The 72089-nt window shown below is 45.0% G+C and overlaps 1 protein-coding gene and 1 pseudogene across 1 annotated transcript; one reads left to right on the top strand and one right to left on the bottom strand.

The window, feature by feature from the left end:
- Window positions 1-41876: 41876 nt before the first annotated feature.
- LOC127674861 (zinc finger X-linked protein ZXDB) lies at window positions 41877-47423 on the top strand. The gene has a single exon (XM_052170642.1). The coding sequence runs from the start codon at window positions 42103-42105 to the stop codon at window positions 44809-44811; it is 2709 nt and encodes a 902-aa protein (XP_052026602.1). The 5' UTR covers window positions 41877-42102; the 3' UTR covers window positions 44812-47423.
- A 6512-nt stretch (window positions 47424-53935) lies between these two features.
- LOC127674862 (60S ribosomal protein L13-like) lies at window positions 53936-54540 on the bottom strand (annotated as a pseudogene).
- Window positions 54541-72089: the final 17549 nt, after the last annotated feature.

The following is a 72089-nucleotide window of genomic DNA, read 5'->3' as shown; positions in this document are numbered from 1 at the left end:
AATTTTTAAAAGACTTTGAATTTTAAAGATATTGGACATTTTAAAGTAATTGAACTTTTAATATTTAAAGACTGTGGGACTTTTAAAGTAAAATAGATCTTGGGGATGAATAAGAAAGTAAGGGTTGAGGCTTAATAGGGATGTGTTTGTGTGTCAAGTTGACAATTGTACTGGCTGGTTTTGTGTGTCAACTTGACACAGGCTGGAGTTATCACAGACAAAGGAGCTTCAGTTGGGAAGTGCCTCCATGAGATCCAGCTGTGGGGCATTTTCTCAATTAGTGATCAAGGGGGGAGGGCCCCCTGTGGGTGGTACCACCTTTGGGCTGGTGCTCTTGGGTTTTATAAGAGAGCAGGCTGAGCAAGCCAGGGGAAACAAGCCAGTAAGGAACATCCCTCCATGGCCTCTGAATCAGCTCCTGCTTCCTGACCTGCTTTAGTTCTAGTCCTGACCTCCTTTAGTGATGAACAACAATGTGGAACTGTAAGCTCAATAAACCCTTTCCTCCCCAACTTGCTTCTTGGTCATGATGTTTGTGCAGGAATAGAAACCCTGACTAAGATACCTGCCATGCTGAAGCAATGGAACAGGCCTCTTAGCACCAAGGACTTGCACCCACTTGCTATGCTGAAGCAATGGAACAGGCCTCTTAGCACCAAGGACTTGCACCCACTTGCTATGCTGAAGCAATGGAACAGGCCTCTTAGCACCAAGGACTTGCGCCCACTGGCCGGGTCTTCTCCACAGGTAACCAGCCCCACAATATTGCACATCCACAAAGCCAGATTTTTTTTCCTTTTGTGACCTTGACTTTGATGAATTCCATACTGTATCTCATGCCAAACACTTCTATAGTAAAAGCAATATGCATCAAACCAAATGGAGAGAAATTGAAGCAATCCCACAGAAATCAGGGACTAAACAAGGTTTCCCACTCTCACTCTACTGCTGTGGTTGCCCAGTGAAGCATGTAGAAATGATATTTTACAGGCAGAGGCGAGAAATGTCTCCTGGGAAAAGTGGAACTCTATATAATCAGAAGCTAAAAATCTCACTTGGCAATTCTAAAAACTCTCCTTATTCCTAATGGCCGGGACATGGTATAACCAAGCAAATATAGATATGTAAGAATCCATCTTATAGCAAAAAAATCTGCTAGGCTTTGCTCCAACCATTTATGTTATTACAGTAGAAAAAGCATTCCAGGAACTCTAATCACAGGTTCCTTTTTTTTTTTTTTCTTTTTATTCATTTCCTTTCAGGGCAGGTGGATTCTGAAACAATACGCCCAGACTAAGGAGTTTTACATCTGAAGAACCTTTCAATACTGGTGGCTGTTGGGTCACAAAGTAAGAATTTACATTTGAGTTGGTACCTTCCCCCCAAGTTAATCCACTTCTGCCTTTAACTCTTGATTTTGCTTGTTATGCAGACAGGCTATCTTTACCCATGCCAACCTGGATAGCAAGGGAAGTTTCTGAGGAACTATTGTGTTGCAGGCCCCAGACAGGGAGTCAGTTGGGATTCTGTCTAAGCTCCACCCCACACCTACCTGGCAATAACCAGGCATTCCCCGCCCCAGAGATCTGGCCCACTATAAGAGGGGCTACTTTCTCCTCCTCTTTTTTTGCTCTCCACTCTCCCACATTCTCTCACCTCTCTGCCCCTTGGGCTCTTCCCCCCTCCACGTGGTTATGGCTGGCCTCCACTCTCTCTATTGTCTCTCTCTGTCCCTCTCTCTCTGCCTCTCTCTACCACTAACTCCCATCCCCTGATCTGAATAAACTCTATTCTATACTATGCCTTGGTGTGTGTGTGTGGTCCCTCAGGGGCAGAGGTGCCCAGGCAAGGGCCCACCTGGACACCTTCCCCCACGCTGCCTAGCCACACTCACCTAACCCCCCCATCCTCCTCTTTTTAAGCCCCCTTCAAAGGTGCTGAAACCCGGGACGAGAAACACCACCGGATATACTTGATTAAGCCTCTCACAGGGAAAAGACCGGATGGGTAAGTCCTACACCCCCACTGGTCAGAGCAATAGTCTCTCACGGCTTGAGTGGTGCTGCACTGTGGCAGCGTTTTCCTCTCCCTATTGCATGTAGGACCACCGCGGTTCAGTCCCTCCTTCCAGGTGGAACTCGGCAGTGGAGGCAGTGCCCCGAGCCCAGTGCCACTGGGCATGGCTATCTAATTCACCCCTGCATCTTATTGCTAGGATACAAAACAAGCTAAACCACAGCCTCACAGAGGTCCTGTGCAGGCGCATACGCATGCATCCCCGGCAGCTTGGCGGCAGCCTGCTGGGCTCATGGCAAGCGCTGGCTGTGGTTGCAGTCGCTCCCTGGTGCCCCAGGTGAATGAAACCTTCCTGTTCCCTGCCACCAAGTTCCCCCCCTCGGCTATAGTTGCCAGAGCTGCTGCCAAGGCTCGAGGTCCCCGCTCCTGCCTTCTGCCCGGGAGCTGCACGCAGCTCGGAGGTGGCCTGCTGGTCTCATGGCACGCTGGCTGTGATTGCAGTCGCTCCCTGGTGCCCCACGCAAATGATACCTACCTGTTCCCTGCTTGTGGTCCCCCCTCCTGCCCCCTGCAGCTCCCCCCTCCCGCTCTGTTGCTAAGATATGAAACAAGCTACTTCCCAGCCAGTGCAGGCTACCTGACTTCAGACTTCTGCTGCTGGCAGGAAGTCCTGCCCCGCGCCTGTGCAATCACTGTAAAACTTTTCTTGCTGACAGCCGCTACCATCCGCATCACTACTGCAGGTTCTGGTGGTGACTGCAACTGCTATGGCATGGCACGGTCTCTCCAGGCTCTCAGAATCGGCTATGCTCCATCCCTGCCGAGCGATGCCATGCAGTCCTGCTGCCCCCGCTCTCAGAGCCCACCACTTTCAGAGCCACAGCAAGCCTGTACTCCTTTCCCACCCCCTACCACCATACGGTCCTGCTCCGCTGGCTACAGCGCAGATTTCTCGGGCCATTACCTGTCAAAGCCTAACCACAGCCCACGCCCACGCCCCCCTCCACACTGGTTGCTGAGATGCTCCACCAATTCTAGTACCCGATTCTCTTCACAGCTCTACTGCTTCTCCCTGCCACCCTGTCCTGCCTCCCCTTCACTGCGCGGTCTCCCTGCCACCGCTCTCAGTGTTCGCTGATGTTAATACAATGGGCCATGACTGGTCTTGCAGCCACGCACAGGCAGGAGAAGCAAGATTGGGGGACCGGGTCCCACAGCCAAGCAGTTCAAAATGCTCAACATAACATGATTTCTCTAATAACAAATATTCCACTATATGATCCAACCTTCTATCCTATTCCTTCTGATCCACAAAGGCTCATCTTAAAGATTGTTCATGTGGTTAACTCATGTTGTTATCTCTTTAATAAACTTGTTAGCTACAAGAAACCTCCCCAGATCTACTACTGCTCATGGACCAAGTAGGCTCCATCCAGATAAGTACATCTGCCCAAGTTCCCACTTTACTACCTTTCCAAAGGGTGGGATTCCTCTGGGTTTCAATGGGCTACTTGCCCCTCCTCTCCCTCTTTGCTCTCTGCTCTCCCACATTCTCTCACCTCTCTACCCCTTGGGCTCTTCCCCCCTCCATGTGGTTATGGCTGGCCACCATTCCACCTCTCTCTCTCTCTCTCTCTCTCTCTCTCTCTCTCTCTCTCTCTCCCTCTGCCTTTCTCTACCACTAACTCCCATCCCCTGCTCTGAATAAACTCTATTCTATACCATGCCTGTGTGTGTGTGTGTGGTCCCTCAGGGGGCAGAGGTGCCCAGGCAAGGGCCTGCCTGGACACCTTCCCCCACGCCGCCAAGCCACACTCCCCTAACCGCCTATCCTCTTCCTTTTTAAGCCTCCTTCACAGTCCTTGAGCAAAACAACATTTTTAGCTCATCCAGGTATGATTCAAGAGGCAATAGATACTTTTTACTCAGAGAGACAATAGATACTTTTTACTCGGAGGGAGAGACACTTGGAGGAGGAATGAGTTAGTTTACCAGGCTGAGGACTAGTCATGAGCACGTGGAGAGGGGTGGGAAGGGAATGGGGAAGGGGCGTGGGGATAGAGTGGGAGCAAGAAGGGAAGAATAAGAGATCAAGAGGGCAAGAGAGAGGAGGGGGTAAGCAGCCAGTTTTACAGTAGGCCAGGCATACCTAGCCGTTGTGGGGTAGATCTTAGACAGAATACTAATACATACCAAAACTTCTTGTTTGATCAAAGGATTGTATTGAAATCACCTAAGCAATACTCGGCCACAGAAGACATCCTGGTTTACCAGGCATGTCTCCAGACTAAGTTATACAAAGACTTTGAGAATCCTTCAAAAGAACAACCCCATAAAATCACAGATAACAATCACTGATGATCACTCCAGATTCATGCCAGATACAATGGTTCTGCTAAAATTCTGCTACAGAACCCAATATCATCCACTGATGTTTATTTAGACACTTTTGAAAGTAACGTATTTGATACTTGTCTTTTGGGTATTGTATATGTTTATCCTACCTAAATCTCCATAACCTCTCTTTCTCTTTCATAAGGCATTTGTTTGTTTATAATCCTTGCCACTTTGGATATGAGTCATAAGACTGCTTACCCATATTTTCTTCATGAATTACTGAAACACCTGCCACTAAAAGGTCACATAATAGGAGAAACTGTGTACACTGAATTATAATCTAATTTCAATCCTGTCTCCTGAAGATAGGCAGAGACAGGATATAACAAGAGATACAATGCTTCCAGAAAAATGTTAGAAACTAGACATTGCTGGTCAGTGTAAGCAAAGGTATAATGAAACCACCAAACTAGTGATAGGGCAAGACAATGCAGAGATTCTCCCCTTTTGTAATTTTGCTGAGGTCATTTCAGATTTAACTAGAATTTGATCTCCTTAACAGATAATCCCATGGAAAACTACCCAACTCTATTCTATGAACTGAAGCCAAGATGCCCCAGCTGTTAGCATTCTGTCTAAATTCCACCCCACAGTTAACTGCCAACTGTCAGGTAAGCCCCTCCCCAGTTACCTGGCAATAGCCAGGCAGGCCTGGCCCAGTATAAAAGGGGCTGGTTGCCCCTCCTCTCTCTCTTATCCTCTTGATCTCTTGTTCTCATACTTCTCTCTTCCCTTCCCCCTCCCTTTCCTATTCCTTTTCCTCTCTCTCCATGTGGTTATGGCCAGCTTCTACTTCTCTACTCTCTCTGCCTTTCTCTGCCTCTACTACCCTCTTAACTTCCTTGCCCATGCCCTGAATAAACTCTATTCTATACTATACCATCGTGTGTCAGGTCCCTCAGGGGAAGGGATGCCCCGGTACCGGCCCGCCGAGGCACCCCCTTCCCCCACACCCATACCTCACCACACTTCCATAGAACATAACCCCTACCTCTTTTATATTTTCTATAAACACAACATATGGTGTGGAGACTTGGGTTCAGAAACTCTGCGGGGTTGCATCCCACCTCAGCTACCACAAGAGATCCTTGCTAGCCCAGAACTGGTAGGCTCCCATCCCCCACTGGTCAGAGTAATGGTCTCAAGGGAAAGTTCTTGAGCTTAGAGCTACCCTTGTGTTGTCCTTGAGGATAGGAGACATTCAGTCTTTTACTGGCCCTCATTCTAGGATTTATTTCCTTGGGTGAGACTTTCCTCTTTCCCTTTGAGAGAGTCCTCTTTCCTTCTTTCTCGGGAGGCTGAGAATTCCAGGCTACTCTCTGGCTCAGAAGCACGGCTCTGAGCGTTAGTCTCCACCCCCAACGTGTCTTGCCTATGGGTCAGTCTTACAATGCCTGCTATTGATCAGTATCATAGGCTTTCCCCTCCCCCTCCCTCATTTGTGGCTTGCTGCAGCCACTAGTTCAGGCAATTTGCCTGAAAAGCAGGTCTGGTTCCACCCACTGCCAGGGATCCTACTTGCTGCCATCCCCCCCCCCTGAAATGTAGGTCTGTACCCGCCCCTGGTGTTCTGCCAGGGATCCTCTCTGAGACTTGCTTTCCCACATGTATGACCACCTGCATGCTCTGTTGTGCAAAAGGATTGGCTACCCACTTTCCCCATACACAAGTGAGGGAGTCCCTCCCTCTATCCTTCCCTCTTTCCCTTTCTCTCTCCCTCTCTGGCTGGGACTTATGTATGTTCCTGGATACAGAACAAGCTACTTCAGATGCTTCCTTAACCCCCTCCCATACCCTCCCCACACCCCCCCCCATTCACCACAGACTCTGGCAGCTGAGGTACTGGGCAGCAACTTCTGGCTGCTAGTAGGAAGTCCCACCCTGCAGTGGCAAGGACCAATCCAAGGGCTGCTTGACCCACAGTGCCTCTGCCTGCATAGCATGGTTCTTCCCCGCCCCACTGGCCCCAAGGTAGACCTGCACAGCTACAACCACTGACTCTGAGGCCCTGCCTCACAGAACTGCCTCCAGTCCAATGGGCCCAAACCAGACCCTTGGGTGACCACACTCCTTGAAAGCAGCTCTTGCAGCCGTTTAAAAAACCCCAAGGCTTAGGGTGAGATGCTTTCTGGAAAGTCCAGGATGATGGGTTTGTTTCCGGGTTTCAGCACCAATGAAGGGGGCATAAAAAGAGAGAGAGGGGTTTAGGGAGTGTGGCACAGTAGTGGGGGGAAGGGGGTGCCTAGGCGGGCCCATGCCCAGGCACCTTTTCCCCCTGAGGGGCCACACGCACACAGACATGGTATAGAGTAGAGTTTATTCAGGGCAGAGGATGGGGGAGAGAGAGAGAGAGAGTAGAGAAGTGGAGGCCGGCCATGACCACTTGGAGAGAAGGGGGAGGGGAGGAGAGCCCGGGGAGGGGAGGAGAGCCCAAGAGGGGCAGAGAGTTGAGAGTGCCAAGAGGCCAGAGCCATGAGAGAGAGAGGAGGGACAAGCAGCCCCTTTTATAGTGGGCCAGGTCTATGGGGCGGGGCATACCTGGCTGTTCCCAGGTAAGAGTGGGGTGGAGCTTAGACAGAATACTAACCTAGTCCGGTATTTGTTTAATTAAAGAAAAAAATTAAAAAGAGGTGACAGTGAAGCAGGAATAGGGTCATTGTTGTGATATCTGGCTGCTTCATGCTGACATGGGGAGCGAAGCCCCATAGACCTGGCACAGCCACTATTGTGCTGCTGGTGTCCCGGTCCCCACCCGCCGTGCCCCAGCTGCCAAGCCCCTGCTGCTGTTCCAGCCACCGGTAGACCATGGCCTGCGGTAGTGCCATACAAAACAAGCTACTTGGGTACTTTCTTCCCCCCCCCCCTCCTGCCCACCTCGGGTCACTGCTAGCTCATTCACCTCTTGCATCATTGCAAGGATACAAAACAAGCTTCTTTGGTACTTCCTTTTTCCACCCACCACGTGCTATGACTTCTGCCACTGGCCTGAAGTCCTGTGCCTGTGCAGACATAAAATCCCCCCCCCCACAACTTTTCCTGCTGACAAACCATTCTTCCCTATAGCCACTACCGCCTGAGCAACCACTGTGAGTCCGGTGGCATGGCCTCCACAATTCGGAGGGTGTCAGAACCCTGTCGCCTGCTCTCCATCCCTCTGCTGCGTGGTCCTGCTGTGTGGTCCACAGCCCAGGTCTCCCCTGCTGTTGCCGCGGCCCATGCCCAGCTCAGCTCCACTATGGCTGCCTATGGCACTAAATCTTACAGCTGCTGCAGCTTGGCGGATCTCAGAACCTTGTTGCTTCTGTCATAGCAGCTGCTACCACCTGGGCCCCTCCCGTGGGTCGTGCGGACTTGGGTGCTGATTCCCACAGGTGCATGTACCTCCCATGGGTGCATGGCCATGTCACTGCTTACTTTTCTCAAACTTACAGTTTTTTGCGCCTGGGAGAACAGTTGCACTGTCTCCCACAATGTGCATGCTGCCTGTCAGGTTCTTATTACTTCTAGCAGATTACAAATTCAAAGAAACACTGACCATAATAATAAATAACCCTTAGCCTTCAAATGAAGCCTGGCCGGCCTCTTCTGAACTAAGGCTTGCTTCTCATGCCCAGTCCCAGCTAACATTCCTGATAGGACATTTAAGCCCTTGGGTGTACCCTCACTCAGAAGCGACCCAGGGTCCCTCTTAGCATTTACAGCTGCTGAAAAAGTCCTGGTCCAGGCCTGGGCGCTTCTCCAGGCATTCCAGGAATGCCAAAGCTCCTAGAGGCCCTCACGATGGCCTGGGTCTTTAGCTTAGCTGCACCCTATGTGCTACTATTTTTTTCAGGATGCTGAAATTATATTTAGCAACTTCCCCACCCACCCAATGGGCAATAACTTGTCTTCGACTGTACATTTTAAACTTAACAGTCTGGTAAATGATAAAGGACCTAAACCTCACCTATTTTGTGTTCCCACACCCTTAACTTGTTCGTTCCCATAGCCTATGTGCTCAGTTGGTATTAATGAGCCTAAATCTGCCTAGACAAACTCATTTTCTGTCACCATAATTTAATCCATTGCTGCCAGCTTTCTTACTCTGATCCTAGCATCTTTACTAATAAAGCAATATACTTTTCCTCTACCTATGCAACCTGTCAAAGCCACTTAAGATTTCCATTCCTAGTCGCTTTTTAACTATTGCTCTCCTATCTTGCACTCAATCTTGTCAGAAGTTTGTTATTGAATTTAAGACAGACAGAGTTCCCAAAGGCCTGACAGCTTCTCCCAGGAGGTCTCAGAAGAAAGATGTGGACACTGCTATAAAAAAGAATGCAGTGGACAAGACCAGATACCTTGAGTCAAATGACTTAGCTAAACAAAGGTAAGCCATTTCTCATGTCATGGGTATCCATTCCACAGAAAAAGCCCTGCATCTTCTGTACTTGAAAGCCAGACTGACAGCCAAAGCCGCCATGGAGACCAGAGACCACAAAGAACTGCTGGCTACTGGAATCTGTCATTCTTTAATAATATAACTGCTAAGTTATTGTTTATTCCTCAGACTTCTGACTACACTGACAGCTAGACAATTATCTCCTTACCTAAACTCTGTTTCCATTAAATGCTTCATATTTCCTCTTCTTGCTCTGTCACTGTCCTAATATCTGTATTCCTATAGATTTGCCTAACTCTAATAATAAATATTCCACTATACGATCCAACTTTCAATCTTGTTCCTTCTGCTCCACAAACGGCTCATCTTAAAGACTGTTCATGTCTTTAATAAACTTGTTAGCTACAGGAAACCTACTTATATCTACTGCTCATGGACCAAATAGGCTCCATCCAGATAAGTATATCTGCCGAAGTTCCCACTTTAAAATACTACCTATTCCAAAGGGTGGGATTCCTCTGGGTTTAATTGTACATCTTAAAAAAATTTCCTTTCTCCCAAATGTACTTAATCCTATTCCCTATGTATATTAATGTGTTTCAACATCTTGTCAAGTCCAGGTCCTTGACACATCCAGGACAGATCCAGAGAAGCAACCTTCAGATGCTCCAATCTCCTCTCAGCTTCTCTAGACGCAGACAGCTTCTACTGGACTGTTCTTCTGACCTGTCCTCAGATGTCTCCACAGACCCTGGACAGCAAGGAAGCAGCCAGTCCTCCTGAGACTGGATAAACATCCCCATACCCCTTTCTCTAGGTTCCCCAGAGACACGTCGCCTCAATGTCAGCATGAAGCAGCCAGATCTCACAACGATGACCCCATTCCTGCTTCACTGTCACCTCTTTTTAATTTTTTCTTTTTAATTAAACAAATACCGGACTAGGTTAGTATTCTGTCTAAGCTCCACCCCACACTTACCTGGCAACAGCCAGTTATGCCCTGCCTCATAGACCTGGCCTGGCTGCTTGCCCCTCCTCTCTCTCTCTCTCTCTCTCTCTCTCTCTCTCTCTCTCTCATCGCTCTGGCCTCTTGGCACTCTCACCTCTCTGCCCCTCTTGGGCTCTCCTCCCCTCCCCCTTCTCTCCAAGTGGTCATGGCCGGCCTCTACTTCTCTACTCTCTCTCTACTCTCTCTCTCTTTCTCTGCCTCCACTACCCCATTAACTCCCATCCTCTGCCATGAATAAACTCTATTCTATTCCATGTCTGTGTGTGTCTGGTCCCTCAGGGGGAAGAGGTGCCTGGGCATGGGCCCTCTGGGGCACCCCCTTCCCCACACCGCCATATACCATTCTCTAAGCCTTTCTTTAGGAACGCAGCATTTGGTGCCAAAACGCGGGAACAATAATCGCCACTGGGAACGACTGTCCCTTTATGTTGTTCTGCTCTCCTTTCTGTCACACAGGTCACTGGCCTGCTATGAAGCAGAGATTTTGGAGGAACATTTGGATTTACAGGAGGGGGAGCCCTACCCCAACTCGGGAGCCATCTTTCTATTGAAGTGGGACAGCATAACAGGAAGTCTAATGTCACTCATACCTAAAAGGACCGCGAATCCCTGTACAACTGAATCCAGCAAGCTGAGAACAGAGAGGTCAATAGAGATAGGAAATGTTTGAGTCCTGGCTTAGACAGAGAACTCTGCAGGAGAGCTGAGAGATGTCCCAGCCTGCCTAGAGTGGGGGTGGGGTGGGGTGGGGTGGGGTGGGAACACTCTGCAGCTGGCCTAGCCACTTGCTTTCTCCTCCTCATGTTAAGCTGAGCTCCTGCCTCCTACTTTGCAACAAACTTACAGATCCATCAACCACAGCTTAAAAGACAGGACATTCACACTGTGCACGCATGTGGGAGGAGGAATACCAGACAAAAACAAATGGCTTGGAGCAGAGATAAGAGAAACAGGGACTGGGGAATCACTTTCCATTTCCAGTATTTGTAAAGGTCCTAAATAATATTGGTGTTGTGATCATAAAAAGAGAAAGAGGTTTGAGAATCTGGTATTCGGCTGCTCTGTGGGGGAAGAGGGCGCCCCAGCGGGCCCATGCCAAGGCATCCCCCCCCCCAGGGAGCAGACACACAACTGTGTACCATAGAATAGAGGTTGTTCAGGGCATGGGGAGGGGAGTTAAGGGGGTAGGAGAGGCAGAGAGGCAGAGAGAGGGAGAGAGTATAGAAGAAGCTGGCCATGATCACTTGACGACAAGGGGTGGGGAGGGGAGAGAGGAGAGCCCAAGAGAGCAAGAGAGAAGCTGAGGGTGAGAGAATAAGAGAGAGAGAGAGAGAGAGAGAGAGAGAGAGAGAGAGAGAGAGAGAGAGGGAGGAGGGGCAGAGCACCCCTTTTATAGTGGGCCAGGCCTACCCAGCTATTGCCAGGTAGCTGTGGGGAGGGGCATACCTGGCAGTTGCCAGGTAACTGTGGGGTGGAGCTTAGACAGAATCCTAACAATTGGGATCTAGGGTGCTGTTGGGAGGGCCTTTGGGTTGGTTATCTAAAGGATAGTGAGGCTAATTTCAGTTGCAAAAATGAATAAGTTTGGGGACTGTCAGGTTAGGTGCCAGGTATAGAGAGGCTGTAGGTTTTCTGAAAGGCTGCCCAAGGGGAATGAGAGGACATGGGAGGTACCATTCCCGAGGATGATAGTAGGGAGGAAAAATGTCATGGCAACCCATAGGTGCAGGCATCCCAGGGACTCAGGGAGGACCAGAGGAAGGTACAAGCTATTCAGTAGGTTGTTACCACACTCAGTGGGGGCCAGAGGCTTAGCCTAGCTCAGCCCAAGGGAGACTTGACATTTGGTACCAGGGCTTTCATAGAGGCCAGAAGTTGAGGACAAAACCCAAGCTCTAGGAGGGAGGTCGCTTCCACGGGAAAGGATTGGCAAGCCGGGTCACAAAAGCCATGGCGGCCTAGAGGAGCCCTGATTATAGGCAGCTCAGAAGGGAAAATGGGAGAAGAGGGACAGGAGGGGTACAACAAGCCAGTTGTGCTTAAGGAACCTGGAGGATTGATACCCCAAGGGTGGTGGGATGGGGACAGAGGGAGAGGTCCTGCTGCAGCCTTAAAGACCATGACTGGGGGGAGGGCAGTGTGCCTCCATCTCCAAGACTACCAGAGGAGTTCCAGAACCTCAGTAGTCACTTCCTCAGTCTTGGGGAAACAGTTTCAGGGACAAAGCGAAACACACGGAAGTGCCACTGGCAGATGAGATCAGAGATCAGGAAGAAGAACAGAGTCCCAGCACAGCTTAGACCCCGAGGTGCAGTGGAGGCCCCAGGAGAGTCCGTGGGAGGCTCGGGAACAATGTCATGTTGCAAGTGTGGGGAGAAAGGAGGCCTCCCGAGAGCAAGTGTTACAGCTCTGCTGTGGCTGGGGAAGGTTCCCTAAGATGTGACAGCCCTGGGGAACAGTGTGCAGGAGGGAGTAGGGGCCAAGGACTAGCATATAATCACAGAAAAAGACCTGGTTTCTTCTTATTGTTTCTTCTAAGTAGTCAAGCATGCAGAAGAAACAATAAGAAGAAATTAAATATCCTGATGGTGGAGTTCTCAGATGGGACCTATATCACACCCCATACCCCAAGGCTCAGGAAGCAATGCAGTGGGCTGGGGGGGGGGGGATGTAAGAGGTATAGGACAGGGTCAAGTGCTGGGAAATGCCGACTATTGGATGGGACAGTCTCTTTGCACTCCTGTATTCACAGTGGCTGTGTCTGCCTTTAAAAAGTCAAGCCCTTCAACATTCCAGCATGGAGGGGAGGGGTGGGGTCATGAAGTCTCTGTACAGCAGAGGAGCCACCGGCCATTGATGTACACTGCTGAAGGAAAACTCGGATTTCTTCAGGGATGTGGCCCCTGATCACTGTCCATGCCCCAGTGGACAAACATTGACCCATTTCCATGCAGATATCACTAAGTGGATTCAGTGGGTTTTAAAAATATACATGAAGATGGGAGTGGAATGTGGGAGGAGAGCCTTGAGAGGAGTTAGAAGGCAGTAGAGGACAGACATGATCAAAGTACATTGCATACACGTGTGGACTACTCAAATAATAAGTGAAATGTGTTTTTAAGAGAACTGAAATTCAAATGTCCCACTCCAATTAGAATCACCAGTGATTATAAAGTAAATTACTAGTTAGCCCGTGGAGAAAAGGAACGGCATATACACTCTTGTGAGAATGTGACGTAGTTCAGCCATTGAGGAGAACAGTGTGGGTCCTTCATGACGCTAAAAGATCTATCAAATAATGCAGCCGATTTATGCCGTTATCCCCTCGCATGTATATCCTAAGGGAATGAAGATGATGCACCAGTACCATACCTAAGTGCCCATGTTTACTGCAGTACCATACACAATGACTAACGTGCAGTGGACCTGAGTGTGGGAAGGAAAGCAGATCGGAGACATTTTTAAGATGCTTAGATAAAGTCTCCATGGCTACTGTTCAATAATAGTAGATGCCCATATATTGTGGAAGACCATCGGATAGCTCTACCATTACTAGGCCACTTTTGAAGGCCCCACCCCCCGGAGAGATGCATCATTGGTAGGACACAGATTCTCTGGGATGTGCAATACATGACATAGGTTAGTTTAAAGGGACAAAATGGTGCAGTGTCAGATTTGGAACGTTGGTTCCTTTGAAAAACACAGAAATGTGATGGCTGTTTCATTTGAATGCCAAGTACAGGATATGGGGCTCTTTCAGAACGCCACAGCAGCTATGACTTCCCTCATGCCAAAGCAGTGATCCTCGTGCCCTAGCAGTGATTCTGCCAACTGAAGATAGTTTCTACAACTGTGCGATGCCAGGAATTCTGGGGGATTTTCCAGAGGCTATATGAGTTCTAGATTCGCCATAGGTGGATTGTTGGTGAATTGCTGTTTGATTGTTGGTTGTTGGCCATGGTTTGTTAAGTAGTCAGGCACACAGAAGAAACAATAAGAAGAAATTAGGAATCTTGATGGTGAAGATCAAATGTGCCCAAGGAACTTGATGCCCCTAATCAGCAGGACTTACTATAGTTTTTCCACCCTAGCTCTATTTAGGGGTCTCTTTCCTTTCCCCCCATCAGTTTCTCTCTCTTATCTCGTGTTAGGAGATTGAAGCAGTAGAAGAAAAGGAGTGGACACCGGTAGAAAAAGCACCACCCACAAAGTAGCAAAAGACCAGCGACAGAGAGCTGTGTTTGGTAGTCATCTGATCAAATACTTTACCGTGCAACATCTAAAGATTGTTGAGACAGTCTCAAAAGATCAGGAAACATTCGAACCCCCCTCCCTGAAGTTGACAAGTTTACTTTCAGCTGGGGACGGGCAGAAGTCACTTTCCCCACTCACCTATCTTTAACCTTTCAAGCAGCTGAAGTAAAGAAAGAGAGCCAAGCCTTAAGGAGCATAGAGAGAAGGGGCAGCGAGTGGCCTACACTGAGAGCAGGTGACAGAGACAGCGGGAAGGAGCCAGTATGCCAAGTATGCTTATGTCAGTCAGGTTTGAACTGGAAAGACTCTGGACCCCCACACTGAGACCATTTGATTCTGGAGACAGGCAAGAGTTTGCAGGTTTTCCTGCTTACAAGCACACACAGTAGTGTGCAGTGGCTTTCTGGATGCTCACGGAGGATGTGAGACTCGGAGTTGTCACGGTTCCTGCTTGTGTTAGCTGCTTCTTGTCACCACCAACCCCAAATTCCACATGAGAAGAGAGGGGTGCCCATTCAGATATTGACAGACAAATGTCGAACAGAAGGTGTTCGACAGCAAAAGCTGTTCTGCTGAATGTAGACAAGCCAGAAAGGCTCATCTCCTCAGAGTCCTGCTTGGTGGTTTTGGTTTTGGTTTTGCTTCTTCACAGTCTTGGCCTCTGGCAAATTTTTCCAGTAAGTATGGACAGTGATTCGCTGAACTTCAAGTCTCGACAAGGAAAAAGACATGACCACAAGATGGCAGCACGGAAGCAGTTCAGAGCATTTCCTTTGAATGTCATATGACAGTCTTTTGTAACATTTGAGACAGACTAGTGAAGCTACTGGAAGGAAGGTATCAGATCAGGACCCCCAAGACCAAGCACAGCCAAGGTCTCAGCACAACAGAGATTTATTTACCCCAGAGGAGAGTGGGGATGAGGGAGAAGGGGGGGCCGACAATGGAAAGAAAGCAGGGGTTTTTGTCCCTGAGGGGAAAGGGACTGCCTCTGGATAGACAGGGGCCAGATGTGGTGCATAGGGAAAAGGCAGTTTATAAAGGAAAGGGGGAAACCCAGTGTTAGGATGAGGTGTTTAATTTGATTGGGCGGGTTAATTAGGTGAGCCGAGGGCGATTTTTGTTGCTGCACTTCAGTATTTTGACAGCTGGACCTTGGTAGTCAGCCTCAGGCGGGGGGCGTGGCCAAATATGGGAACAGACCTTGGGGGCTAGCTTTAACAATGTAATCTAATTCTGGCTAGGCATGGTGGTACCCCCCATAAAGTCTAGCACTTGGAAGATGGAGGCAGAGAGATCTCTGAGTTCAAGGCCACCTTAGGCTACAAAGCTAGTTCCAGCCAGAGCTACACAGAGAAACCCTGGCTCCAAAAACTAAACAAAACAAAAGGAATGTAATCTGTTTTTAGCAATGCAGAGGGAAAGGGAGAGAGGGGAAGTTCTGTCAGAGCTATGATCTTCATGCTCCAACTGCCAGAGTCCCTTCAGCTGTTCCAGAGAGACCCACAACCTCCCAGTTAATGGGAGGAATTGATGAAAATGGGTGTGGTGTGGTTTAAAGCAAAGGTGGCTCCACAGTGTTTAGACAGGTATCTAGGAGGCACAAGCCTTACTGTAGAAAGCATCTCAGCTGGGAGGTCATTTTGTTCTAGTCCACAGGAGTTCTGTACATGGCGGTCATGTCTCTGGATGTGTCAGTAGCTCTGAAAGGCCCAACGGATGATCCCTCTTGTTCCCAATAACTTCTGTGTCCCTTGGATGTGTTTCCATACATACAGGACGTGTACATGGTACTAATTACCAGAAAGTAGGGTGCTGATCACGAGGATAAGGCTAATCAGGTGTAGCTGTCTTTGTCTAGATAGGAAATTCTCCTGTACAGAAAGGGAACAGCAAGAGTGCATTGGATTAAAAGTTGGAGTTCTTCTGTGTTCAGAAGTACAGGACCAGCTTGCATCTGGGATGTCATCTGCAGAGTGTTATTGGATCCAGGGACAGCTGTTTCTAGTTTCTAGGTGTCCAGACAAGGTCAAAATCTTCCCCGTGGTGCCATGTGCAGAGGTACTTACAAAGGCAGAAAATGAGGCTGTGTCCCTCTCCACTGAGTGTTGCGTCCTGAGCTTGGGTTATGCTGGTTGTGTAGCAGACTGAGAAGAGACTGCAGGCGGATTCAGGTGTGCTTATGAAGTGAGAAAGAAGAGGCTAGGCTCTGGGTTTTCTGTGAGGGAGAAGGAGAAGAGGAAAATGCCTGGGCCTGTAGGATTCTCTATAGAACAGAGGTAGGCAGTCAAAGTCCCAGGAAGGATTCCTCTGTGGCAGGTGTCAGGGACTGAGCTCCCATGCTGACAAAAACTGGCAAGTGTGGAGTGACTGGTGTCAGCTTGTTCATCAGCAGACGCTGCACTATTCCTGTCAGTGGTTTGTTGACTGTGATTGAACACATAGTAATATATTTGTGTTGTGCTAACGTGGACCAAATATGAAAATGAGTATGGATTGTTGGGTTGGTACTCTGTTTCAAATTGTCCAAATGGTCTTAATTCTTGAATCACAGGCTATCTTTCTAGGGTATCCAAAATGGAAGAACCATGAACTCTCCAGCGAAACACAAAGCAGTGTTGTTCTGCAGTGCCTGGATTGCATCTTCTTTGCAGACAAAGGGAGCCTGAATCTGACTTGTTAACTCTGGTAATGCAAAAGTGTGAAAAGGAATTTTATGGGACTGGAGATTTGGCTCAGGGTAAGGAGCCGTGACTGCTCTTTTAGAGAATGGCGTTGGCGCTGAGCACCCACATCAGAGAGCTATCAACGGCTCTAACTCCAGGGGAAGCCATTCTCCCTTTCTGTCTCTAGTAGGTCCACACAAGACAGGCACTCACACAGGCACACCCACACATTCATCTGAATAAAAGTAAAACAACAACAACAACAGTGGCCCCAAAGTGTAAAGAGTGGCCAGGGTTGTACCCCAGGACACACAGGCAGCTGGTACCCAGTTCTGGCTTACAACAGCACTGAGCATGATCACTGCACAGAGACATACATGCCAGAAAAACACTAATGAACACAATTGTATGATTGTACAATTCGAAGTATGTTGTTCCTTCCTCAGTAGCATTAGCAGAGGGCATTGCCTTCAAGAGTATGCCAAAAGTATGTCTAGTGCTGGGTAGTGGTGTTACTACCCAATCAGGCTACATGCAGTACCTCCCAGTACTTCTATGTACTGAGCATCCTTCCAGAGGCTTATGTGCATTGGCTGGTGCCTGGGCTTCGGTGTTGTTTCCCACAGGCCATGGTCCTAAGGTTGCAGTAAGGTCAGTTGTGCTGCACAGGGGAGAGCAGAGCACAAGCAAATGGGTGGATTTCCTCCCAGCCAGCCACATGTGCTCATCCCAAATGTCTCAGCCTTTTGTGTGCCAGATGTTCATGTTGACACTGAACTGACTGAGTAGACAACGCAGTAGCCACTGACAGGCTGTTGGCAGGAAATGTAAACCCTGGGCAACCGTGTTGCTAAGGATACACTTGTCTGCTTGCGCCATGGCAAGGTGGGCCCTTCGTGCTCCTCTGCTCGAATGAATTGAACCGTCTCCCTTCATGCCTGTGCTGGCACCAAGGGTAAATAAACTGAAGCAAAACATTGCTTGTTTGGAGTGGAAATGCCCTGCCTAACCCATCCTTGAAGAAGAGCATGTTTGTGTTGGGGGATGGGGTAGCAGTCAGCCATCAGCCGCGGCTGACATGGTAGGCAGCTCTTCCCCAGGTGGTACTGACTCTCAAACAGGGCCAGGCTAAGCTCAGTCATCTGGACACCATGTTCATGGCAATGAACAGGACTTCACTGCCAATCACAATTATGTTCATTTCTTCACCTGCCCAAGGCACAATGGAAACCTTGATTAAGGGACCGATAGGATTTGCCCAGGTAAAGTCTTTCGTTTTGAGAAATACTTTGCCGCTCATCTCCTCTACTAGGAAGCTCAGTGCCTCTGTCCCCAAAGTCAGCTCTAATGATACTGTTAACAGAGCATTTGATGCTATTCCTCTGCATGCCAGTGCAGAACGGAGGGAATAGGATAAATACACATCACGGGGCGGCAGCAGCAAAGCAGTGGGCGTCACCAGTCCGTCTGACCCAGAGCCATTCCTAACACCGGGCCTTGGCGTCTATGGTTGGCCAGGGGTCTTTTGCCAGTTGACTGTCATTCTGACTAGGCTAATTTCTTCTTCCTCCTCAGCACTCCAGAGTTCACAGATTTGAGGGTGAGCAAGTAAAATAAGCTGACCAGAAGATGGCAGCATCAACCTACTTGGCTGTGCTTGGCTAGGGTGGCAGAGAGGGCAATTCTGAGGAAGCCTTCCAGGGGCAGCAGCAGGAATGCCCACCCAGAAGGCTAAGGGAACACAGTCAATCTAGGGAAGGAAGAGAAAGCAGGATGGCTGCTCACTCCCTCCAAGAGGAAAGTCAATGACTTACTTGTCTGTCTCCAAGGTGTTGATCATTTGGTGGGAGGAGGAGGTAGAGTGGTTAGCCTCACCAGCTGCCCCTCTCCCCCACCCTCTCCCCATCTCCCCTCCCCCTCTTCCCTCTCTCCCTTCCTTCCTCTCTGTCCCTGCCCTCCCCCTTCTCCCTCCTCTCTCCTCTCCCCCACCCCTCTTCCCTCCCCTGCCCGACCCCTCTCCCCCTCTTATCTCCCCCACCCCTTCCCCTCTCCCCTCCCCCTCCTCTCTCCTATCCCTTCTCCCCCTCTCCCTCCCTTCTCCTCTACTTTTCTCCCCTCTCCCCCTCTTCCACCATTCCACCCTCCTGCTCTCCCTCTCTCTGAGTGTATTCTCTCACACAGGACTTCCCCAGTACTGAAGGACTTGGGTCAATTCTTGACATGCCAATTCCTATTGAGCAAATTACTGTCACTTGTTTGCCACTAATTCCCACATGGTAATTATTAAAACAGCACCTTAGAATCTCTTTTGTTGTTTGTTTGTTTTCTAAATGTATTTAGGCCTCCCATGGGCCTACAAGACAAGTAAAAGCAGAATGTAGGTCTGATCTCTCCCACTCTACTTTGGCTGAAGGAACAGAGATGCCTTAACTTTTCCTCTTGAGTCACCTTGTGTAGAAGGAGCAGCAGGACCACTCAGGAAGACAGTTGCCTCCAGAAGAAGATAGTCATGTTGGAAAATGAGACCACACACTGGAGGGGAAGTGATCCTCTCCTAGGAGCCAGGTTGATCTCCTCCAGCTATGAGGAATCAGGACTTCAGAACCCCTTGAAAGGCAGGAAATGCTGTAATGGTGCACAGGACCATTCCTTCCCAGCATTGCATAATATGCATGCCTCTTAGCCCAGCCCACATTTCTCCTCTATGCAAATCTCAAGGTCATTGTGATTGGCTCCAAGCTAGGCTGGTAGTCACTGCAACCCTGTGCTTCTAGTCTTCCCACTTATGGGCACACTGAGCAAACCTCCTCTCTGCTTTTCACCATCACTCTTGTGGTTAATTGCAGATGGGCATTGCAGATGGGCAGCAAATCTCAGTTGGCTGAGGCTCCTAGATCCCAGGCTCAGGGAACATTAAGAGGTGCATGATGCACAGGACCCAACACTCCCTCTCTGACACAAAACTCGAAAGCAGAATGGAAGAGTAAAGTGCGATCTCTCTGCTTTCATTCTTACTCTCTCTGACACTGTCTCACAAGAGTCAAGATTCTTACCGTGTGGGTGTGGGTGTGTCTGTGTGTGTGTGTGTGTGTGTCTGTGTGTGTGTCTGTCTGTGTGTGTGTGTCTGTGTCTGTGTCTGTGTGTGTGAGAGAGAGGGGGGGTGAGAGAGAAACAAAGAGAGAGACAGAGAGAGATTCGTGCTTATGGCATATGTGCACACACTCATAAATGGAGGTCAGAGGACTACATTTAGAAACTGATGAAAAAGATCATTCACCATAACCAAACAGGCTCCATCTCAGAGATTCAGGGATGTTTCAACATACAAAAGTCAATCAATGTAATCCACCATATAAAGAAACTGAAAGGAAAAAGCCCCTATGATCATCTTATTGGATGCCAAAGAGGCCTTTGATAATATCCAATGCTCTGTCACGATGAAAGTCTTAAAACATCAGAGATACAAGAAAACTACCTCAACATAATAAAGGCAATTTACAGCAAGCTCTACCGAGGATCTTATCAAAGGGAGAGAAACTCAAAGCAATTCTTTTGTTAAACTCAGGAACAAGGAAATTCTGTCTGTTCTCTATGCTTCTATAGAAGGTGCTACTTCAAATTCTATGTCTAGAGCAGTAAAAGAAGTAAAGGAGGCCAAGAGGAAACAAATAGGAAAGAAAGAAGTGAAATAATCGCGGTTTCAACAGGATATGATAGTATATAGGGGCAACAACAGAAACCCTACCAGGGAACACCTACAGCTGATAAACACCTTCAGCAAGTTGCCTGGATACAAGGTTAAATAAAAGCAAGCAAACAAGAACAACAAACAAAAACCACTAGGCCTACTATGAACAAAAGACAAACGGCTTGAGGGAGCTATCATGGAAATGACACCTTTCACAATACTCATACATAATACAAAATATCTTGGGGGAACCAGAACTAAGCAATGAGAGCTTTGTGATGGACAAAACATTGTCTCTGAGGAAAGAGATTGAAGATCTCAGAAGAAGGAAAGACCTCGCATGCTCATGGTCCTGTAGGATAAGCATCATAAACACAGTCATCTCACTATAAGCAATATACAGATCCAGATGAATCCCCACCAATATCCCAACACAGTTCTTTGCAGATCTGGAAAGCATAATACTCAACTTTTTACTAAGAAACAAAAAAGGGCAGCTAAAATAATACTGAAGAACAAAAGAACTGCAAGAGATAGCACCATTCCTGATTCCAAGCTGTTCCATGGAGCTATAGTACTAAAACCAATACAGCATTGGCTTAAAACACACACATTCATCTCTAGAACAAAACTGAAAAGCATCTCTAGAATAAAACTGAAAAGCAAGACATAAATCCACACAACTATGGACATCTGGTTTTCCATAAACTAGCAGAAACACACCAGAAAAGAGAGCGTCTTCAACAAATGGTGCTGGATGAACTGGATACCATCGTGTAGAGGAATGCAAATAGATTCTTATTTACCATCCTGCAAAAAACTCCAATCCAAGTGGATGGAATACCTCAAATAAGACGAGATGCACCATCCTTGGTAGAGGACAACGTAGGGAATATCTTGAAGGCACAGGCACAGGAGTCCTTCTGTGGAGAACATAGTCAGGGCAGGACTGAGACCAACAATTAATAAATGGGGCTCATGGAACTGAAAAGCTCCTGTAAGGCAAGGAACACGGCAAAGCACATGAATTGCCAACCTAAAGAATGGGAAAAGGTTTTTACCAACTCCACATCTAACAGAGGACCTCTACCCAAAAGACGTAAAAATAGCTCAAGCTATGACATAACAAAAATGTCGTTAAAATGGGGCACATATCTGAACGGAGAATTCTCAATAGAAGGATCTCAAATAGCTGAGAAGCACTTTAGTGTTCAGCATCCTTACCCATCAGGGAAATGCAAATGAAAACTACTTTGAGGTTCTATCTTACACCTGTCAGAATGGCTAAGATCACTAACTCACGTGACAGGTCATGCTAGTGAGGATGTTGAGATAGGGGAACCGCCTCCATTGCTGGTGGGAGAGCAAACTAGCAAAACCAATCTGGTAATCAATATGGAGTTTTCTCAGAAAATTGGGAAATCGCCTAGCTCAAGACCCAGATATATCACTCTTATATGCAAAGGACACCCCATCCTACTTCAAGATATTCGCTTAAGAGTGTTTATTGAACTTTTATTTTTATGATAGCCAGAAACTAGAAACAACCTAGATGTCCTTCAACAGAAGAAGGGACAATGAAAATGTAGTCCACTAACACAACGGATTATTACTCAGCTATTTATATCAAGGATATCATGAAATTTTGAGGCTAATGGAAGAAACTAGAAAAAAATCATCTCAAGTGCAGTAAATCATCCAAGAACCAGAAAAACAAACATGGTCTGTACTCCTTCATAAGTGAATAGTTGATAGAAAATAAGTGAAAACAATGCTACAATCAACAGAGTCAAAAAGGCCAAGTCTCAAGAAGGACTTCATGGATCACACATGGACCTCCTAGGAATGAGAAATAAAATATATTTTGCAGGCAGACTGAGGGTAGGTTTTAATGGGAACATGAGGAATCATGTTGGTTGGAAGGTTATGGAGGGAGAGAATACAGGCAGAGATTAGGGGAACGGGAGAGCATTTGGGGGTGTGGGTGTTGTGGAAACCTAATGCATTGGAATTTCCCAGGATGCAAGGAGGACAACCAAAGCAAGAAGTAGTACTAGAGCATTAAGATCCTGAACTGGCCATCTCCTGTAACCAGGCAACTTTCAGTGATGGGACCCAGCCACAAAACCTTTGACCAACAATCTATCCTGCCTGCAAGATATATTGGGGCAAAGGAAGCACAGAACTTATGGGAGTGCCCAAGCAGTGACTTTTCTAAGTTGAGCACCACACTCTAAGAAGGAGTCCATGTCTGACACCCACGGATGACCAGGAGCTGGAAGATGCATAGCCCAGATCCCGAGGATAGTACAAAAATGTTTCTAAGGATATTCTGCTATATTCATAGAATGATACCTCACTCAACTGTCATCCAAGAGGCCTCATCCACAGGTGATGGGAGCAGATGCAGAGATCCACAGACCTACACTAGATGGAGAGAGAGAGAGACACAAAAGTCACGATCTCCATCAGGGTTCCTTCCACTGGAGCTCTGGAACCCAAGCTGGAGAGGGAGAGGAAGAATTTTAGGAGGGGTCCAGTCCACGAGAATCCACTAAGCAGGGCTCCCATGGACTCAGCTAGGCTGAGGTGACAATCATAGAGCCTACAGAGTCTGCACTGGCGCCTCTGAATGAATGTCATGATTATTAGCTTGATGTTGTTGTTGGTCTCCTAACAATGGGAGGAGGGTCAGGGGTCTGTGACTCTTTTGCCTGCTCTTGGGACCCTCTTCCTCCTAGTCAACACGTGATATGCTGCTTTGACCCTAGTCTTATTGTGTCTGTGTTCAGTTGCTACTCCTGGGAGACATGCTCTTTCCTAAAGTGAAATGAAGGAAGTTTGTGTCTGGAGAAGAAGGGAGGCGTGGGGAAAATTGGAAGAGTGGACGGAAGGAAGCCTTGAGGGAGATTGGGAAGGCTGTTGTCCAGATGTAGTGCCTGAGAGAAGAATACATACACACACACATACACACACACACACACACACACACATGCACACACACATACACCACTGTAGTAGAATGAAGGTGAGGCCTGTGAAGAAAAGAACACAGCTACAAGTGATGGAGGTGGAACTCACAAGTCCCCACAAGAGGGGACTGAGGTCACAGGATCACAGAGCCCTGTTCCAGACAATGACTTGGGGCCTTTTTCTCACCCTGCTGAATTAGTTTTCCTTGTGTCTAGCAATCCAATGGTCTAGATTTTTTGTGCACACAAAGCAGACAGTCTCTTCATGATTATAAAAAATGATTCTACATGTCCATGCTACAGTGTCTGAGTTTTTGAGAAAGAAAAACAAACATTTCTCATTTGTTTTCATCCTTGCTGTCTTCAGTCCTCAGCATCTTCATGTTACGGTGTCTAGAGAGTCAAACTGGAAAGGCCTTGATAGAGTAGCATAACGTGTTGGACATATATATGTCTCAGATCATGTAATAACATATAGGTCCACACAAAGCCATATATGTGAATGTTCATAGCAGTCTTACTCATAACTCTGAAGTCTCCCAAAATGAGGGTGAGTGTGCCGGAGGGTGGACTTCCTTCATTCGATGCTGAAGATAGCTAGGATGAAACCTAAAGAGAAATGTCCCAAAACTACATATGGGGTCAATGACTGAAAGAAAAAGACAACGTGGTTAAAACGTGACAGAAGTTGGGACTGCATCTTCCGGGTAGCTGCATCTGCATTACTTACCCTCACTGTCTGGAGGAAGATACCACTAAGTGTCCCTGGTCCTACCTGGCCGTGCCATGTCCATCATCCAGGCTCATTTTAGGTCACATCACCTGAGCTCTGGGCCAGCACGGTGAGTGTGCCTAAGGCTGGACTTCCTTCACCCGGCCACTCCAGTTCACAGTCATAGCTGGAGTCCCGCATACAAGAACATGGCCTAATATGGTGAACCCTGTTTATACCATTGCCAAACTCCAGCTTGCCTCTGGGCTGACGTTTGTACACCAAACTAGCAGACTCCGGGCCATCTGTTCCATCCTAATCGGCAGCCCTAGCTCAAGTTGCACATCCCGAGAACCCGCTATATCAGAGGGGTCCTGCATGCACCTTTCTCAACCTACAACGCTTTGCCCAGCTGTACATCCTGCGCATCAGGAGATCTGGCTGTTTAGTAGGCCTGACGTTAAGCCTTCTTACACCATATACAATGTATTAGCTTAACATGTTTGACAGATTTTGTGTGGTGGTCTGCTGGTTTACTCTAATAAGTCTACCGGAGCCAGTGAGAATCACCTACATGAACCCCAGGGCAGGGAAATGAGAAGAACAATCACAAACTTTAACAGAGTGTTCAAGGAGTTTTCACAAATTTCACAATCTTTTAAAGAGCTCGATGTACTGAAAGAGAACAGCAAAAAGCCCCTGTGGTGGCCACGGGAGCCATAATATTCAGCTGAGTGACATGAATAGAACCATTCAGGATTGAAGACCCGACCCCATAAAGATAAAGAGATACTAAAATTAGTGCAAGCTGTAATGCACATGGACTGTAAAACCAAATGACACAAGTGGAGAACTCAGGAGAGAGCCTCCCAAGCAGAATGGATCACAAACAGGGTCTGCTACCAGGACACAAAGACAAGGTGAAGGATTTAGACCACAAGATGGAAGGATATGAAAATGAAAGATTAAAGAAGCACACACTTAGGAAACATACAGCAAGTATGGGAACCCATGCACAGGGCAACTGTGCAGATTGCAGGCTCAGCTGAAGGTGGAGAAGGCTTGCCTGCCTGCCTGGTCGCTGGCCTAGACCAGCTCTTGCACGAGATCAGAATAGAAAAAATCTGCAAATGAAGGACAGACACAAGGACATGGTTCAGAGGTGACCGGAGAGCTAAAGTAAATCTGTCGTGTGACCCAGCTGCATCATGCACTGACAGATTCACCAGGATTCCACACAGGGCTATGGAGACACCCACTCAGCCCTGCTGTTCACAGCATCCAGGAAACAGCATCCTCCAATGCCCTTCGACTCCTGCAGAGGTAGGGAAATCGCGGGCTTCTATTCATCTGTAAAGGAACAGAAATCTTCACTTACATGAATGGAAGGAGAACATGGTAGGTTGAATAAGGTAAGAGACTTAGAAACCCAAAGCCAGAGAGTGCCACTCATATGTTCAGACATGAGTATATAACCTGGAGAAACTGCAGGAGCCAGGAAAGTAAAAGGGGGAACTGGGAGAAGGACCTGGGAAGACAGAACAGTAGAAAAGGGAGAGCTGTAGAAAACGAACTAGGAATAGTGAAATGGTAAATGGGGATGTGCTTATTCAGGGCAAGGAGGAGAGGCTGAGTGAGAGAGGAGGAGGAGGAGGAGAGATAGGGAACTCCAGGGTTTATTGAAGAGGACATAGAAAACATGATTTTACCTCTCCTTAAAGTACATGTATAATGCATGCAAGTGCATCTGTATACATATGTAAACAGTTGCAATGCAATCATGCCTTCTGGGCGGCAATGCTCCACCGGAGGCAGAAGTCCACTGTGTAACAGAAGCCCCTACGCTGCAAATGGGAAATCTGCTGTTGGGTGTTAGTAGGGGTCTCCAAGAGACTCTTCAAATTACATAGGCTATATTCTTGGTTGCCTCCTTTCTTAGTCTTTTTTTTTTTTTTGCGATGAAGATAGACTCACAACAACTCTTATAAAGGGAACTATTTAATTGGCATTGACTAGACAGCCCTGAGGTTTAGACCTTAATTGTCGTGGCAGGAAGCATGGCAGCAGGCAGGCAGACAATGCTGGAGAGGCAGATGAGAATTCCACATCCAGAATTGCAGTCCACAGAAAATGACTGCCATACGAGGTCCAGGGTTTATGAGACCCCAGAGCCCATCTCCAAAGTGACACAAGTTCTCCAACATGGCCACACCTACCCCAATAGGGCCTTAGCTCCTTACCCTTATGGTTCCAGCATTCCCACAAATGAGACCATGGGGGCCATTCCTATGCAAAGAAACTACCACATCCCACTCTCTGGCCACCATAGGCTTGTGGCCATGCCATAATTCAGATATGGATTCAGTCGAACTTTGAAAGCCCCCACAGTCTAGAAGAGTATCACACCTGTTTAAATATCCACAGTTCAAAGTCTCTTATGAGACTGATGCCATCTCTTAACTGTAATTCCCCCTGACATCAAACTGGAAAAAGCATATTACATCCTCCCAATGGACAATGGCCCAGGATATACATTATCATTCCAAAGGTAGGAGAGGGATTATGGAGAGGAAATACTGAACCAAACCAAGACCAAAAACCAGCTGGGCAAGCTTCATTTGCATGTGTGATGTCAAAGTGCTCTTCAGATCTCCAGCTCCTTGTGCAGTGTTACTGCAGCATCCTTCTGTCCCTGTGCCTGTTCCACTCCCTGTCAGCAGCTCTCCTCAGCACGGATGCCAGGGCTCCACCATCTCTAACATCTTGGGGTGGCCAAGGCAGTCCAGGTTTATCTTTCACAGTCTCACACAATGGCTGCCTCTCTATGCCTCCACACAGGGACACCCCTGCCACACCCCGTAGCCTCAGGGCTTCCTTCAGTCATCCAGGGAGATTCTACAACCTCTGTATTATAGAGGTTAGATTCTATAGCCTCTTCCTGTCTCTGAAACCAGAACCACAAGGATGCCGATTACATGTTTTGCTGTTTGCTGAGGCTGGTACAAACCCGACTATTCCATGCTTCTTTACCAGCTGTCTGACTTAGAAGGTTACCCTCACCACCTAAGCTTGGCTCTCCTGGATCTCCCTGTGTAGACCAGGCTGGCCTGGAGGTCAGAGATCTGCCAGCCTCTGCCTTCTGAGGGCTGGGGTTAAGGCTGTGCACCACCACACCTGGCCCTAAACTTTTCTTAAATTCTTTTTAAATTTAAAAAAAAAATCCCCTTTTACTTTAATTCTGTTTCACAAGCCTGAAGCTCAGCTGGGTGGGGACTTATCCTGAGGGCATTGTTTCCTTTGTTTTATAAACATCCTGCTTCTGTTTAATCTTTTTATCTCCTTGGACAAATGACCTAGCTCCATTCCATTTCCTGGTGCTCCCTTTTCCATCAAATGTACATTTTGAATTTTTCATTTCTCAGCTTCTTCCTCTTCCTTTCTATCTCCATAAGGGTGAACACTTATGATGCTGCACATGAGAGTCAATAGTAGGCAGCTGGGGTGGGGGTCCTCTGCCAAAGGGGTTAATAAAATCTCCGGTTTAGCCTTAGGCAACCTTTTCAGACAAGGGTAAAAAGCAGCCACATTCTTTGCCAAATAGCACCGCCACATTCTCCAGAAGACCACTTACTGTTGTTCTCCTCTGAAAAGACTTGAGCCAGACCTCCACAGTTCAAATTACCCTTGTGCCATTGTTTTTCATGCTAGTACTATTTTGGTACCTTAACTTCTGCTTTAAGCCTTCAGCTGCTTTCCTAATCCAAACTCTCAAACTCCAGATCTCCCAATCAGAACATGGCTAGGCCTATCCCATTAATACCTAAGTCCTTGAAACCAATTTCTGTCTTATTTTTGGGTTTCTATTGCTAAGAAGAGGCTCCTTGACTATGGTTAAGCTTGTAAAGGAAGACATTTATTGAGGACTGGCATGCAGTTTCAGGGATTTAGTCCATTACTGTCATGAAGAAAGCCTGACTCTGTGTAGGTAGACATGGTGCTGGGGAAGAAGCTGAGAGTTCTACATCTGGATCCACAGGTTGAAGCAGGAGACTGCCACAGCAGACACTGTGTGAGCATATATGACCTCAATGCCCACTTTAAATGTGACTCACTTGCTCCAACAAGGCCACACACACTCCACGAAGACCACACCTCCTTATAGAGCCACTCCCTATGGGCTAACTGTCCACACTGATAAGTCTGCAGGAGGAGCTTTTCCTATTCAAAGCACTGCAACCCCCAAAACTCAAAGGCAAGTCCATGTGACTGAAGCCACCACACACCTCACAGGATTTGAAGGGATTGTGCTGGAACAGACCTTTAATCTCCTCTATGAAGTCTAACTCATAGCCCAGGAATGTGCTAAGGGGGAAATGGAAGTCAATCTCCCAGGCTTTAGTACAGCACCTGTGCTGAAGTAATGACCAGTATGGAGGTATATATGTGAGGAGAAAGACTTGCTCATTTATTTTAGGGGTAACCAAGAGCCACCTATTGGACTTCAGGTCGCTCAATAGATGAGAATTCATGTCTGGTGCCATACACCTAGCCAAGTCCCTGGTGCCCATGGAGGGTCTTGTGCGACCACGCACCTGGCCTCAGCATGTGCATCTGTCTGTCTCAGCTGCCATCACTCTGTCAGTCAGGCCGCGTCTGCTGAGGCAGCAAGCAGCTGCAGCACACCACCATTAATGCTTTGCTTTGCTTCTCTCTGTGGAGCATCAAGTGATGGAGCTCAACTCTGCACAGTAAGGCAGACGGATACACGTGTCTGTGGTGAAGAATGCCCTTTCACGTGCTTCTTTAGCAGAACATCCTTTCCCCTGTGTCTGCCGAGGCCAAACGTTCCCTCATGAGGCTGCCTTAGTCTTTCACCTGTGTCTGCTTCAGTGAAAAGTTCCATCATGTACACCATCCAACACAACTGACTTCCAAATCCCCCCCCCCCTAAGCTGCCACTCGAGGTAAAAGTAGCCCTTACTCCTCCTCAGTGACCTCAGATCCTGACAGGATGCTGAGATACTCAAAACGCAGAGAACAACTGACCCTGTGATGTCCCCCCTCCCAGAATGGATCCATCTACAATACAACCCCAAACCTAGGACTCAGGAAACTTGGCGCAGGTTTTAGGGTGTTCATGGGGGGAGGGCAATGGGTGTGGGGTCTCTCAAAGTAGTTTCAGGGCTTGACCGCACTCACTAAGCTCCTCCCTGCTGTGTAAGCAGTAAGGGCTGGGAGTTGCTCTCAGACAGCCAAGCTGCAAAGAAGACTGAGGCCAACTGCCTGGAAGACACAGAGAGCAGCTCGACTTCCTTGAAGAGATCTAGACCCAGTGAGTCAGTTGCAAGGGACATTCTGCAAACTGCTGAGCTGTCTGCAGCCTGTGCCTTGTGACCCAGGTTCCCAGGTTTGTGTGCTGTCACTCAGACCCTTGGTGGTGGCCCTTAGTCACGCAGCTGCCTTTGAGTCATTTCTGCTCCTGTAAGCAACCCCTCACCCATATTCCTGTAAAAATTGCCATAAAGCTCATTGGTTCAACATCCTGGACTTTGGGGAAAGCTGTAATTTTTGAAGTCATGGGCTTTCTATAGGAGTCAAATTGACGTGTATGTGTGTGTGTGTATCTCTGTCTCTGTCTGTCTCTGGGTCTCTGTAAGTATCTGTGTCTCTGTCTCTTTCTTTGTGTATGTGTGTCTCTGTGTATATCTCCACCCCTCGTGTATCTCTGTCTCTCTGTGAGTGTCTCTATGTTTATCTCTGTCTCTGTCTCTGTGTGTGTCTGTGTTTATATCCCCATCCCTTTGTCTCTCTGTGTGTGTCTCTCTGTCTCTCTGTGTGTGTCTGAGTCTATCTCTGTCTCTCAGTCTGTGTGTCTCTGTGTATCTCTATATGTGTATCTCTGTCTCTGTGTGTGTGTCTGTGTTTATATCTCCATCCCTCTGTCTCTCTGTGTGTGTCTCTCTGTCTCTCTGTGTGTGTCTGAGTCTATCTCTGTCTCTCAGTCTGTGTGTCTCTGTGTATCTCTATATGTGTATCTCTGTCTCTGTGTGTGTGTCTGTGTTTATATCTCCATCCCTCTGTCTCTCTGCGTGTGTCTCTCTGTCTCTCTGTCTCTCTGTCTCTCTGTGTGTTTCTATGAGTCTATCTCTGTCTCTCAGTCTGTGTGTCTCTGTGTATCTCTATATGTGTATCTCTGTCTCTCTGTGTGTGTCTGTGTTTATATCCCCATCCCTCTGTCTCTCTGTGTGTGTGTCTCTATGTGTCTCTTTGTCTCTATATGTGTGTCTATGAGTCTATCTCTGTCTCTCAGTCTGTGTGTCCCTGTGTATCTCTGTCTCTGTGTGTTTGTCTGGTTTTTTTTTTTTTCCGCTCTCCCTCCTTTCTCTATGTAATTAGAAAAGTGATCATAACTGCAGGGGAAGGAGAGTGGAAGGGATAGGAGTTGCTAGAGGGGGAAATGTGGTGGGAACTGTAAACACAGTACAAACAAAATTCTCAAAAAATCAAGACAAATAATTACCTTGAGAAAGAAGTGGCAGGATAATTCATTTAATACCAGAAAAGTATTAGCAGTAACAGTAGTAGTAGTATTTATAGTACTAGTATTTGTGCATACTCATGACATGAATTTGTCTCAAAATTATGTTCTTTCTTCATGTCGTTTGCTTACCAGGCTCCTATAACTTTCAAAAACAGAGATTGGTAGTGTTCCTTCCTTTCGTATTCATGGACAGATTGGAGCAGCGCTGGCCCCGGCGCTGTCTTGCCCTGGAGGATTCAGAAGTTATGCCATCAGTCCTTGGCCTGTCAGAGCTGAAATATTGTGTTCCTTTGTTCAGCCTCTTGCTTGGCGCTGGTCTCTGCCCATCGCCTCCAGCCACTCAGATTCACACTGGGCGATCACACGTATGTAGACGTGTGTCCAGTTCATCTAGAGTCCTTGAGAGGCAGAGAGAGGCCAACCTCAGATGTTGAGGGGGGGCATTTGGGATAGAAACCCTGAAAAAACAGGACTCATGATTGAAATTCTCAAAGAAAATAATAAATGATAGACAGCATGATGATTCTGTCTAGCAAGGTCAGTACATGTCACCTTCTTTTTAAAAATTGTCTATTTATTTTATTTGCCTTGCTAACATGGCCCCCCTTCTTAGCTCACATTCTGCTGGGTTCGACCTTCACTGTGCCAGATAGTCACATTTTCCACACACATATTATTTCAATGTTCAAATTCACAAGGACTGCTTCCCTTCAGAATTGCCATTGGATATTCTTCTCCCATGAGGATTCAGATACCTTCAAAAGTGTATTCCATCTATCTCTCTGTCTGTCTCTCTGTCTGTCTGGATGTCTGTCTGTCTGCCTGTCTATATATCTATCTACTGTCTATCTGTATTGTGCATGGCTTTGTTTATGCCTGTGGGCTTGTCAGAGTACACATGGGTAAGTCTGAGTAAAATACTCAATAGCTTGTTCCTTTCTTAAACCATGTGGGTCCCCATGAGGTTGTCAGGTACTGCTAAATCTTTGTGGCCAAAACCTATACCTGCTGGGCACTTAGTGACTCCCGCCTGCCATTCTGCCTGGATCCCTCCTCAGTGTTTGCCTGCATAAATTTGTATCCACATCAGCACCAGCCTTGTCCCAGCTCAGTCATTCACTTAGTCCCTGGATGGGGGCCTATGTGGAATTCTGGAGAATCAGCTCTGAAACTTATGCTGTCCCCAGCAGAAAGAGTGTGGTGTGGAGTTTCTCTCATGCTTGGTTCCCACCTGAGGACAAAGGTTCTGAGAAAGAACACCAGATACCCAAACTGACTAGAATTTCCAAAACTGTGGAGTGCTTGGAGAGTCTCAAGTCCACAGGTCAAGGATACTTCAGGTCAGGCTAACTTTAGCCTCCTTGATACCTATAGCCCACTCAGTCTGTGACTGACCTCACATCCTTGTGACTTGGAGATGTTGTAACTTAGCAAGCCACTGGCTTTCCCCAAGCTAAGGGCTACCGTCATCACCTGATAGCATCTTAGGCCTTTAGCAGAGATTCCCCACTTTGTTGTAAACTACTTACATGATGTCTTCAACTGTGTATTGGAAGAATGCCCTGACTCATGACTGACTCTTCTTGGGTCTGGAATTATTAAACTCTGATGGGTCTGTCGCCACGTAGGAACATGGAACTTGAAGGAACCTGAATTTGTGTTCAAAGGCCGTGATCACTCACATTTGGGTGAAGACAAAACTAGGTCTTGTCACCTTTAAAGGGAGAGTTTTGTTCCTACAGTACACCCTTCTCCACCAGCCTAGCTGGATAGTTAGAGTTTCCACTTTTCTCTTCTTAATGAGCTTCCCTTTAAAAATGACTAACCCCTCAGAGTCTTAATGCCTTCCCTTTTAACCATTTATTTACCCAAAAGTGTACTTTTACACGCTGACTCATATTCTCAAAATATTTTTCCACGTCTGTGAACACACTGTTTCTTCACTGTTATCATTGACCATCTATGTCGGACTTACTGTCCTGCTTACCCCTTTATGAGCAGGAGCCTGCTGGACTCAGATGTGAAATATAAGGACATCCAAAATCTGATCTTTAAGTAAAACTCAGGGCTGGGCTCCTGTTGCTGAGAGAGTGAAGGGGTGAGGGGCAGCTAATGCAAATATCCCTGGATGTGACCAGTACTGGAACCAGCTAACTGCTCAGATTATTCTCCTACTGAAACCTCCCACCTCTTCCATTCACAGGGCTTTTATTCTCCTTCTTAATCCTACTCTCCTTATTCAAGGTCTCCTGTCTGGTTAGATCTTCGTGGGTGTGGTATGGGGTGGGGAAGGGTTCTGTTTTGCCACTTACAGGAGAGACCAAGACCAACATCTCCACTGAAGAGAGAGAGGTGAGAACCCAAGTTTTCACCCTGGTCGGACATACCTTAGAGAATCTGAAGAAGCTGAGGAAAACATGTCCACCTTTGTCAACTGGTTTTGGAATGGAGACCTTGGGCCTACATGCCTGTGATAGCCAGTTTGGTCACCCATATCTCCAGGTGCAATCAATGTAACTGCAGGTCACAGGTCAAAGCATTCTAATGTCAAAGGTTACTAAAAGTTTGCCCCAGGCCTTGCCCTCTGAACTGAATAAGAGCACACAGATAACGTCACAGAGAAGAGGGAACTGAAATGACCATATGAGGTCCAAGACCTAATGACAAAGCCTGACCCTTGTCTGGGGCTCAGGACTGTAGACGTGCAGGAGTGAGGCTGTCATGGAAGAAAACTGTCAACTGACTAGAGGGTGGATAGAGGGATACGTGCTCCGACTAAAGTGTTGTGTGTCCCCTCAGGTATCATGAATGAACACTCAGTCTCCAAAATACACATGCATCTTTCTGGTAAGATAAAGTTCTCCAGACAGGAACATGGGCAAGATTGTTCACAGACTTGAGGGGCTTGGACTGGATCGCTGCAGACTTCCCCTAAGGGCAAATAACTCTGATAGTTTTACCATACTGACTTCACTGACAGACAGTGGGGAATTTCCCCATGGAAGGCTGAAACCTGAGTCCCTGTGGTGTTTTTGAGCTCTAGTGAGAGGCACTAAGAGGAGTCCTTCTAAAGACAGAACAGAGCAAATGAGTTCCTCTCTGGAAATCAGTCTTAGTTCAACAAAAGATGGAGAGTTGGTAAATGGCAGGAACCAAAACCTAAATAAGCCAAGTGTCCTTGGGGTGTTTAATCAACAGAAGCTGCTGACTCCTGTGGTTGAATTAGGGAAAAGATGGAAGAAGCTGAGGAGGAGGGTAACTTTGGAGGAAGACCAGCAGTCTCAACTCACCTGGACCATCGAGATATCTCAAACGCTGGACCACCATCAATGCAGCATACACCAGCTAATATGAGATCTGCAACACATATACAGCAGAGCACTGCAGGATCTGGGTTTAGTCAGAGAAGACTCTCTCCTTCAAGAGACTGGAGGCCTCAGGAAGTTTAGAACTCTGGTAGGGTGGGAGTGGGTGTTGGGGACATCTTCTTGTAGACAGGGAGTCAGGGAGGAGGTATGGGATTTGGAAGAGCCGGAGGGTATACCAGGAGTGGAATAAAATCTGGAGTGTTAAAAAAAAAAGATTAAATAAAAACTAAAAAATTTAAAAAAAGAGAGAGAGATCAAGGGGCGTTTCAAAACTTCATGACAACAAAATAAAAGAAAACAAAAAAAAAATAAGGAAAATGGGATGTAAATGCAACAGAGAAAGGTCACCGCTTCAATATTTTCCCCTTACAAGTGGGTACAGCCTTCTTTGGGATGACTTTTGTGGTATAGGAGTTGCTGGAGGCCTAAAAAGAATGCAACTGGCTCTCAGAGGGAAACTTGGACGTATGCTGTCTGCCTGCCAGCATCCTCCAAAGGGCCAGGGACAAACAGACATTGAACCACCAGGAGCTAGCAGACCTTGGCTCTATCTATGTGAGCTCTGCTAGAGTGACTTAGATTATTAGACTGGGCACAAAGAACAGCAATGGCCCCTTTGTGCTGCCTTCATGTTCAAGTCCAGGAAGAACCAGATTTGGAACACTCAGGTTGAGAGTACAACAATGGCAAATTTACTGGATTTGTCCAGGCCCGTATGACATGGGCACTCTCTAAAATCTACCCAACAGATCTGAACCCCTCCTTCAAATATGCACATTGGGGACATGTAGCTCCACAAAACCTGGGTCTGTATATGCTTGATTCTAGCAAGGATGAACAGCTGATTTACTATCTTGTAGAGACAGAACGGCCCAGAGAATAGGCATAAAGGGATGCTCTAGGTGGCAGTTTTCTGGTTCTGATTTCCCGCTGTCAGAGTGACCTTTGTACCAGGCCAGAGTAGGAAGCAGCATGTGACGATTAAACTCCTATGGTGGATGCAGGCTGAGATTGAGTTCCTGTCATCTGAAGGATGCAGAACTTTAGGATTTCAATCTGAGAGAACTAGCCAAGGAATGAATTCTGCAAGTTCTTTTCCTCAGCCTGCCTCTGTCATTGTAACAGGAAAGTAAAAACCGCAACAAGAGTATCTATGTCTTAGTGTGCAGCAGGAGACAGAGAGAGAGAGAGAGAGAGAGAGAGAGAGAGAGAGAGAGAGAGAGAGAGAGAGAGAGAGCAGGAAGGAAATAAAGGAAGCTTTGGGTCGGTTACATCATTCAATTTCATCCTAGTTGGGTAAAGGAAGGGCATGGGCGGGTGAGCTTCTCTGTCAGCCAGAGGACCTGGTCCATCCCTGACCTGGGGCAGCTCTCTCCTTTCTTCATTTATTCTGTGACCTCAATTTGGCCGGAATGCTTTCCATTCTGGATCTCTCTCAGTCCATAGATGCTTAGACATCCACAACCCCTCTCTACCCCCACCCCGCCCTATCCCTACAGAGGACAACTGTTACTTCCAAAGAAAGAGTCCCTTTGAGTCTCTTAGTGGTGTGGAGCAGTTACTTTCTATGGCTGTGATAAGATACCACAGCCACAGCAACTTAGCAAAGACAGTTTGATTTGGCTAAAGGTCCCAGATTGTTGGATTTCCTGATGGTGGGGCAGAGGCAGAGCAGCAGAAACAGCTCAGACTGCAGGAAGAAGAGAGCACACTGGGAAAGACATGAGCCATTTGAAACCCCAAGCCTTGCCTGCAGGGACACACCAGATCCAAGAAGTGGACAGCTCTGTGCTGCCTAGTTTTGTGTGAACTCGATACAAGCTTGAGTCATCTCAGTGGAGGAACCCTTAATTGAGAAAATGCCTCCATCAGAGAGGGCTAGAAGCAAGGCCACAGGCAGCGGGAGGACCCAGGCCATTGTGGGTGGTACCAACCCTGGGCTGGTGGTCCTGGGGTCTATAAGACATCATGCAGAGCAGAGCAGATGGATAAGTCAGCGAGTTGCACTCTGCCATGGCCTCTGCATCCCAACGTGCCTCACAGTTCCTAGTGTGTTTGTGTTCCTGCCTCGACTACACTGGATTGTGCAGTGCGATAAAGAAGTCAGAAATCCTGTAACTTCAATTTTTGTTCAAGCCTTATTTTTAATGAAGGTTCTCAAATGCTTTGACCTTTCTTTTAGCCCACCACACATCACAGATGGTGGAAAAGAAAGGATACAGGTGCCGTAGACCTGTTTAGAAATGGGTCCTTGGTGCACAGCTTATCTGTGTTGTCAGGGCATCTGCAGTTTAGTTCCTGGGAGTCAGCAGAGGCAGCTCATTCCATTGGCAAACAATGGCTATGTCAGCAGTCCGGGTGGGTAGGGTCAGCTTAGCAAACAAGGATGAGCATTGGTGGCTGTGGTCCTACCTAGGAGAGACAGCTGGGCCTCGGCTTTGGTAATCTTCAGCCAGAGGGGATCTGACCAGGAGGAACACCAGGAGAGTTTCTCAGCTGTGTCTCTCTCAGTGAATCGAAGATCAGGAAGACATGAGACCCTCAAGCATTGCACAGCCAACTCTACCAGCAAGCCAACCTCACCTCCATCACTGTCCATCGAGTCCCATTTATATCCCTCCAAACCCCACCTCCCCTCCGTGGCCCTTGCCTCACCAAGGGTCTTGACTCAGCAAGTGAGTCTTTCTCGGCTGTTGCCACTCTGCCAGGTGGCCTGAGATCTTAGAAGTGTCAAGAAGCCACAGCACACCACCGGAAGTTTTCTGGTGCTTTTATCTCTATGGAGTCCCAGCAAATCGCCATCCTGCCGACTTTCCAGAGAACTCTTAACTTTCCACTTCAAAAACCAAACACACTTTTGCTCGACAGGTTGATTTTCATCATGGTGCTTTGCCAGAGCAGTAGTAACCCCAACCAAGAGAGAAAGTGGCCCCAAGGTCATAGAGTAGGATATCACTGAGAAAGGCCCCACCATGCTGTTTCTGAGAAGATTGCTCAGGGAACTTATAACATTGGGCTAAAGATGTCATCGGGTGTTCAGGGTTCCGGGGGACATTGTGAAGGATCTTGGAAGACTAAGACTGGTGAGAGGAAATTAGAAAATGGCAGCCTGCTCCCGAAATATCTGTGGGAAGTTTGTGTGTCCCGTAATGGATCTCTCTGGGCTCATGTTTTTTTCAGTTAGAATTTGGGGTTCTTGTCCGTCGAGGTTGAGGAGTCAGGTATGATCAAGAACACACCAACATCCCTGAGCTGAAATCTTATGGACAACTATTTCCTCTGGTCAATATGTAGAAGCTGTTTGACAGAGGTGGCCAAGGCTGTACCTCCTGTTGGCAGCTAATCTTGGTCAAGCTTAAGAGTCACCCATATGGCACTGGGATTTGAAGGGATGAAGGGTCAGGAAGAACAGCTGAGCCTTGGTATGGCTGGAGGCCAGAAGGGACCACTGGAAGGTGTAGTGACAGTAGCCATTGAAGCCACACCCTCCCCCCCGCCCCCCCCCCCCCCCGCAAAAGTGTCATGCCAAAAGTTGAGACTTGTCACCATGAGGGGAAAGCAGCCGAGTTGCATCAGGAAGCACCATGGTTTTGGAGGAGCCAGGGCCATGTGATGAGAGCGACAGGCGTGGGGCCAGCCTGAGCCTGTGAGACAAGCTATGAGTGCTGAGGGGAGCCCTGGAGGATCTGTGGCTCTGGGGGAATCCCAGGGGTCTGACACTGAGCTTTCCCAGGTTGGGGCTGGGGCTGGCTCTGTGAAGGTTGTGACTTTGTCCTGGGTCTTCCCTCCTGGGAAAAAAGAGTCCCTATCTCCTTAGCGACTCTACAGGGGATCACATACTTTGACATGTGAAGAGACTGGAGGTTTAGAGAGGTTTTGATTATTTAACACAGGCTAAGTGTTTGGGTGTTTAAAGAAAGGGGCTTTTAAATGCTGGAATGTTTTCTATTGTGGTGGTGATGTTGTTGTGTGATCTTGTGGATGAACAAGAAAGCAAATTTTACATCTATAGGGTTACTCTCTTGTGCACTTTTAAAAGCATACAATTGTCACTAAAGATCTGATTGGCCAGTAGCATATCCGGAGAGAATAGGCAGGGCTCTGGCAGAGAGAGGGGGCCAGTGAATCTGGGAAAGAGCCAGGCATGGGAAAACTCAACACGGAGACCTGAAGGAAGACAGACCTATGACACGGAGGAGAGCCAACCTACCATGTGGCAGAACGCAGATTAGTCGAGCTGGGGTTATATGTGTTAAGAGCTAGTTGGGGGCAAGTCTAACATAAGGCCATATTGAGTCTCCGTGTCATTATATGAGAACTGGGGTGGGCTTTGAAGAGCCCCAGAGGCTATATCCATCTGATCAGTGCAGCGTTTGAGTAAGGATTTGACAAGGGGCCCATTCTGAGGGATAGTATAATATCAAGCGGACACAGTCTAGAGTCATTTGAGAGGAGGAAATCCACTTGACTAAATGTGTATTTTAATTTTTTCAAACGCTATTTTTTATTAGTTTATTGATTCACATTTTGAATGTTGTGCCCGCCCAGGTCATCTCTTCTCCAACCCCTCTTCCACCCCACACCCACCCACTCTCTCCCACCTCACCCCTCTGACATCCCCCTTCTCTTGGCCATTGAGCTTCCACAGGACCAAGCACCCCCCTCCCACAGAGGCCAGATAAGGCAGGCAGCTGCTACATACATATTGGGAACCACAGACGGGCCCCTGTATGTTTTTTCCAAACCTTAATTTTAATGATGTTTCTTGAACATTTTAACCTGCCTTTTCACCCACCACCCACCAGAGGAAGTCACAAAGAGGACAAGGAGAAGTGGGCCTGTTTAGAAATGGTCCTACGAAATAACTCCTGTGTTGTCTGGACATTGACAGCTCAGTTCACGGGTCCACGGTGACAGCTAGATTCATTTGCAACCATTTTGCAGGTACCTTAGCAGTCCTGATCAGTAGAGTTGGGATAGCAGATAGGAGCCAGCAGCATTGGCAGTACCTAGCAGCCAGCCAGGCCTTGGTCTCCAAGGGAGTCAACAGCAGGAGGAACAGGAATGCCGAGGGAAGTATATATGCACGTGAAGAGAACCTCCTCACTTGATAACTTACACACATTTAATTTAAATAAGGTCCTGGTTGTGAGAGGCCCAAAGCAGTTAGGTCTTAGAGGTCTATGCAGAGATTAATTTGGTGCATTTCAGTCCTCCCTCAGTCCTCCAATGTGTCTTCCTTCTCCTAGGGATCCAACCCACGGGAGTGTGGATGCTTGGACACCACAGAGCGATTGGCTCTAGCCCCAGATGCTGTGTCTATTTTTTGTTTGTGTTTAATTAACTGACAATTAGATTCAATGATGGGTCTTCATGTGTAGCTTGCTTCTGTGGTTCCTCCCCACTCCTGCCGTCCTCCATGGGCCTACTGCTTTACCCCCCCACCCCCAGCTCCACCCTTAATCCATGCTCCCTGCTTCTGTCCTTTCTGCATTCAGGTCACGGGTGCCAACAGTCACCTGCCCAGGCTTCCTCAACATGTCCATTGTCTCTCTTCGGATCCTGCTTTTAGCACAACAACTATTTCTTAGTATGGGTATATTTAAACAGGAACGACCCCTGCACAAGGAACTTTTTTTTGGAAGCACATGACTGTACATTTACCATGATCTTTTCCTGTTTATGCAATACACTACACAACAACTTCAAATTCAAGCAACCAGGCCAGGATATAGGGGCCTATAGTGTGCACATATAGGGACTTGCACATACATTTATAACTACTTAAACCAGCAATCACAACATGGGAAACGGACCCTAAGCTGCTTAGAAGAGTCCAATTGGTGCTGAGCCTTGTAGAGAAGAGAAAAGCTAAGGGACCCATTAGCATGACACTGTAGCAATAGTACCCTGAGTGTTGGCTACCTGCAGATCGAAAAGAAGAGACATATTTTGATGTTTATCGTACATGAGGCAACAGGAGTCCTCCATGTTGCAGGTGCGGTTGAAAGATGGCAAGGAAGGCAAATTGGGCCAGCCTGAGCTACATAGTGACCCCCGGTCGCAGAGAGCAGCACCCCTACACACAGACACGCAAAGTGTAATAGCCAGGTTTGTCACTGTTTTCTAAAGCTGGAGATATGCCTAAGGCCAGATTGGCCCGAGATCCCATCACCATCATCACCACCTCCACCACCAAAGCTGGAGAACTGCACTGCCCATTTGCTGTAGAATGGCACGATATCCCATATGCCTGCATGCTAGTCAACCCTGGCGAGGATTTATGCTCTACCGCCCAGAGTAAGCAACTTGGATCTGTCACTTACTCTACACCCTGGAAGAAGGAAGCCACATTAAGAAGCTTGCAGCATGGTTTCAACTGCATGGCTCCATATAAACTGTATTGTTTAGGGATGCATACCCTACAGCATTGTGTAGGGAAACCTGAGAAGCAGGCTGGATTTCCCAGATTACATTATCAATTGCTTCAGCTGCCAGGTTTTATACCCATAGGCCAAAGGGCCTGCATTCTTCCCCATTTCTGTTTTTTTTTTAATTCTACTTATTTTTTATTAAACATTTGCTTTATTTACATTTCAAATGTCATCCTCTTTCCTCATTTCCCTTCCAAAGCATCTGTCCCGTCCCCCTCCCCCTGCTCACCCACCCACCCACTCCCAAGGGTCCATCCAAAGGCCTCTCCTCTCATTGATGTCTGAAATGGCCATCCTCTGCTACATGTGTAGCTGGAGCCATGGGTCCCTGCATGTGTTCTCTTTGGTTGGTGATTTAGTCCCTGGGAGCTCTGGGAGTACTGGGTCGTTCATATTGTTGTTCACCCTATGGAGCTGCAAACCCCTTCAGCTCCTTGGTTTTTTTCTCTAACTCCTCCATTGGGGACCCTGTGCTTAGTTCAATGGCTGGATGAGTGTGTCCCCCTCTGTATTTGTCAGGCACTGTCAGAACCTCTCAGGAGAAGGCTACATCAGGCTCCTGTCAGCTAGCACTTGTTAGTATTGATGATAGTGTCTGGTTTGGGTGACTGTATATGTGGCCCCCATTTCTTATTTTGAGTTTCGCACCTGGATGTCAAAACCCTAACCATGTGGAAGATGTTTACCCAGGCCCCGGCTCATGGTAACCAAAGGTCAGTATCAGAAGTTACTGGGAGAGGACTAAACCACCAACCAAGGAAAGTACACGTGGAGGACCCATGGCCCCAGCTGCATATGTAGCAAAGGATGGCCTTGAAGGGCATCAGTGGGAGGAGAGGCCCCTGGTCCATTGAAGGCTGGATGATGCCCCAGTGTGGAGCAATGTGTGGGCAGGGAGGTAGGAGTGGATGGGTGGGTGGGGAGCACCCCCATAGAAGCAGGGGGAGGGGATAGGGGTTTTGGGGTGTAAGAGAGCTAGGAAAGGGGATAACATTTAAAGTGTAAATGAAGAATATATCCAATTAAAGAAAAAAGAATTTACTGGGAGCTCACAGGCGTGTGTGTGTGTGTGTGTGTGTGTGTGTGTGTGTGTGTTGAGGGCATGATGTGTGTGTGTGTGTGTGTGTATAGCGGGCATCTCCACCAGAAATGGTCGCGTCCAGGTAGAGTATTTAATGCGGGCCACCTAAGTTTGTCCCGCCCAAAAAAGTTTTCTCCTCCAGCCAGCAGTAAACAATTTCCAACAGCCCGCCAAGTGCCAGGGAACCAGCTCAGCTCAGGGAGAGGCCGCGCTAGGTTTATTTGCTACACAGGGCGAGGTAGGGATTGGAGTTGTTTTCATTGGCTAGGTGGCTGCCTCAGCAGCATTGTGCAGGAACTGTCACTCTCCCTGGACTCGGGAAGACCTTGATTACTTTGTAACACTCTGTGCAAGTTATTTACGCGCCTCGGACTGTGCCTCTGGGCTGCGTCTTGTGTTCCAGAGACTCGGTCCCAGGATATTTAAATCACTGTGGCGTTAAATACGTTTTAATATCTGATAGGGCCAGTTTCTGCGCATTGCACTTTTTTTTCCTTTCAGGAACGTGTTCGGGCCCGCGGCAGGGGGCGGGGTCGCGCCTCCGCCTCGGCTCTGGTTCCAGCCGAGCCTCACCGACGCCGAGATGGAAATCCCGAGGCTGCTCCCGGCTCGCGGGACACCACAGGGCGGCGGTGGCGGCGGCGGCGGCTGCTGCCCCGCGGGCGGCGGCGGGGTTCCCCGAGCCCCGGACGCTCTGGCTTGTCAGGCCCCCACGCGCCGCCTCCTACTGCTCCGGGGGGCCCAAGATGGCGGGCCGGGGCCGCGGAGCGCAGAGGCCCAGAGGGCCTCACGGGGCCTGGGCCCGAGCCTGAACCGGTTGGCGCCGAGGCCGGATCACAAGAACGGTGGTGGCGGCGGCGGCGGCCGAGGCGGCGGCGGGGGCGGAGGCGGCGGCAGCAGAGGCAGCGGCGGCGGCAGAGGCAGCGGCGGCAGAGGCGGCGGAGCAGGAGGAGGCGGAGGCAGCGGCGGCGGCGGCGGCGGCCGAGGCGGCGGCGGCGACGACTTCTTCCTGTTGCTGCTTGACCCGGTGGGTGGCGATGTAGAAACAGTGGGCACGGAGCAGGCCGGAGGGCCCGCGTGGAGGGAGGAGGCCAAGGCAGGGCCGGGGCCCGAGCGGCGCCAGGGCGGCTTGACCCCAGCGGGCCGGCCCGAGCCGGGCCCCCGCTGTCTGTCGGCGGTCCCGGTGGCGTCCCCCCTTCCCGCGGCCGGCCCGGGCCCGGCGGCGGCGGCGGCGGCGGCGGCGGCGGCAGCAGCAGCGGCGGCGGCAGCGGCGACGGCGGCGGCAGCGGCGGCGGCGGCCTTCGCGGGCACCATCACCATCCACAACCAGGACTTGCTGCTCCGCTTCGAGAACGGCGTCCTCACCCTGACCACGCCCCCGCTGCCCGCCTGGGAGCCGGGGGTCGCGCCGTTCCCGCAGCCGCAGCAGCACCCGGGGGCGCTGATCGCCCCGCAGGCCGCCGGGTTTCCGCCCGCCGCCGCCGCCGCCGCCGCCACCGCCACCGCCGCCGCCGGCGGGGCGCAGCTGGGCGACTGCCCCGAGCTGCCACCGGACCTCCTGCTGGCGGAGCCGGCGGAACCAGCGGCCGGCCCGGCGCCTCCGGAGGAGGAGGCCGAGGCCCCGGCCGCCGCCCAGAGCCCCCGCGGGCCTCTGGTCCCGGGCCCTGGCCCGGGCGTGGTGCTGTACCTGTGCCCGGAGGCGCAGTGCGGACAGACCTTCGCCAAGAAGCACCAGCTGAAGGTGCACCTGCTGACGCACAGCAGCAGCCAGGGCCAGCGGCCCTTCAAGTGCCCCCTGAGCGGCTGCGGCTGGACCTTCACCACGTCTTACAAGCTCAAGAGGCACCTGCAGTCGCACGACAAACTGCGGCCATTCGGCTGCCCGGTGGAGGGCTGCGGCAAGAGCTTCACCACCGTGTACAACCTCAAGGCGCACATGAAGGGGCACGAGCAGGAGAACTCCTTCAAGTGCGAGGTGTGCGAGGAGAGCTTCCCCACGCAGGCCAAGCTCAGCACCCACCAGCGCAGCCACTTCGAGCCCGAGAGGCCTTACCAGTGTGCGTTTTCTGGCTGCAAGAAGACGTTCATTACTGTGAGTGCCCTGTTTTCTCACAACCGCGCCCATTTCAGGGAACAGGAACTCTTTGCCTGCTCTTTCCCTGGCTGCAGCAAGCAGTATGACAAGGCTTGCAGGCTCAAGATCCACCTGCGCAGCCACACTGGCGAGAGGCCTTTCCTTTGTGACTTCGATGGCTGTGGCTGGAACTTCACCAGCATGTCCAAACTCTTGAGACACAAGAGGAAGCACGAAGACGACCGCAGGTTCACCTGTCCCGTGGAGGGCTGTGGCAAGTCCTTCACCAGGGCGGAGCACCTGAAAGGCCACAGCATAACCCACCTGGGCACGAAGCCTTTCGTGTGCCCCGTGGAAGGCTGCTGTGCCAGGTTCTCTGCCCGCAGCAGCCTCTACATCCACTCCAAGAAGCACTTGCAGGACGTGGGGGCGTGGAAAAGCCGGTGCCCGGTCCCCACCTGTAACAAACTCTTCACATCCAAGCACAGCATGAAGACCCACATGACCAAAAGGCACCACCTCAGCCAGGACCTCTTGGCCCAGCTGGAAGCTGCCAACTCTCTCACACCCAGCAGTGAACTCGCCAGCCAGGGGCCGAACGACCTCAGTGGTGCCGAGCTGGTGTCTCTGTTCTCGGACGTGCCTGGCCACAGTTCTGCTGCGGTGCTGGACACGGCCTTGGTCAGCTCTGGCATCTTGACTATTGATGTGGCCTCTGTGAACTCGAGCCTCGCAGGAAGTCTTCCCGCCGCCGATAGTAACAACAACACCCATTCCTTAGGGCAAGCGGTGGACCCTCGGGCCCTGAGGGGGGCCCCCGGTGACCTCCCCCAGAGTCTGGACACCTCTCTCTTCTTCGGAACCTCGGTGGCCGGTTACCAGCACAGCCCCTTAGACGTGGACGATGTCTCCGCTGGGAACGTGGGGCTCTTTGGCTCCTTGGCTCTGAAGAACTCAAGCCTGGAGCCCCAGGCTTTGACCCCCAGCAGTAAGTTAACGGTGGACACGGAAGCTCTGACTCCCTCCAGCACCCTTTGTGAAAACAGTGTCTCCGAGCTACTGACCCCAGCCAAAGCCGATTGGAACGTGCACCCCGAATCTGACTTCTTTGGGCACGAGGAAGAAACCCAGTTCGGATTCTCCCACCCGACAGGAAGCCATGGGTCTCAGAAAGACACAGATCTTATCACGGTGACCGGCACCCCGTTTTTGGTATGAACCGACTCTGCCTGTTCCCTGCCTGCCCTGTGGCTCACTTTTTATCACACTCAAATGTGAGAACGTTCTGGAAAGACTGCTTGCGTTGCTTGCCTGCCTGCAGTTGTTTCTTGCTGCCTTGCAAAGGAACGCATCTGTGGACTACCGATTTAGGGATTTCAATTCTCATCTTGAGGCTGGAACTGATGAGTTCTCTGACTCGGAGCAAGTCTCTTAACCTAGCTGAGCCTTAATTCATTATTTATATAAGTAGTCTTTTTTTCTAGCTTATTTCCTCTTTCGTTTTCATCTGAATTTCAATTTTTTGTATTCCTTTGGTGTAATTTTTTTATAGTATTTCATAATAGTTACATTGAATCTAATGTAATGAAAAGGATTTTGATCTCTTTGAACATTAAATGATCAGAGATAGAGGAACTTGTGTTTTAACTTTTAACATTAGTCTTACCTTCTTTTTACAGTATCCATTGTATCAGTAGTGTGCAAAACTGTTGAATATTATGTGTTTTTTTTTGGTGTTTATTTTTTCCGTATTCTTATGTTGTCTTTCTGTAGGAGGTTTTTTTAAAAAAAATATCAGGGATTTGATGTATTACAAGCATATTCTAAAGTCTTGCCTCATTACTCTGGAGCAAGTGGCCTTATACTAGTCCTTTGGTCTTCCCAAGCCTTACTTTGCTAGCCTTAGAGTAGTGAAAAAATGCACATTATTCTCATGCATAGTGCATCTTTTTATGCTTGAGATTGTTACTGAAGGGAAAATATTATATGTTTTGGCTTCTCTGAATCTTCTTTAGTTTTTTTATTTTTGCCTCCCTCTTAAAGTCCTAGAGTACACAAGGTGGGAAACACATATCATAGTTTTCATCCAATAAAAGTTTGTAAGTATTAAGCATACATGGGAATTTATTCCTTCTACAGTTTCTTGAGGAATTTTTCTTTCCAGAGTTCTCATTTACCATTGTTCACTGTTCTATTCGTCCAGTTACCTAGTGTCTGCTCTGGATCAAAGCCAGCTCTTGGCCTGACTCTACTATTCCAATAGAATTTGGAAGTGGACCAGAAGGTAATATTCATTTCTTTTTCCTGGTGACCTCATTTGTAGTCCTCTCTGGAATGAGAGGTTTGCTATGTATTTTGTTATAAAAATACTGTCAATAGCATGACTGTAGCATTTTTTGATTTATATAAAAATTTCATATCTAATATATTTGATCATCATAATCTTAATGAAAAAGTGTAAACTTCAACTGGTACTAAAACTTTCCTGATGTAAATTGATTTCATTTGGTAAATATTAATTATCTCTATATGTGTAGTTCAAATCAAAGAGGAAATATTTCTACCTCTCCCATTCTGCTCTTCTGAGTTCCATATTCATTATGTTTATGAGCAACCCTTTTGTCGTGCCTATGGATAGCCTTGTTCCCTTCTGCTCTTTCTGCTCCCCCATTCCTGTCGTTCTTGATACATGCACACCAGTCTGTACTATGCCTCTACTTTTTTCTCTAATTTTTCACTTCTTTTTGGTCACCCTTTTCTCACATTATCTATTTTTTAGCCACAATAATTACTGCAGTCTGTATGCACCAAGATGGTAATTTCTGGATTCAGATTACAAGTGTGTTTACAGGAGACAGATGTTAAGGGGGACATTTTTCCAATAAGAACCTATGATAAGTACCTCTTTAAACTTGTTCACCATGTTTTCTACTAGAAAGTAGTTATTTTGAAATACTCAAATTCAATACTGTTTTTGTGAGGACACTTGAAGAAAACACTTTTTTATAGCACTTTGGCAATATATAATTTGCCACTTTGAAATACATTATGTGCTACTACCTTTATAATTTTTAAATTGGTTGAACCCAGTCAGTGAAAAGGTACTAAAAGTACACATTAACTTTTAATTTTAAGAAGTATTCAGAATTTTAGTGTGTCCAAGCATCACGATTATTATTGACTTAGCACTTTGAAAATATTTTAAAGATTATGTTAGAAATGCATTTTCATGAGTTAAACATTTTTCATTTTATTTTGAAAGGAAGGCAAAGACCTGAGGTAAACACAAATTTTATAAGCATTTATTAAAATATATAACTATAAAGGTATTTTAAACTGTCACTTTGTTTCTTTTAAATTTCTTCCAACTAAAGACATACTGAAATATTCTTATCTGTAGACTATAGAATTTCCAAAGGATAAAATTTCATTTCTTGATGATAAAAAATCATGTTGTTGTCTTTAAGATGTTTCTCTATACCATTGCCCTAGCATGATGGTGGAATGACTGTATTACAGTGACTTCATGTGACTACACACATAATGGCCATGTTTCTGGTGATATAAATTTGACATTTTTTAAATGACGAGTCTTGATTTCATTTTATCTCCTTTGACTTTTGTGTTTCTATAGTCTTTCTTGATTTATTAAGATTTTCTAATTGTGTTAATAACAAAATGCGCTATAGGAAGGTTGTTTTCAAGGGGCCTTGTGTAGCTTAATGATCATGTAAAATATGTTAATCTTGCTATAACTTGATATTTCAGTTAATATTGTAATGCTAAATAACTGAAAGACTATAAATAAAGCTTGATGGATTCTCAGGTCATCTGTCAGGAAATTTTCCATCCTGGAAAAGAAAAGGATTTAGTGTAACAGGATATTAGAATATTAGCTCTCTGTTTGGAGTTATTCATAATCCATTAGTAATAAACATATTTAGTAGTATAAAAATATAACTTATGGACCTTACTCAAAATGTAATAATTGAAATGTAAAATTGGACTAAATTGTATGTGTATATTGCTTTTGAAAAATACAGGTTCTTTTCCTTTACTTTTTTTTAAGGGAAAGGGAGTTTATGTATTCATAGTCCTGTATCATTGTCCATAATAGTGGAGAAGTTACAGCAGCAGGAACTTGAGGGCTGTGATCACATTAGATACATAATCAAGAACAGGGAGAGTACCAAATGAATGTGTGCCCCTCCTTAGCTTTCACTCTCCACTTACATAGTCCAGGATCTTCTCCTCAGGAAATGCAACCCCAGCCACAACTAAGATGGGACTCCTACAGCAATTAACAGCATCAAAATAATCCCATAAGGATGCTAGAGGCCATCGTTCTGATGAACTTAGATTTTGTTCAGTTGAGAATGAATACTACTCATTATAGTATGCATTCCACAAAGTTATAACTGTGCTGTTTTATGATGTACAAAGTTCTCATAAATAGTTCGTGTTATCCTCATTTTATATTTGAGAAATATGAAATGCTAGGAAGTTTATGTGATTTTCCTTAAGTCAATTTTACAAGTGGTTAAGTTTGGTATAGTTGAAAAATGCTTCCAGAATCCTGATGATATTTTAAGCATAAAACACTATTATAATGTTAGGAGAGTCAGAGACCTAGAAATGTCAGTCTCACCAAATCTGATTTTGTGTACTAGAATAGACTGCTTCTTTGATTCTTAATCACCCCTGAAATTGGTCTAGAAATACTTGCAATAATGGGTATAGATGGTCTATAAGAAGAGTATTTCAAAACCTTCCAGATCTCTTCAATGATCCAGAAAGATATTTTAAGAATACACATCCCAGCCCAAATTAGCATAAAATATTTTTATTTATGTTGAAAACTAAGACTAAGACTGATATATTTGTACTTTCAATTGCTTTTGAGGTAGCTGGAATTATCCACTAGAAATATCTTTTAGAGTAAACAAAAAGGTAATTATTTTTCTCAAGTCACCAGTTTTCAGTGTAAATTTTGTATTATATATATTATATATTAAATTATATATATACTTTTTAAATTATGCTATTTTGAGATTATAAATACATCATTTCCCCCTTCCCTTTTATTCCTTGAAATCCTCCCATTTAGCCCTTCTTGCACTCTTTCAAACTCATGGCTTCCCTTTTCATTAATTGTTGTCACATACATATATATATTACTAAATACTTAAATACAATCTGCTCAGTCTATATAATGTTGCTTGTATATATGTTTTCAGAACCGACTATTTGGTGATGGACGACCAGTGGTGTTTTCTTTCTTGGAGAAGACCATTTCTTCTGTTCTCAGAATTTCTTAGTTGCCTGTAGTTTTTTGTTTAGGGTTGAGTTCTCCTAAGCTTTTGCCCCTTGTATGTTATATGTTTCCTTGTCATCCTTGTTCTCCTCATGTTTAGGCAGTCTTGTTGGTGAGACTAAAAAACATAAGCCCATAGTGAACCCCTTGTTATTCTGGCTTTTAATTTTTCTGGCCTCTTTTCCACAATGATCCTTGAGCATTAGGTAGAGGATTTGTGTTATAGATGTGTCAAATGGGACAGGGCTCCACAACTCTGCATTTTCTTTTTAAATAGAAAAGGGTTACACTGCTACTTTATTGTTGTTCCAAGTTTTTATACCGTCTCAGGATAAGTGACCACATGTTGTTGGTTTTTTTGGTTTTGGTTTGGGTTTGGGTTTTGGTTTGTTTTGTTGCCTGCTAACTCCACTAAGGATTATTTTTTAATTTATTTATAATCCAGGCATTAACCCCATCCCAGCCTCCTCCCACAGTTTCTCAACTCATTCCTCCCCTCCCTCCCTGAGAGGATGCTCCCCCACCAGGCTTCCCCACTCCCTGGGACCTCAAGTCTTACAAGAGTTATGTGAACCTTCTCTCACTGAGGCCAGACCAGGCAGTCCTCTACTGTATGTGTCAGGGCCTCATATCAGCTAATATATGCTGCCTGGTTGGTGGTCCAGTGTCTGAGAGATCTCAGGGGTCTAGTTAGTTGAGACTACTGGTCCTCCTACAAGGTCACTCTCATTTTTTTTCCAGCTTTTCCCTAATTCAGCCACAGGAGTCCCCTGACTTCTGTCCATTGGTTGGGTGTAAGTATCTGAATCTGACTTAGCTGCCTGTTGGGCCTCTCGGAGGGCAGTCAAGCTAGGCTCCTGTCTGTAAGCACATCATAGCATCAGTAATAGAGTCAGGCCCTAGAGCCTCCCCTTGAGATGGATCCTAATTTAGGCCTGTCACTGGACCTCTTTTCCCTCAGGCTCTTCTCCATTTTTGTCCCTGCAGTTCTTTTAGACAGGAACAACTCTGGGTCAGAGTCTTTGACTATGGAATGACAACCCCATCCCTCCACTTGAAGCCCTGTCTACTGGAGGTGGATTCTACAAGAGCTTCCTCTCCCCACTGTCGGGCATTTCATCAAAGGTCACCCCCATTGAGTCCTGAGAATTCCTAACCTCCCAGGTCTCTGGTATTTTCTAGAGGGTCCCCCCCCACCCAATAAGGTTACATATTTCCATTCTGGTGGCCCTCTGGGATTCTCTCCTGCCCCTACACTCCATACCTGATCCTGTTCCCCCTTTCCCCTCCTCCTCCCTTCTCCTGCCCAAATCCCTCCCTCCCTGTGCCTCCCATGATTATTTTCCCCCTGCTAAGTGGGATTGAAGCATCCTCACTTGGCCTTCCTTCTTGTTAAAGTTCTTAAATTCTGTGGGTTGTATCCTAGGCATTGTGTACTTTTTTTGACTAAAATCCACTTAATGGTGAGTACATACCATGCATGTCCTTTTGGGTCTGAGTTACCTCACTCATGATGATATTTTCTAGTTCCATCCATTTGCCTGCAAAATCCCTGGTGTCCTTGTTCTTTTTTTTTTTTTTTTTAAGATTTACTTTATTTATATGAATACACTATCGTTGTCCTCAGACACACCAGAAGAGGGCACCGGATCCCATTACAGATGGTTGTGAGCCACCATGTGGTTGCTGGGATTTGAACTCAGGACCTTCGGAAGAGCAGTCAGTGCTCTTAACCGCTGAGCCATCTCTCCAGCCCCCGATGTCCTTGTTCTTAATAGTAGTATTCCATTGTGTAAATGGGCCACATTTTCTGTATCTATTCTTCCTTTGTGGGACATCTGGATTGTTTTCAGCTTCTGACTATCATGAATAAGGCCGATATGAATATAGTGGAACACGTGCCCCTGTGGCATGGTGTAGCATCTCTTGGGTATATGCCCAAGAGTCTTGAAGTAGGTATGTTTCTAGATTGATTTTTAGAGTGGTTGTACCAGCTTGCAATCCCACCATATTTAAGGACCTCATTTTTCACATTTCCCTTTCAGATCACTTGTAGGCCGTTATTCCCCAATTTTGAGATGTCATTTTTTACAGCCTTTTATCCAAGTGTCAGTTGAAAGATGTTTAGCTATTTTGAATACAGCAGCTGTTCACATGGATGTTAAAGTATCTGTTGAGTAGGCATATGCTAAAACGTGGTATAACTGAGTTACATGGTTAGTTTATTTTTGGTTTTCTGAAACGTTTTCACACTGATTTTTCAGAATGGCTGTACCAGTCTGTCATCGCACCAATAGGACAAGAATGTTATTTCCCTCTACCCCACATCCCTTCCAGGATTAGTTGTTGGTTGTTTTGTTGGTTTTTGTCATTCTGATTGGGGTAACATAAAACTTAATAGTTGATTTACATTTTCCTAATTGCTAAGGACCATGAATATTTTAAAGGTATTCTCCATCATTTCCCTTATCTTTTGAAAACCTGTTCAGGTTCCAGATCCATTTTTAAAATTTGTCTGTCTGTCTGTCTGTCTGTCCCTCCCTCTGTGTGTGTATTTGTAAGCCATTAATCCTATATAGCTGGCAAAGATTCTCTTCTGTTCAGTGAGCTTCCTCTTTACCCAATTGATTGTGTCTTTGTGCGGAAGCATATTAGTTTTATGAAGTCCTATTTATTAACTCTTTTTTTTTTCAGAGACAGGGTTTCTCTGTATAGCCCTGGCTGTCCTGGAACTCACTCTGTAGACCAGACTGGCCTCAAACTCAGAAATCCACCTACCTCTCTCTGCTTCCCAAGTGCTAGGATTAAAGGCATGTGCCACCACCACCCGGCTTCTGTTTATTAATTCTTGTTCTCAATTCTTGGGCGCATAGATCCCTATTCAGAAAGTCCTATCCTACACTATGACATGTAGGATACTGCCCATGTTTTTTTCTAGCAATTTCAGTGCTTCAGGTTTCAAGTTTAGGTCGTTGATTTATTTGTAGTTAGTTTTAATTGAAAGTGATATATATAAAAAAGTGATATATATAAAATTTTAGTTGAATATAATATATATTCAATTAATTTTCAATTAAAACCATATAATACAGTTTTAATTGGAAGTGATATATATATATATTACACACACACATAATTTCATTCTTCTGCATGTGCACATCCAGTTTTTTCAGCAACATTTGTTGAAGATGTCTCTAGCTTATGTTTTTAGAGTCTTTGTTAAATGGCTGAAGTTACATGTACCATCATGTTTAGGTCTTTAATTTCATTGCATTGCTCTACATGTATGTTTTTGTACCATTATCATGTTGTTTTTATATCTCTGTGATCTATCTTAAGATCTGGAATAATAATCCCTCAAATATTGACTTTTCTGTTCTGGATTTTTAGCTATCAAGATTTTTTCCTCTGTGGTTCCATACAAATTTTAAAATAGGTTTTTCTAGTTCTGTGAAGAATGAGTTCAGAATTTTGATTGAGACTTCATTGGAAATAGGTTTTGGTAGAATGGTTATTTTACAATATTAATTCTACTAACCTACAAGCATGGGTTTTGCTAGTGTTTTTATCATCTCTTCAGAGGTTTAAAGTTTAATTGTAAAGGTTCTTCACTTCCTTTATTAGGTTAGTGTCTAGATTTTTTTGAGACTATTGTGAATGATACTTGTTCATGACCTCTTGCCATATGTTTGTTGGTGGTGCGTAGAAAAGCTGTTGATAAATGGAAGTTGATTCTGTATCCTGCTACATTGCTGAAATTGTTTTATCATTTCTAGAAATTTTCTGGTAGAATTTTGGGGATCTCAAATATATAATATTATATCATCTGAACATAGATTTCCCTCCCATTTTTATCCCTTTAATTTCCTTCTCTTGCCTTATTGGCCAAGCTGGTGCTTTGGGCACAGTATTGGAAAGGAGTTTGGGTAGTAGATACTCCTGTCTTGTTCATGACTTCAATGGGATTGCTTTAAGATTTTGTTTGTTTTCAATTTAGGATGGTTTGGGCTCTGGTTTCTCATATGTTGCTTTTTATTATGTTGAGTTATAGCTCCTCTAGTACTGCATTCTCTAGAACTTTTATCATGTTGGATGTTGCCACAGACTTATTATACATCTAATGAGATGATTGTGGGATTTTGTTTTTAATTCCACTTATGTAATTTATTACATTTCTTGGCTTGCATATATTGAAGCATCCCTGTATCTCATAAAGCCATTTTGGTCATGGTGGATAATCTTTTTGATGTATTTCTGTATTCTTATTTTATTGATCATGTTTAGTTTACTTTATTGACCAATTTGAATATTTGTTGACCTAGTATATTGCCCTTTACTTTTTGTGGTTGTTGTATCTTTACCTGGTTTAGGTATTAGCATGATAGTGGCTTCATAGAGGGAATTTGGGAGTGTTTCTTCTGTTTCTACATTTTTTAATAGTTTAAGAAGGATTGTGGGTCTTCTTTGAAAAGTCTGGTAGAATTTTCTATGAATATATCTGGCCCTGGAGGTTTAGTTGTTGTTTTTGCTTTTGTGTTTTGGAAGTCTTATTATTACTATTTCAACCTCTTCCTTTGTTATGGGTCTGCTTAGGTTGTTGGCTTTTTCTTCATTTAATTTTATTGTTTGGCTGAATCTAGAAATCCTTCCATTTCTTTTCAGTTTTCCTACACATGGAGTGCAGGCTTTTAAAATACTACCTTATAATATTCTGCATTTCTTTGGTGTCTGTTGTAATGTTTGCTTTTTCATTTCTGATTCTAATAATTTTGGCCCTTTCTTCCCTGTCTTTTGATTAGTTGAGCGAAAGGTCTTTCCATCTTGTTTATCTTCTCAAAGAGCCAGATCTTAGGTGTGTTTGTTTTTTGTAGTTTTCTTTATTTATTAATTTCTTTGTTTTTCATTAATTCCTGCCATCAATTTGATTTGATTTTTATTAAGTTGCATTGCTAAATAATTTATTTGAACTCTTTTGATTTTATTTTATTTTGCTTTATGGAAAATTGATTGCAGCTTTCCAATCGTGCATTACTTTTTCTTTTTAACCTCATGCTCTGCAGCTCTTTTTGCTCAGATGCCAAAGAGCCGGGCACTGGCACAGGTCATTCAAAAACTGGCAAAAGCCTGTGACGACGCTGGCCTTTTCCTCTTTGTACACATTCCGGAAGGGCATCATAGGTCCTGTTAGCTGGGTGGCCAATTTAAGTTCTTCAGCAGAACTGTCTCCCTTCTTTGGCGCAGAAGCTTCCTGGGGAACAGGATGAGCTTGGAGCTGGACTCCTTCAGGCCAGCACAGTGGCCTGCAGTGATTCAATGGATTTGTTTCGCCTCCTTGGGTCCACAGAGAGGCCGATAGCACAAGTCATTTTCCTGTGGATAGCAGCCGCCCTGAGTTCCTCCAGGCTAAAGCCCCTGCCTGCCCGGACCTTGGTGTGGTATCTAACTGCAGGGCCCCTCACCATGGGCCTGATGGGGCCGGGTGTGGGACGAGGGGCACTGCGGCGGGCTTTCGCCTGCGGGGCCTTGCGTCTGCAGGTCTTGCGTGTCGGCTGGTTGAAGCAAGTATCCACTCACTGCTGCCAACCCTGGTGGGAGTGGGGCTTCAGGATCGTGCCATTCCGGCTGGGCGCCATGGCTGCCTCCTGAACCGAACGCCGAGCAGAAAAGGTCTTCCTCCTCTTTCATTCCTCCCTGACACTCTCTCTTGATACATGGTATCCTGTACTCAAGCTGGCCTTGACCTCCGTACGCAGATCCTTATGACCTTGAGCTTCTGACCCTCATGCCTCTGCCTCCTGCTAGAATTACACGCAAGTGTCCCCAAATGGCCAAGTGGAAAGGCTCTTTTTAATGTAGGTATATAGCACTATAAATTTCCCTAGTGGGACTACGTTCAGTGTGTGGCAAAGGTTTTGTATGTTATGTTGTGTTTTCAGTTCATTTAGTTCCCAGAGAAACTCTTGGCTTTGTTCTTTGAGCCTTTCATTATTCCATGAGGAGTTGTTTGATCTTCATAAGTTTGTGTACTTAGTAGGGATTTATTTACTGTCAATTTTAAATTTTATTGTACTGTCATATAGGATTCATGAAGTTATTTTAGTCTTTTTAAAATTTCAAAGAAATACTTGTTTTGTGTCCTAGAATTTGTGTTACTGAGTAGAATGTACGTTCTTTGGTTTTTAGACGGAATGTTCAGTAGACATCGGTTAAGTCTATTGAATGTAGGATGTAATTTAATTCTGTTGGTTTTGTTTGTTTAATTTTTGTCCAAAAGAACTGCCTACTGGAGAAAGTAAGGTATCGAAATCAATTACTATTATGGGTGGATGTAATCTTTTCAAATGCCTATTTTTACTGATGGCTCTTAAATGCTTTAACCTCCCTTTTAGCCCACCGCCCACCAGAGGAAGTGGGAAAGAAAGGATACAGGGTCTGTGGGGAGTGCACCTGTTTAAACATGTTCTTTGGAGCAACTCCCATCTATGTTGTCTGGAAATCAGCAGTTCAGTTTAGAGGTGAGCAGTAGCAGTTCAATCCACTTGCAAACACTTCATGGATAAATCAGCAGTCCAGTTCAGTAGTGTCATAGCAAACACAAATAGCAGATCAGCATAAGTGGCACAACCTAGCAGAGATACCAGGCTCAAGTCAGCAGGAGGAACCAGGAGGAATGCCAGGAGAAGTTCTTGGCTGTGCCTCTTTTAGCAAATCTCAGATCAGTGAAGTCTTAAGACCCACAAGAGTTGCAGAGCTAGCTCTATAAGCAAGCATAGTTCAACCTCTGTCAGTGTCTGTTGAGTTTATACTCCCTCTAAACATCGCATGTCCTCCATGGGTCTTGCCTCACCACAGGTCTTGCCTCAGCAAGTGAATGTGTCTGTCTCAATTGACTTCACTCTGCCAATCAGCCGGAGTCCTCAGAAGCAACAAGAAACTGCAGCACACCATCAGAAGTTTTTTGGTGCGTTTCTCTCTATGGAGTTCCGAGAAATGGAGCTCAACTGCACAATGTAAGGTGGACCCATACATGTGTGTCACTAGCAAATAGTCCCTCATCATGTGTCCTTTCACGTGCTTGCTTTAGCAGAACATCCTTTCTCCTGTGTCTGCTTCAGCTAAACATCCATTCACAAGTCTACCTTAGCCTTTCACCTGCGTCCACTTCAGGAAAACACTCCTTCATGTGTTTGCTCCAGCAAAACACCATCCAGCACAACTGACTTTCCACTTTCAGTGGATGTTAATCTGTGTTTTTAATTTCAGTAATACATTTTAATGAATGTGGTTACACCAAAACTTGGTGCATATAGATTTAGGACAGTAATGTCTTCTTGATTAACTGTTCCCTTGATTAGAATGAAGTGTCCTTCTTTTTACAACATTTTGAAAAGCAAATATACTAAGGTGTGATGTATCTCTGTAATCCTGGTATTTCCAATGAGGATTTCAACACCAGCCAATAAAGACCCTGTGTCAAACAAAGCAAATAAAACAAAAACTGTTTTCTGGGTTTTAGAGAACAAATTAAGTGCAAAACTACATGTATAATTCACTCTTTTTATTGAAAGAATTTATAAAATATATTCTGATCATACTTCCTCCCACTCCCAAGTTCTTTCAGATCCTCCCCACTTTCTAACTTGCTCTTGAAAATACATTTTATGGATCTGAAGATACTGCTCAGCTATTAAAGAGCAATTGTTGCTCTTGCAGTGTATGAGTTCAATTCCCAGCACCCACATGCTAACTTACAATTTCTGTAATTTCCAAATCTAAGCAATCTAATTTCTTCTCAACTCCATTGGCAGCAGGCACACATATGATATATATATTTATATATATAGTATTTGAATTATATATATATGTATATCTTCCACTCTCAAGCTGACAGCATCTTTTTCTTTGATTATTATTGCTACAGATATGTGTATATACATATATGTATAAATATATAAATACAACCTGCTGAGTTCATTCTTATTTCTTTTGTGTTTGTGGCCTTAGGGCATTGATTAATATAGGTTGATCGATAGGAGAGGCTAATTTTTCCTCTCCCAGCAGTTATTAGTTGCTTGTAGTTCTTTGCTTGGGGCAGAATCCTATGAAATTATCCGTCTGGCACATTAGTATATCTTTTTATATAGCCATCATTCCCATGATATTTTAGTTCTTTCAGTCTTGTTTATGCAGAAGTTTCACAGAAGACTTCCTGGGATTCTGGCTCTGACAATCTTCTGCCCGCTCTTCTGTGGTGTTCCTGAGCTATAGATGCAGAAGCTATAATGTAGATGTATTTATTTACTTAGGCTGGGTGCCCCCATGATCCACTGATACCTGCTTTTGGTCTAATTGTGGTTTCCTGTGATAGTCCCCATCTACTGTAAAGAGGCTTCTCTGATGAAGGATGGTAACTATACTTATCAGTGAGTATAAGGAATTATACTCGCCTAGGAAAATGGTAGTAGAAGATCCCTTTCTATGATCTGTGAAATATCAGCCCCAGAAACTTGGCTAGGTTTCCAGTACCAGGCATCATTTCTCTCTTATCTAGTAGGCCTTAAGTCTAACTAGAGTTATAGGTTACCTCCAATGTATGAATGCCACTTATTGTAGCTTTCCAGATGTTGGTCCTTATTGCGGTTTATAGGTATTGCAACCTGGTGGGCTATTTACTACTCTCCATTAACAGCTTGCATAGTATTTTCTGGTACCATGAAAAGCAATAAGGCTTTCTGGTTAGATCCAACTCTAATCACTGAGTCCTATGTCCTAAGTGTGTGGTATCTTCAGCAATAGGTGCTTACCTTCAAACTCAGAGGCAACTAAGGACTATATCAATATTTTATATTGTTTTAGGAGGCACTAGGACTACACTTATGACTCATGTGAAAGGAAGTTTCTGTGCTTGATACTGGAGGTTATGTTGGTGTGTGGTTCTTGTGGGAAGCATTGTCAGCCCAATAAACTTTCCTTAAATGTGTGTGTGTGTGTGTGTGTGTGTGTGTGTACGCACGCGCACACACACACACACACACACACACACACACACACACACACACAAACACGTACACACGTACATAGGGGGCTGTTCTGATGTTAAGGTCTTGTTTCCCAATTGGTTCTTGATATGTCAGTAATGAAAGTTATGGGAAAATTGCTGGGCAAAAGGGATAAATGGGACTTCTGGATCCCTGGAGGCAGAGAGATACAAGGGAAGAGAATGGAGTTTTGCAATGCTTTGGAGGGAGAAGAAGCCGGCAACCATTTTAGGTCTTGGAAGGAGCTGGGGCCTGTGGCCACTACTACAGGCAGGTGGTCTGAGATGTTTGGCAATGGCTAGCTACATCTGTTTAGGACAGGTGGAAGGAGCTGTGATAAAAATACTATTAAGGGCATACTTCTCCAGGCGGGAGTAAAAGGGATAAAGAGTGAGAGTGATGGGGGGGCTAGAAAAGGGGAAATCATTTGAAATGTAAATAAAAAATTATATCGAATAAAAAAATCTGTTTAAAAAAAAAGAGTGAGTGAGTGAGTGAGTGTGTGTGTGTGTGTGTGTGTGTGTGAGAGAGAGAGAGAGAGAGAGTGTTGGGGTAGGGTGTGTGTGTGTGAGAGAGAGAGAGAGAGAGAGTGTGTTGGGGTAGGGTGTGTGTGTGTGTGAGAGAGAGAGAGAGAGAGTATGTGTTGGGGTAGGGTGTGTGTGTGTGTGTGTGTGTGTGTGGCATCCTGGAGCTACAGGTGGGTAGAGCATAAAACTACATGAAACACACACATATACACACATATATAGTTTTAATTAAATATAAAATGATTCCTTGAGACCTTGTCAAACAAACTTGGTGTTATTTGTCCTGTGACCTACCTTCTCCTTCTGTATTGACTTCCCTTCCTCCTTTCCCTTTAGAGCCCTCTTCCTATTTTTTTACTTTTCACATCAATTTTAATCGTTTTTATGCTTATGATCATATTTCATATTTCAGCAGCACAATGCAAAAGAAAAGGTGCCATTTACTTGGTGTTGTTTACTCAAGAATGGGCCTCCTTTGTTCAGAAGAATCCTGATCTTTTTTCTGATCTGATCTCTCAAACGCCATCCTTTCTATTGACAACACAGCAAATGTGGTATTGAAAAGGAATAAAGAGTGTGCTGGAGAGATGTGCTGCTTTAAGAGCACTGACTACTCTTCCAGAGATCTCGAGTTCAACTCCCAGTAATTATATGGTTGCTCACAACCATCTATAATGTGATCCAATGCCCTCTTCTGGTGTATCTAAAGAAAGCTACAGTGTACACAGAAAAGGAATAAAGAAATTTTGTCTCAATCAGTCTTGGATTTCACAGGAGGAAAATTGGTTTTGAGGCCTTATTTATTCCATACACTACTACACAAAGCAACAATCAAACATTATCAATCCATACCCACGAGTTTCTTCAATATTTTTCTTTGGGATGGTACATTGTTTTCAACTTCTTGCTATTTTTGGAAATGTTCTTAGATAAAGCTACCATCCCGCACCTTGGCCTGAGACAAGGGCATGCATGGATGGGCCACAAAAGAAAGATAGAGAATATGGTACAATAAAGCTGCATATTCAGTTGAATTTTTGTATAGTAAGATTGGTTCCAATGTTTTGCTTAAAGGTCTGTTAATTCTGAACAGTATTGAGTACATAGTATGTAAACAGAGTGAGTACATAGTTGTAAATGGTCACACATCACATTATTAAGGTGATTACAAGTCAAATGAAAGTTTGACTTGCAAAGGCAGGCTTCAAACAACATTTCTTAGAAAAGCAATTTCTACATTGCAAGTTAATTTATACAGTTTATGTGGAGTAAAAGGTGGCATACTAAGAATATGGGAAACAAGTGATGTGAGTCATATCTTAATTTTGGAGAGGACATAGACATTTATATACTAAACATTGCACAGGAAATATTTTCACATATTAGATTAATGTTTTAGAGGAAGACTGGGTAGGAAATTTATTTATATAGGAGAAAAAGTTGGTGTGTTCCTCCCAAAGTTGAGAGGGTAAGGAAAGATTGCAAACTGGAACTGACTGTGCAACATTTGGTAAAGCAACACAGATGTAAAACTGTTGTTTGGTGAATGCTGGATCTTAGACCTAGATTAATAATATGAATCCAAATTCTGTAGGAGTCTGAAGACAAACGATAGTACATATGACTTTATTCTGCATGTGCTTTAGAGCAGTGAAGGTAACCCTGAAAAGGAAAATCAAAAATATGAATATATCAGAAGGTTAATAAGGTAGACATACACAATTTGAAGGGGACGACATGATTGGAAAATCAATTAGTCTATAAATTCCAGGGTAAAAGATTGGAATGGAATGGTGGCAGGAAGGGACAGAAACAGATATAACTTGGTAATGCTAATACAGTGTTTAGGATAGAAAACTAATTTCTCATAACCCCAACAAACTATGTTTAGTCACTGGCTATATCCATCCCTAAAATACCAATTAGAGACAAGTAGTAGTAAAAAGCAGAGAGGAAATTTATTTACTGTATCCAGATTGGGAAGCAGAGAAGAGGGACAAATAAAGGCATCCAATGACCCCCCCTCCTCCCTCAGTTTGGCATAAGGTACTACATTGGTTTTAGGTTTACAGATTTGTTTTGATTATTTTTTAGTCAATATGTGTCTCTGTGTGAATGCACTGCCCTTGGGGGCAAGAGGCAGTGGATCCCTAGGAAACTAGAAGTACATGCTGTAGTGAGCTCCTCAATGTAGGTGGTGGTAGCTAAATTTGTGTTCTCTGCAAGAGTATTAAGCACTATTACTTTCTGATCCATCTTTCCTAGGTCTAAATAGAAGAAAAATTGGAGCAAGAGTATGCGATATGTAGCAGTCCTGGATCATGTTGTGGTCTATTGATCATTGCCTTGCCCTTATGGATAATCACTCTGACCTTGGATGAAGCAGGACAGGGCATCCTGTCCTATGGAGGTTTTTATGCTTTCAGGAATCCAAAGTGACTACAGGTTCAGGACAATGATTTGCCTTCAAAGTGTAGAAGATAAGGATGCAGAGTATCAAGCTTTAAGTCTGTTTTTAGTTATCTATAGGTGTAAGTAAACTTAACTTCTAAGTGCCCGTTTCAGTAACTTATTGAATATGTGTTCAATAAGAACAAATGGGAAAGGTAAAAAAATGAATAAGTTTAGAAACGTTAAAATATATTTCATTAATACAAATAAGAAAATTATACATGAAATCCTTTCCAGAATATTTCTATGAAGATAGTTTAGAATGCATTTGCTTCATTAAGAAGATATAAATTATATCGAATAAAAAAAATTAAAAAAAATAATTGAGAGTAAAAGCTTTAACTATACTGCAACACATTTGGAAGTAAGCTGTTAATTATGCCTTATTTAAATTCACTTTATTACTGAATATTACATGTTATACCTGAAAGTAGTCTTTAGAACTCATATATTATTTTCAAGTATGGAAATATTAGCACATGAATGTATTTATGATGTATTTATTTTTCTAAATAAAAATTTCTTTCCCTAGACACAAAAGCAAATTTAAGTGTTCTGAAACAAAATGTAAACCAACATTAGAAATTAATTGTTTTATATAGGTATACTAGGTGGAGGGAAAGGTATGTAACTATACATGGTATTGAACTGAGAACTAGAAATCCTGAAATTTTACCAGTTATTAAGGATGGGAGTAATCATCAAGTGAGGATTTCAGATTTTGGATACATTATTAGTAAATTTCCATATTTGTAAAGAGAAATAAGTTATACAATAATAAAATAAAAAAATTTAAATGCAAACAACAGTAGTTTTTCAATATTCAAAACAATCACAAATGGTATGATAATATAAAAATTTTCAATTTAGGTATTCATGCTTTGAAATTAATACAAGAAATTATTATTAGAGTAACATCATTCTCATAATATGGGCTGAAAATTGAAATAAAAAGAAAAATTAAAATATTTCAACTCAAACATCCATTCTTGGAATATAAGCATGAAATAGAGTATCAATATCTTCTTTCAGGTTTTGTGTTCCATTCCTGTTTACATGAACAATTCATAGATATAATTGCAGTATGAAAATCTAGTATGCTACATGTGGAAAAGGAAGATTGTAACATATCTATGGGGGAAATCATCCTAAATAGAGAACTGAAATGAAAATTACACAGAGAGTGACTCAGTAAATATAACAGTAGTTCTTTCTAGGCTAGGTCCAATTTTAGAATATATACTACCAAACAAAGAAGTAATGTTTGCATTAGTTAATTAATTCCAAATTTAGCACTTTGTATTTCCAAGCAGATGCTACAGTTCCCCCTCCCTTAAAACTATCTTTTCATGTTTGATGGATCTAACTATTATTTTGACTATTGATAATATCCAATAGTGGGAATTAAATCAGGTGTCATGAAACAAGTTAACATTTTTCATTTGGGCCTTGTGGTGGTTTGAATAGGAATGGTCTCTATAAACTTATGTGTTTCAATGCTTGGCCCATAAGGAGTGGCACTATTAGTAGGTGTGACCTTGTCGAAGGAAGTGTGTCACTGCTGTAGTGGGCTTTGAGGTCTCCTATATGCTCAAGCTATGAGAGAGACAACTTGTCATGTTCCATCTGGGCCACTCCTCCAATTGGCTGGCCCTCATGACCACACTCTTACAATCCACCTACCCTGTGGTGTCTTCTCCCTTTTCCTCTTGGTCTCTGCCTCAGACCCCAAGCTCAGAAAATGAAGTCTTGCCTACCTCTCTTCTGCCCAGCTACAGGCTGCAGGCATCTTTATTCAACCAATAGTTTTAAATTAAGGAGTAAAGTTTGCATAACAGAAGCTCGTATATGTGAGAATTCACTGGTTTTGAGGCAACTAGACCTTGGGATACAGAATTTAGCATTATAATACATAGCAATAGTCCAAACCTCAGTAAAATAGGTGTTGTCTGGTTACAGTTAGCAACAGGAACATCTACTAGATGTTATTGCAACATTGATCATCTGTTTCTAATACTGACTAATTTTTGGAAAGTTTATGGAGACAGAAGCAAACAGTTTCCAAATTTAGAACCTGGCAATGAAATGCTTACATGCTGTCAACTTGGATGATTTTGATTATTTTACAGGATAATCTTAGAGTTCATTTTAAAAAACATTCTTTTTCCATTACATCTTAAAACCAAACATACAAAGCAATGGATTTCACTATGGAATTTTCACCTTAGTCCTTCCAATGAGTTGGTGTTTTAAAACTATTTTCACTCTAAGTATTCTTTTAAATCTATTAAACTGAGTAGTAAAGCTTAATTTATGTCATTGTTGTCAATTAGTTGAATTTTAAATTTCATTTACATTTATAGGATTTATGGATCATTCAATAAATATTTAGATATCAACTTATATGTTATTGATTTTGAGCTGATATATGTTTTAATCTTTCCTTAATTTAATTTTGCCATATACTGAATTATAACTGGCTCTATAAAACATTCTTAAATACTTAAAATTCATTACTTTTCACAATACTATTAAAGCAAAGCACACATTTTATCACTGTATATTATAAGACATGTGTATGCATTTTCATCCTCAGGAAATAGAATGCTAACAGAAACTTAAGTTCTTCATGTCCTCCTTTAGTTACTACTATTGTGAACTCAAAACCATGGACTTTTTGTTCACAGTTTAATATTATTGAGATAAATTAATATTACATAAGATGTATGGCATTATATTGGTGTGGCAATAAATCTCACACATTTGATTACCTGAATGAGAGACCTACAGAAGACTGCTCACTGTCATTAAGCTGTTCTGAATTAATGGTTGCTAGGGGAGATGAGCTGCCATTTTCCCAACCTCCTTAAACAACATTGCTAACCCCTCATAATCTGCCTTTTCCTCTATCACATCAGAAGCAGTTACCCATTATGCCTATGCCTCATTGGGCATCACTTGTAGGCTCAGATATTTCAAGACCTACTTTAATAAGGGTTCTTAAATGCTTCAACCTTCCTTCTAGCCCACCACCCTCCAGAGTTACTGGAAAAGAAAGGCTAATAGGACAATGTGTGATGTGGACCTGTTTAGAAATAATTCTTGCTATTAAAAACAATGAATTCATGAAATTCTTTAGCAAATGGACGGGTGGACTTAGAAAATATCATCCTGAGTGAGGTAACTCAATCACAAAAGAACACACATGGAATGCACTTACTGATAAGAGAATATTAACCCAGAAGTTCAGAATACCCAAGATACAATAAAGAAAAAGAAAAACGAAATAGCTCTTTGGGGCTATTTCAACCTTTGTTGCCAGCAGTCCAGTCCTCTAGCAAAACACCAACATGAATCAGCAGCTGCAGGTTTCCAGCTACAGAACTGGAGATGGATCTGGGGGAATTAGATCTCAGGAACAGTAAGAGAAGTGTGGGTCTGCCTTCATACTACTTGTTGCCCTGAGAAGACCCGCTCTTGGGTTAGCAGAGGGTACCTGCTGAAGGTATGGGACACAGCAACCAGTTGGGGGAAAGGAGACTAAAAAGGGACAGTTTGTGGGATCCACTGGAGATATGGACATGGATAAGGTTAGGCTGCAGCTGGTGTTCTTTGAAGTGTGAGGGGGAAATACTGAAGGATTGGACCTTGGGATTCCGCCGCGGGGGAGAGGAGAGGGGAGACAAAGATCTATGGGCAGCCTACTTACTGGTAATACATTACGCTTTTATTTTTCACAGGTTTATTATCAGTGCTCTTTACATATTGAAGTTTCTTTCTGTTGCTTGGTGATTTGGCTCTACCTTTCAGTATGATGAATGAACTTTTTTAAGTCTAATACCAAGAAAAATTTGTGAGAGCATGTTTTGCTATGACATATATTGTGATGGCTGTTCCTGGTTGTCAACTTGACTAAATCTAGGACTAGACACCCAAAATGGAGACCACACCTGTGTAGGCTTAGAGTTTTTTTAAATCCCACTTTAATAAAATTTTTTAAATGCTTCAACCTCCTTTCTAGCCCACTGACCAAAAGTAGGAGAGAAAAATGGTTAATAGGATAGGGGTGTGTGGACCTGTTTAAGTAGTTTTTTGGGGAAATTCCAATCTTCATTGTTGGAGTCCAGTCCAAAATATTAAACACGATTCAGTAGCAGCAGTTCAGTCCAGTCAACAAACACCAAACATGAATCAGTAGCAGCAGCTATATTCAGAAGAAACGTCTAGGCTCCACCAAATTGGCACAAGTCTGCGGATATGGCAAGAGGCAGCCAAAATACCATGAGAAGTTCTTTGGTACATTTTCTTTATGAAGTCACAACAAATGAAGATCAGTGAAGACCAGCAAAGTGTTGCAAGGTGAACTAATGCAAGAGTATTGGTCACTCTCTGTTGGGTTCTACTTAATACTCTTTCCAAACACCGTGTGTCCTCTAAAGTGTCTGCCACAGTAAAACATCCTCTCACATGTGTGTTTCAGCAAAACATCCTTTCATAAGACTGAAGTGGAAACTTAATGATTCTTTGGAAAGCCAGTTATGCTGGATGGTGTTTTGCTGGGGCAAACATGTGAAGGAGTGTTTTCCTGAAGTGACATAGGTGAAAGACTAAGGCAGACTTGTAAAGGAATGTTTCACTGAAGCAGACACAGGTGAAAAATTCTGCTAAAACAAGCATGTGAAAGGACATGTGATGCAGGATTCTTTGCTAATGATACACATGCATTGGTTTACCTTACATTGCTTAGTTGAGCTGCATTTGTCAGGACTCCATAGAGCCCCATAGAATTTCTGGCATCCCTCCAAGTGTCTCCTGCTGACTCATGCCAAGGCTGAGGCCTGGCTGTCTTTGCTGGGTAGTGCCACCACTGCTGATTTGTGTTTGCTACCCCAACTCTACCAAACTAGACTGCTGATATAACCATGAAATGTTTTTGAGTGGATTGAGGCACCTCTGCAAAACTTTGAACTGAACTGCCTATTTTACAGACAATACAGACAGTTGTTGCTCCAAAGAATCATTTCTAAACAGATCCACTTACCCCTTATCCTTTCTTTTCCACTACCTTTGGTAAGTGGTGGGCTAAAAGAAAGGTTAAAACTTTTAAGAACCATCATTAAAAGTAGGATTTGAAAAAAGTTTAAGTTACATAAAACTGCTTCAAGAAAAACATTGCATGACACAACAGAGTCTCCAAAGAATTCATAAGTTTCCACTTTGCACCTGTGAAAGATTTTTTTTTTTGCTTAATTTGAAGTATAAAAATCCATTTCTAATCTGGATCTTTGAGCTAGGGAGATACATCCCTTTAATCTAGGTCTGTGGAGCTAGGAAAGACAAGCTTTGAATCCAGATCTTGAGGAGGGAAGGTACACCTTTAATCTGGGTCACACCTTTAGCTGGTGGCTTATATAAGGATATGAAGAAGGAAACTTACTCTTTGCCTGTTTGTCCTCACCTTGATAGCACATCCGTTCCTTCACTGGCATCAGAGTTTACTTCTGCAAGACTCCAGCATACACTGAAGACTAGCTGAGTCATCCAGCCTAATGGAATGAATAACTACCACATCTAAAAGTTTTCAGTCACAGTCAGCCACTGTTGGATTAGCTGGACTGCAGCCTGTAAATCATTCCATGATTTCATATATATATTCATGCTATAAGTCCTATGACTCTAGAACCCTGTTTCTCAGATAGCAAACCTCTATCTCCAAAAATATTTACATTAGGATTCATAACAGTAGCAAAATTACAGTTCTGAAGTAGCAACAAAAAATATTTTTAAGGTTGTGCGTCACCACTACATGAGGAACCTATACTAAAGGGTCACAAAATTAGGAAGTTTGAAAACAAGTGCTCTAGAAAACCCTGACTAATAAAGAATGATTGTTCTTTTCAGCCCAAAAGAATGCTCCACAAAAATAGAACCTAAGTTGAACTGTTTTAACTGTCCATGAGGTACTCTCATAAAAGATCAAGAGACTTTTACTCAGCTAGAAGTTACACACAAAGACCAGTTACCTAGATTCTGGAGCACCATAGTTGGTGCAAGATAACTGTATTTACAAGACCAAAAAATGAACAAAATAGCCTCAAGAAAAGCATACTAAGTAGTTAAAACTCCACATAGTTAACCCAGCCAGCAACTTGGTGGTAATCAAAGGACAGAGAGAAAGTGCTCATCAAAGCCTGTGCTTACCTGAAAGAATCAGCCCTTGTCACTGTAAATTCAACTAGAACCATATAAAATATTTAAGTGTTGACAGTAGAAACCCCATTCTACAAAATTGGTCACATGGCCCAGGAACTGAAAACATTGAGGCAGAACCTAGAGCTCAGCTGAGGTCTTTGGCAACTTCCAAACAATAGCTTATGCATGATGTGAAATAGGAACTAGATAATAAAATAGAAGTATTAAAATAATCAAATTAAAATTTTAGAAATAAAAACCTTAGCCAGTGAAAATGCAAAAGCTCGGTCATTTTCTCTCTGTGTGCAGGGTGATCCCAACATGTTGGAACAATAAATTCCTCTTGCTTTTTGCATTGATTCCCAACTCCATGTTGTTCACTCAGGAGTTCCCTGATAAGCTAAGGCTCATCAGAGCCTTACATTGCTAGGAATCTGACCTCCTGTGGGGACATATCTGAGCAGTAAATCAGAGGTCTTGAGCAGGTACCTTTTTTGTCTGTCTCACTGTCAAAGTCTGAGTCTGTAAGCCTGCCTGAACTTTTGGTTTGCTTGCAAGTATCTGGTCAAGTGCTGCTGGCAGATGCGCCTTAATGTCACAACCACAGGGTGGGGGTGGGGGTGGGGGGACAGACAGACTGAAGGACTGTTCAGGCCCCCACCTCCAGGGAGCCAGGAAGGCACTGTTCCTTCTGGAAATGGCAAGACAGTAACTTCCGGCAAGACCTAAGTCTTGCTATAACCTAGTTTATCTGGATCCTGTCATATGGGCAGGAGCACCTAGTTTGTTTCAGTGCGGGCTGAAGCTGGCTGGGCAACTCTGTTATCTGGCTCCTGCTGTATGGGCAGGAGCACTTGGTGTCTGTAACTGGGCCTATGGAAGGGGAAAACTGTGTGTTAATTTTCTTTCCCTGTATTCTTGGATCTGGAAGCCAGATTGTGGCAGGGTGGAGCTGTCTCTGTGTTGATTGTTTTTCTCTGTTTTTTGTTTGTTTGTTTGTTTTTTGTTTTTTTTTGGGGGGGGATCTTGTTCTGTGTTCTTGGACTTAGATGGACGATGTTTTTTGGACATTTGACAGATTGAAAGTCAAATTAGTTACTCTCTGCTTCTCCGAATGGCCCACCCATAGGGGCCTTCAACTTGCAGGTGATCAAAGCAATAAAGGAGACAGTCTTTAGGCCAGAATCCCTCAGGAACCTGGATCAAGTGCTCTATATAGTTACCTGGAAAAATATAGTGAAGGACACCACCCCCCCCCATAGATAAAAGCCTTTCTTTCCCCAAGACCCACCTCACAGGTTCTGGCCTTCAGGAAGAAGGAAGCTCGAAAGGAAGGATCTGGACCTGAAAAGAAGTTGATCCTCCAAGACCCTTCAACAGTGAACCTGTTGGTCTCAGAAGCTCCTCCTCCATATCTCCCTACCCTTGTGGTTCCCGGATCCTCAGCCCATATGGGACCAAGGCCATTGCACTCCCCTTTACTGGAGGGAGGGGTGGGAGGAGACCCCCAACTTCCCAGAGAGTGTTTTATTTATAATTCAGGAAGCCAGAAAGAATACCCCCTCAGACACGGGGGCACCATCGATTGATCAGGCTGTCATGGACAGCGGGCTTTCCCTGACTAGACCTGACTGGGACTTTAATATGGCAAAAGGTAAGGGGCACCTAAAAGTCCACCACCAGACTCCATTGGCAGGTCTCAAGGGGGCTACATGGCAACCTACAAATTTGACCAAGGTACATGAAGTTAAGCAGGGACTAGATGGGTCATTCACAGCCTTTCTAGAGCAACTCATGGAGGCATTCCGCCAATATACACCCTATGACCTCAGTAGTAGCAAGGAACATAAAACTACTGTGTCAATGGCTTTTATAGACCAGGCTAGTAGAGATATCAGGAAAAAGCTTCAGAGGCTAGAAAGATAGGATAAGCTACTGAAGGATTTATTGCAGATTGCTGAGAAAGTCTACCATTACAGGGAGACAGAGGAGGAGAAGGAGCAGAGAAAGAGAAAGAATGAAAAGCAACAGGGAAGGAAGCTACAGAGAGCCCTAGATCCAGTAGTTAGAAAAAGCAGAGAAGAGAGACAGAAAAGGAGCAGTGCACATACTACAAGGAGAGAGGCCACTGGGCCTGAGAGTTCCCTAACAAATGGAAGCCAGGAGCAGGAAATCCCAGGCCTTGAGGAAAAAAGCCACCAAGAGGCAAAGGAGTTAGCCCTGGGTGAAGACAGTGACTAGGGAAGATGGGGTTCTGACCACCTCCCCCAACCCAGAGTAACTCTGAGAGTGAAGGGGAAACCCACATTCTTGGTGGACATAGGTGCTCAACACTCCATCCTACAAGCCAATGGCCCCACTTCCAAGAAAAGATCTTGGGTCCAAGAAGCCACTGACACCGAAATGTATTCATGGACTACCCGAAGAACAGTGGACCTAGGGATGGGATGGGTAGCCCATTCATTTAGGGTTGCCCGAGACTGTCCCTACCCTCTGTTGGGGTGAGACATACTCTCCAAAATGGGGGCCCAGGTATACTTCCTGCCTGACAGGATACAGCTAGCTGTCCCAAAAGGAGAGACCTCTCAGACTGATCCCTGCAGAAAGCCGAGGCTACTTGGTTTATAGACAAGAACAGTTTTCTCCATGAAAATGCTGCTGTGATGATGGCACAAATGTCATCTGGGCAGAACCTCTACCCCCTGGTAATGCAGAAAGTGTAGCTAATTGCCCTCACCAAGGCCTTGGAACTTGGAGCCAGGAAGAAAATTAACATCCTTGTGGATAGCAGGTATGCCTTTGTCACAGCCCATGTCCACAGGGCTATATGCCAAGAGGGAGGGCTGCTCATGTCAGAGGAAACAAACAGGAAATCTTGGACCTCATGGATGCCCTAATGAAGCCAGCAGCTGTGAGTATTCACTTCCCAGGACATCAGAAGGGAAGAGACTCAGTGGGCAATAACCAGCAGATCAAGTGACTCCAGGAGTGGCTATGCAGGACCATATCCCGATTAGGGGCCTGCAAGAGACACCCACTAGGAAAGGGGACTAGAAAAAATGATGGCCTCACTTAGATTATGCTGAAGAAAAAAAGACTCAGATTGCCAGCCACCCTACTGACTATTACCAAGGAAAGAAAGGACAATGGTGCACACAAGAAGGGAGAACTATACTCCCCAGAAAGTAAGCAAAGACTTACTAGGCCAAATGCACAGATGGACTCATTTAGAGGACAAAAAACTTGCCGACGCAGTTAAGGGACATAAAGTACATATTTATAAGACTCAGGTTTTGGGCCAGAGAGATAGTAAAATAGTGTAAGATGTGGCACCAAGTGAATGTTTATGCAGCAAAGAGTAAATAGGGCAAAAGACCTAGGGGAGAACAGCTTACAGTATATCGAGAGATTTTACAGAAGTTAAAGCAGGAAAATATGGTTACAAATACCTTCTAGTGTTTGTAGATGTTTTCTCTGGATGGGTTGTGACATTCCCCACCAAGCAGGAAACAGGTACTGTGATAGCTAAAGAAGATATTAGAGGAAAATTTTGTGAGGTTCGGAGTGCCCAAGGTAACTGGATTTGACAATGGTCCTGCTTTTATCTCTAAGTTAAGTCAGGGATTGACAGAGATATTGGGACTAATTGAAAGCTCCTGTATGTGTACTGTCCCCAGAGCTCAGGGCAGGTATAGAGAAAGAACAGAACCCTATGAGAGACTTTAACTAAATTGACTTGGAGATTGACTCAAGCAAGATGGTGCCCCTCCCCTTGGCCCTGTTCTGAGCCCTACCATGTTAACCTGACCCCTTTTGAGATCCTGTTTGGTACCCCAACTCCCTTGGTGTCCATTGGGCCCTCCCAGGAGGTATCCCACAACATGAGATTTAGCCCAAACTGTCTGCCTTAAATGCTCCAGGGATGCCAGGGACTCCTCACCGCTTCTAGACTGGTGACTGGATGTATGTAAGGATGCATCTGGGATAGATTCTGGAACCCTGATGGAATGGACCCTTCCTGGTGCTGCTAGCCACTACCACAGCCCTCAAGGTGGATGGTATTGTGGCCTGGGTACACATTTCCCATGTGAAACCTGCAGAAGACCCGCTCTCCAGAGAACCTCCCCCCCTCTCCAGAGACCACCCCTGCTGGATAGTACAGAAGAAGGACAATCTGTTCAAGCCCAAGATCAATTGACCTTGATGATGATTCCCTGGTGGTACCGTGGATTCTGGTTCCTTCCTGCATCCTATGTGCCTATTCACCAAAACTTTTACAGAACTCACTGTCTTCTTTCAGTTGGGGTTGGGGATTGCCAGGACAGCTACCAGGACCTCAGCTCTGGTCTTACAAGGTGAAAAATATGACAGTCTGAGGGCAGCCATTGATTTAGATATAGAGAAAATAGAAAGTTCCATCCGTCACCTTAAAAAAAAAAAAAGAAAGAAAATGCAAAAGCTCAATAGAAAGCTTCTGTAATAAAATGAATCAGTTTAAGACAGTTTATCAACAATGGAAGAAAAGATAGTTCATTCAAAACAATCAGAAATCATCAATATATAATAAAATCATAAGATTGTATAAGATTTCTATGGGATACAACAGATTAAAAAATACTTCAGGTAAAAGGCATAATTGATATATTAATAAAATCACAAAACCTTCCAAAATCTAGAGAAAAAATTGACAGACAAGGTTTATATAGAACATCAAATGGGCAAAACCAAAAGGAAACTTCCCATGTCTGATTAAAACAATGGCAAAAAAGAAAAAAAAATAAAACCTGAAAGAGAGAAGAATCAAATATCTATATAAACAAACTCTTCTAAATTACTGCAGATTTATTAACAGAAAATCATTAAATCTGGTAGAATATGGAATGACGTATTTGAAGCACTGACAAATAAAATTACCAACCCATATTATTATTATTATAGATCACTAAAGTGTTTCTGTTTTAATTGAAGGGAAAA

The sequence above is a fragment of the Apodemus sylvaticus genome, chromosome X, assembly GCF_947179515.1.
Source record: "Apodemus sylvaticus chromosome X, mApoSyl1.1, whole genome shotgun sequence".
Taxonomy (NCBI): Eukaryota; Metazoa; Chordata; class Mammalia; order Rodentia; family Muridae; genus Apodemus; species Apodemus sylvaticus.
This window is presented reverse-complemented; position numbering and strand designations above follow the sequence as displayed.

Bases quoted from the DNA above. Each gene is read 5' to 3' on its own strand.
- LOC127674861 (XM_052170642.1), top strand. From the start codon at position 42,103: ATGGAAATCCCGAGGCTGCTCCCGGCTCGCGGGACACCACAGGGCGGC.